This window comes from Microtus pennsylvanicus, chromosome 2 (assembly GCF_037038515.1).
Source record: "Microtus pennsylvanicus isolate mMicPen1 chromosome 2, mMicPen1.hap1, whole genome shotgun sequence".
NCBI classification, from domain to species: Eukaryota; Metazoa; Chordata; class Mammalia; order Rodentia; family Cricetidae; genus Microtus; species Microtus pennsylvanicus.
Genome location: NC_134580.1, coordinates 97,165,336 through 97,235,662, shown reverse-complemented (window position 1 = coordinate 97,235,662; position 70,327 = coordinate 97,165,336). Strand labels below are relative to the sequence as shown.

Here is a 70,327-nt window from a genome sequence, read left to right as displayed (position 1 = left end):
TATCTTGGAAAAAAACAACAACAACAAAAAAAAAAAGAATTCAAGGTCACCTGTCTTCTCTCTGAGTTTCAGGTCAGATTTGTTTACACTGCAAGTTCCAGGACAGCCAGGACTAATGTAGAGAGACCTTGTCTCTGAATAAACACATAATAAGTGAGTACAGTGTTCAGGGTCAATCTGGGATGTATGAGCGCGTGTCTCAAAAATAAACATAAGTAAATAAATATAGCAAGCCAGGTGGTGGTGGTGCACGCGTTTAATCCCAGCACTCGGGAGGAAGAGGCAGGCGTTGGAGGCCAACCTGGTCTACAAGAGCTAGTTCCAGGACAGGCTCCAAAGCTACAGAGAAACCGTGTCGAAAAGCCCAAAATAAATAAATAGATAAATAAAACAAGCAAATAAATGATTACATAGTTTTGTGTATGTGTGTGTGTGTGTGTGTGTGTGTGTGTGTGTGTGTGTGTGAGAGAGAGAGAGAGAGAGAGAGAGAGAGAGAGAGAGAGAGAGAGAGTGTTCCACGGGGATCATGTCAGTGAGTCATGCAGCAAGGAACAAACATGGCAATAGGAGCAGAAAGCTGAGGGCTCATGTCTTGAAAGGCAATTAGGAAACAGGGAGCAAACTAGAAAGGCCCGCCTCCAGAGACACTCTCTCCAACAAGGCCTCAGGTTCTAATCCACAAATAGTGCTAATAGTGCTAACTGGGGACCAAGCATTAAAATGCCAGACAACGAGACAGCACACTCAACCCTGCAGGTGCCTCCCACCTTTTGTTTGAGACAGGATTGCTTATTGGCCTGGAACTTTGTCAAGTAGGCTAGGCTAGCTGGTCAACAATTGTCGAGAGTCTCTTGTCTTTTCTGCCAATCTTGTGCATTTTGGGTTTACAAGCATGGACATCTTTTCATGTGAGTTCTGGGGATCCAAGTTCAGGTCCCCACCTTTTAAAGGCAATTACTTGACTGACTGAACCCCACCACCAGTGCCTTGTCTTTTGTTATATTATATATTATGTAATAATATAATAATTTGTGTGCGTGTGGTTTTTGTGTGTGTGTGTGTGTGCTGGGAATTGAACTAAAGCCTCCCGTGGGCTGGGCACACACTCTACCTAAGCTATAGTCTTTGTTTTGTTAGTGCTTTTTAATGACTCGGGGGCTGTGATAATGGATAGTATTGACGGCACAGTATGGAAACACATCTCAATATTTTGCATTCATCCTTATGGGAGTAATTTCCATTTATAAATTGAAGCAGAAGTGGAGAGCTGTTCACAGGCCTGCAACGCTCCTCTTGCATAACGCTGTTCGGGAGAGACTTCCCCGCCTGGGAACTGGATTTCCACCTCCCGTATATTTCAGGGAACCCATGTGATAAGTTTGTATTAATGGCATGGAATAGAAGCGATCCTGCCCCACTTTCAGGCCCAGTTAGAAATGGGCGTGCCTTTCCCAAGTGTTCTCTGTTCTAATTGGCTGCAGAGGATAGCCTGACTTTAGAGGTTGGCAGAGTCACGTGATAGAAGAATTGCCGGAGCCTCGACTACCAGAAAGAGGACAGTTCCACTGCCTAGGAATGTTAGCTCTAAACTGTTCCGTGATAAATAGTCTCCAGTTGCGTAACACCTCTGAAATGCTGGAGCTACTGGGCTACAGCAGCTAGTGTCGTAAAGTAAAGCTCCTCTCCCAGCTTATAGTTTTCTGGGATAACTTGAATGTGGACCACAGATCAATCTTCAAGGTCAGCTCTGTAAATTTGATCCTCTGAGCCGGGCAGTGGTGGCGCACGTCTTTAATACCAGCACTCAGGAGGCAACAAGATGAAATTTTGGTATGTATTAAAATGATATGGCTAGCTGGGTGTGATGGCAAACACTTTTAATCCCACACTATGTAGGGAGAAGCAAGTGAATCTCTAAGAGTTCAGGGCCAACCTGTTATACACATAGGGTGGCCAAACCCTGTCTAAGAAAATAAATACTGGCTGGGCTGTGGTGGTGCATGCTTTTAATCTCAGTACTCGGGAAGCAGAGCCAGGCAGATTCAAGGCCGGCCTGGTCTACAGAGTGAGTTCCAGGACAGCCTGGACTGTCACACAGAGAAACCTTGTTGGAAGGAAGGAAGGAAGGAAGGAAGGAAGGAAGGAAGGAAGGAAGGAAGGAAGGAAGGAAGGAAGGAAGGAAGGAAGGAAGGAAGGGAGAAAGAAAGAGAGAAAGAAAATCAAAGCTTTCAGGGATATTGGTTTGAAACCATTTTAACGGGTGTATCTGCTATTATTAGTTAAGATATGTAGCAGTTGATAAGTAATGAACGAAAAGGGGTTGTTTGTGGTGCATGAAAGAAAGAAGGGACGGTGATCCTCCATGAGATGCAGATCTCTCCCAGGCTAGAGGACTATAGCTTCCAGGACTGTGAGGAGCTCAACGGTAGAGCTCTTGTCTGGTGGATGTGAGGCTCTGGGTTCACATCTCAGGAAGGTGAGGCAGGAAGATCCCTTGAGTCTGAGACCAGTTTAAGCAATGAGCTGAGACCCTGTGTCAACAGAAAAAAGAAAGCACAGGAAAAAAAAAAGGGGGGGGGTCCCAATGTTTTAGACTGTCCTGTGTATCCCTGTGTATTCTCTTGTGATGGGTCTTTCTCTGTACCTCCAACTCCCAAATCATGACACGGAGATTTCTTATTAATTATGAAAGTTTGACCTTAGCTTAGGCTTGTCCCACCAGCTTTCATAACTTAAATTAAGCCATTTATTTTCATCTATGTGCTGCCACATGGCTCGTGGCTTTTACCTCCCCTTCTGCACATCCAGCTTCCTCTGCATCCAACTGGTGACCCTGCCTTTGCCTTTCTTCCTCTCCAAGTCCTCTCTGTCCCCAGAAGTCCCACCCAATCTCTTCCTGCCTAACTGTTGACCATTTGACTCTTTATTAAACCAATCACAGTGACACATCTTCACACAGCCTAAAAGAATATTCTACAACACTCTCTGAGTCTAATGATTCCCCCAAACATATATGCTTCCCTTTATTTAGAAGATTCTTTGTATTTGAAAACCAACATTAAAAATGGCACTGTGAGCCAGGTGGTAGTGGTGCACGCCTTTAATCCCAGCACTTTGGAGGCAGAGGCAGGCCGATCTCTAAGATGAAGACCAGCCTGTCTTTCAAGAGCTACGTATAGAAACCCTGTCTCAAAAAAAAAAAAAAAAAAAAAAAAAAACAAAAAACAAAGCAAAAGAACCAAAATCATGGCGTTGTGTACTGTGTCTGTAATCTCAGCTCTCAGGACATGGGGTGCAGGAGAATCAGAATTCATGCTCATCCCCAGCTACATAGTAAATTGGAAACCAGCTTGGGATAAATGGAATTCTGTCTCAAAAAAAACCAAGGGGAAGGGGCAGGAATCAAGAATAATAGATTCAAAACTTGAAGACCTGCAAATTTTTTCATGTCAAAATGCATACTGATAAGCAAACAGGACCTCACGCTAGTCCACCTCTGTCTTGGTGCTGACCTCAGTGGCAAAATGATATGTGTTCTGAGTGAAATCACCATAGCAACAATACATTATCGTTATAGGCCTCAGGGGGGCAGCATGCTGCAGCGTAGTGGAAATTCAATGAGTCTCACAGAATTTTACATTTCTAGTAGTGATGTTAAAGAAAAAAAAAGTAGGGGCTGGAGAGATGGCTCAGTGGTTAAGAGCATTGCCTGCTCTTCCAAAGGTCCTGAGTTCAATTCCCAGCAACCACATGGTGGCTCACAACCATCTGCAATAAGGTCTGGTGCCCTCTTCTGGCCTTCGGCATACACACAGATAGACTGTTGTATATATAATAAATAAATATTAAAAAAAGAGAAAAAAAGTAAAAAAAAGAAGATGGGGGGCTGGAGAAATGGCTCAGTGGTTAAGAGAACTGACTGCTCTTCCAGAATACCCAGGTTCAATTCTAAGCACCCACATGGGAGCTCACAACTGTGTGTAACTCCAAGATCTGACACCCTCACACAGACATACATGCAGGCAAAACATCAATGCACATAAAATAAAAATAGATAAATTACCTTTTAAAAAGAAACAGATGAAATTAATTTCAGCAATGTATTTTACTTATTTGTCTAATCTTATCTATCTATCTGTCTTGGTTTTTCGACACAGGGTTTCTTTGTATAGCCCTGACTGTCCTAGAACTTGCTCTGTAGACCGGGCTGGCCTCTAATTCAGAGATCTGCCTGCTTCTGCCTCCTGAGTGCTGGAATTAAAGGCATGCGCCACCACCGCCTGGCTTAAATATATTGTATTTTAATCTAACAAAGACTATATAACTAGTGTGGAAAAACTGAGATGCTTTGCATCCTTTTTGCACACTATTTTCATATTTCACCCCTTTGGCACCTCTCATTCTGCTCAGATGGTCATAGTCCAAGCTCAGTAGCTACCCTGCACATGGGCTGTGGCTGTGGCATTAGAACGGCCTTAAAGACTTCAGCCATGCTCCTCATTAAATCTTCACCAACCCTCTGTATCAGATTTATCATTTATATATGACCGCATTTTTTTTTTCTGGAAATGACCCTAAGACACAAAACTGTGATGGGAGATTCAGGCTGAAACCCAACTTTCCTAGTGGCCAGTGCAACCCCACCCCACAGCAAGGCGTAGATGCAGAGTCAGACAGAACTGCTTTGGAATCCTGTTTATGACATTTACGAGCTGGCTTACCTCAAGCCTATATTGTCACACTGACATTTGGTTCCATTGCATGAAAGATGGTGCTAATAAGAGCCCTGAGAGATTATTGCAGGATTAGGTGAGATAACGCATGCAAAGTGCAGCGAGTACCCATCGCGGCCAGTGCCCCTCAGAACAGGGTGGTTATTACCTTGACAACCAGCCCGAGCTCACTCCGTCCTCCACACAGCTTGCCAGAAGCTTTTTCTTCTTCTGCAACAAGGTTGATTCTTAATGTGTGATTTTTTTACTGAGAACCAGCGACCTGGCTGGTTGTTCTGACTCCAAGGCCAGTCTTGTCCCTCTACACACTGATATTATCTTCCAACACCACGGTGTGACGGCACGACAACCCTCAAAGCAAGCCTGGAAATGTTTGAAGTCAGACTGCACAGTCCCATTGTGAGACCCCCCCCATCTCCAGAGTCATCCAGGCCTTGAGGCTCACAGGCATTCCTGTCACTTGATTCTGGGACTGTTTGCCCCTTTGTCCCCTCTGAAACCTTCTGAGCAGAGGATGCAGAATGTCCCCAAGTAGGAGTTGAGTGTTCTTGCAGCCTCCTCTCTGCCTGCCACCAGTATCCTCACTTATCTGTAGTGTTGGTAACATGACCCATTGCCCCAGTGCCAGGCTCAATGCCCACAAGCCAGTAACAGCGTGTGTTTTACCACCCTGAAAGAAATACTTTAATAAAATATGTGGCTGGTATATCAAACCCCCAAGTAGATATACTATGGTGTGTGTTCATCTGAGCACTCTCTCCAGGTAGTGACTGTCCTGTCCCTCAGAGTATCTTAGCATATGTGCCGTCACAGAGGAATAGGGTTACTAAAGACAGGTCCACGAAAGATGGATGAATAAATAATGAATTAATTATAGTTTCAGTCACACATTCAACATACATCTGCTGAACCCTTGCTACAGCCAGGGCTTAGGAAGAGCGCTAGGACAAAGAAAAAGGACAGAATTGCTACTTTCGCGGTCATCTGGAGGGGACTGGAGTTAGCAATCAGATATAGAATTACAAACTGTAGTGAGAGCTACACAAGAGAGGGACAGAGTGATGGGGAACAGGGTGCGGAGAGCTGATCTGGCCTGCCAGAGGGAGAGAAAGAAGGCTCTTCTCAGAGACCTACAAGCAGCCGAGAAGCACAGCCCCTGTGACGGACAGGAGCGTAGGGACTCATCTCAAAAGAAGGATCAAGTCGGTCATTCTGGTCTTGAATTAATTTACAAATGACAACATCACCCTGCCCCAACCCTCCAAGACAAGGTTTCTCCTTATAGCTCTGCCTGTCCTGAAACTTACTCTGAAGACCAGGCTGGCCTCGAACTCAGAGAGATCCACCTGCCTCTGCCTCCTGAGTGCTGGGACTAAAATTGTATGCTACCATTCCTGGTTTAATGACAACATCTTAAACGGGGGTTGGGGGGAGGACGGTTGGAGAGATAGCTCAGGAGGTAAGAACGCTTACTGTTTTTGTCAAGGATATGGGTCCACAGCACCCATGTCAGGCTGCTCACAACCATCTAGAACTCCTGGTCTGGTGGATCTGACACCCTCTTCTGCCTGTGTGGGCTTCTACATGCATGTGGTGCATATATATATACATTCAGGCACACATATGCACAGAAAATAAATACATCTTTTTCCGTTTTTTTTTTTTTTCGAGACAGGGTTTCTCTGTAGCTTTGGAGCCTGTCCTGGAACTAGCTCTTGTAGACCAGGCTGGCCTCGAACTCAAAAAGATCTGCCTGCCTCTGCCTCCCAAGTGCTGCGATTAAAGTCGTGCGCCACCCGGCTAAATAAATACATCTTTTTAATAAACGACTGCTTTGTTTTATGTTCATGAGTATCTCACCCACATGGAACTGGAGTTACCAATGACTATGAGCTGCGTGTGGGCGCTGGAAATGGAGCCTGCACCCTCTGCAACAACAGCCAATGCTGTGAACCACTGAGCCATCTCTCCAGTCTCAACAACAATTATGCAACTACTACCATGTCTCTTCCTCTTCCTAGATTTTAATTTTCACCAGGCGGTGGTGGCACATGCCTTTAGTCCCAGCACTTAGGAGTCAAAGCCAGGGGGATCTCTGTGAGTTTGATGCCATCCTCCTCCTCTCACTAGGCTTCCTCGTCAGAGTGACATTGTCTTTAAATCCTGCTGGGCAATCCCTGACCTAATGCCCTGTGTAATGCCCAGGGAAGACAGGGAAATCTGGAAGTCCAACTACTTCCTTAAGATCATCCAGCTTTTGGATGATTGCCCAAAAGGCTTCACTGTGGGAGCAGACAATGTGGGCTCCAAGCAGATGCAGCAGATGCAGCAGATCCGCATGTCCCTGCGAGGGAAGGCTGTGGTGCTGATGGGCAAGAACACCGTGATGCGGAAGGCCATTCGGGGGCATCTGGAAAACAACACAGCTCTGCAGAAACTGCTGCCTCATATCCGGGGCAATGTGGGCTTTGTGTTCACCAAGGAGGACCTCCGTGAGATTAGGGACATGCTGCTGACCAATAAGGTGCCCGTTGCTGCCTGTGCTGGAACCATCGCCCCATGTGAGGTCACTGTGCCAGAACACTGGTCTGGGGCCGGAGACGACCTGTTTTTTCCAGGCGTTAGGCATCACCACTAGAATCGCCAGGGGCACCCTTGAAATTCTGAGTGATCTGCAGCTGATAAAACAGGAGACAACTTAGGAGCCAGTGAGCCGCACGGCTGGCCATGCTGGCCATTTCCCACTTCCGCTTCGGACTGATCACACAGCAGGTGTTTGAAAAGGGCAGCTTTTACAACCTGGAAGTGCTTGACATCACAGAGCAGGCTCTGCACTCTGCTTCCTAGAGGGAGTCCGAAATATCGCCAGTGTTTGTCTGCAGATTGGCGACCCGACTGTTGCCCCAGCACCGCACTCTATCCGCAGTGGATACAAGCGGGTTCTGGCTCTGTCTGTGGAGACTGCGTGCGCCTTTCCGCTCTTCTACATAGCGAGTTCCAGGGCAGTCAGGGGTACACGAGACTCCATCTCAAGAAAAGATTTTCATTTAGCCTTCTCTCCAGCCCCCTGCTTGTCCTGCCTTGACTCTTCCCTCCCCTCCTCTTGTCTCCTTGCTTTCCCACTTTTTCTCCCTTTTCTTTGGAAGAAATCATGGGTTTGAGACAGATTGAACCGGAAATATCTTTTTAAACATTTATTTTGTTTATTATTAACATGTGTGAGTGTGTATATTCTATGTGTGGCATGTGAGTGTGGCACATGGTGGCAGGCTGTGTGTGTGTGTCTGTACGGCATGTGTACGTGTAACGTATGTGTTTGATGTGCGTGGCTGTGTGCTATGTATGCTTGTGTATGGTATGAGCACCGCAGACAACTTCTAGGAGCCAGTCTTCAGTTTATCTCCATCACGGGTTCCAGGAATTGAACTCAGGTCAACAGGCTTATACAGAGATCAGTCTTTACCCACTAAGCTAGCTCATCAGTCTGGAAGTAACTTCGAGACACCTAAGAAGTATGAATTTTTTTTTTTTGTGAGGGGAGGAGGGGGAGTATGGTTTTAACCCAGTATATTCCCATTCGCAAGCATTGGGATTTCAGCTGAGTGTGTTTCAACAAAGTATGGTCAACAGAGAGGTCAAGCAAGAAGCCTGAAGATGCCCAGAGGGTCCAGGAAGTCAGAGGTCATTGGTGACCATGGGAAAAGATGTTCTGCTGGGAGGCTAGAGTCAAAGAATGAATAGGAAGTTAAGAGATAGGGACAATGGGTGTAAGCAGCTCCCTTTAGAAGCTTGGTTATCTATTAGAGCATGCAACTCGGCTGCTAACACCTTCGCATTAGAATTCACGGCAGCCAGTGTCATATTTCAATAGAAGGAAAGCCATGGTTGTCAATGAAAACCCACATACTAAAGCGGAACTGTGCCCACCCCTCCCCGCAAAGCCGTGAAGCCCTGATTCTGGGAGATTGCTGTGTATATCACGGAGGCAACAAGACAAATGTGTTTCATTTGGGGGATGCACCTATAAACCTAAACAGCATGATCTGTGTGTGCAGATGGTTTGGGAGATAATGACTGATATGGGGTCTTTTTCAGCCTGCTCATCTACTAGGAGGAAGTGGTAGAAAGAGACGAATCACCGTGATGGATGCTTGCATCAGAATTGGTGACTCACAGCGTGCATCAGCACCCGGGTCTCCCCACACTGCCGGTGACACTTCCAACTCTGCTGAGGCCACCATAAAGCCAAGAGGCAGAGTCTGCTCTCGAGGCAGAGGCACGTGACACTCAGTCCAAGACCTACATGGGAAGGGAGGTGGCTTGGGGGACTGGAACACATAGTAATGTCACGACTTTGACATTCTTTGCCAGAGCAGGCTATTACGTTAGTCTTTGTAGATCTCAAACCTCAGACATTTGACCCATTTGGAGACACTAATGTCATTTACTTGGCACTCAGTAGAAACCAACACATGTGCCCAAATCTAACCCTAACTGTTGACATCTAAAACCTTCAGTCTGGAGGCCTGGGCTATAGAGTGGAGTCCTGGGCCTCTCTGTGATGTCCTGAGCTTGATCCCTAGCGTCACAGAAAACCATAACTATTCACTTTAATGGAGGGAGGACGCTAAGACATTCAAGGTCATCCTCAGCTACATAGCCTGGACTACATGACATCTGCCTCAAATGTGTGTGTGTGCGCACATTTCAGTGACAGTTCTCTGCCTTCTAATTTATCCTTTTTTTTTCCCTTGGAAGAAGCAGATTCTGGAAAGTTGATACACATGTTGGGAGAATAGAGAATGTCTGAAAACCTTCATTTTTGTTGTTTTTTTCCAACGTAAAAATTTCTCTGTGTAGCCCTGATTATCCTACCATTGACTATGTAGACCAGGCTGGCCTTGACCTCACAGAGATTGCTCCCTCTGCCAAGTGCTGGGATTAAAGGTATGTGCCACTATGCCTGGCATTAATGTCTGAAACTTTCAAGTTGTTCATCAAGATAAGCATATCACAATCACCAGAGACGCCTCACCAAGAGCAAGAACACGGGTGATTCCTTAAAACCAAATGCACACTTTTTGTTCAGGGTTTCTCTGTGTGGCAGTGGTTGTCCTGGAACTTGATCTGTACACCAGGCTGGCCTCGAACTCAGAGATCCACCTGCTTCTGCCTCCCGAGTAACAGCTCAGTACAAAGGCAGAGGCAGGAGGATCTCTGTGAGTATGAGGCCAGCCTGGTCTACATATCAAGTTCTAGAGCACCCAAGGCTACATGGTGAGACCTTGTCTCAAAACCAAACCAAACCCAAAACTTTACTTTGGACATACTTAAAATGTTCTACTTCCTCGACTGTGGCTGTCAGAGATGGGGTTCAGGTCTGAGTATCGGCTAGTGCCTGTTATCTATGAACAGACATCTGGTCCTTGCATCATCCCACTCCTCATTCAGGTTGCGAAAGACCCCAGGCTCCGGCGTATGGCATGATAACTGCCGTTAATAACAAGGATAATGACGCCAAGTGTGGCGGTGCATGCCTTTAGTCCCAGTACAGGTGTGTGTGTGTGTGTGTGTGTGTGTGTGTGTGTGTGTGTGTGTGAGGAAAGCAGATCTCTGAGAGCTCAAGGCCAACCTGGTCTACAGAGGATAGCCAGGGCTATGCAGAAAAACCCTGCCTCAAAACAAACAATCAAGGATAATGACAGTACATTTGAAATTTGCTAAAAGTAGATCTTAAGTATTTTTACCACACACATAAAGGTATATGAGGTGGTAAATATGTTAATTAGCTCAATTGTGGTAATAATGCATAGTTCAGATATTATATATACATATATGTATATATTTCAAAACATGTTGTACCACACACACATACACTTGTGAGCTTATGCTTTTTTTTTTGAGGCAGAATCTCCTTGTGTAGTTCCAAGTCCTGACCTCTGCCTCCAAACTGCCAGGATTGCAGGTGTGCACACCACCCCTGCTACACAGACAACTTTGATTTGTCAATTGTGCTACAACATAACTGGCCTTGAGAAGGTATCTGGGTTTGGCTATTTCTGGAGGAGAATTGGGGGTACAGACCCACAAAGCAGGGTGGCCATGCGGACTGAATCAGACGACCGGGAGTGTTCTGGAAGAGTCAGTCCTTACCCGGGGCAGACAACAGCCTGGCAGGGACTAGAAAAGGGGGGCAGGGGGTGGGCCGGGGCAGGACCCCCTGCCTGGAGAGTGGGACAATACAAATTACAATCACAAAACTCCCCCCTAGGGCTGCCAGCCCTAGCTTAGGTACTGAATGAAGATAAGAAAGTAAGAAAAGGCTATTCTGCTTTCTGAGGTGTTTTTTCTCAGGTATGGCGGCTGCTTTCAGAAACCTGACTGGGCCTCAGGGATGAAGTGAGAGACAATGTGGGAAATGGGGGCTACAGGAAAAGCCGGCAAACAGCAGAGCCACAGCCCCCAGCATGGCTTTGAGTCCTGGCTGGGAGAGGGAGAGAGCAAGCAAGAGGTGGGGGGGGTAGTTCTTCCTCCTGGGCTTTTCTACGGTGCCAAGTGGCCTCGGCTGCTCTGTTAGCGAAAGCCTTGGGAGCTCTTGGCCCTCCGTGCTGTAGGCCTTGGGCTCTGGTTTGAGTACATGGCCTCCAGTGTCTTTTCATCTGTCCGGACAACCATGTGTTAGCATCTTAAGACAATGCACACGTTTACATTATCTCAGAACACTTATCACTCTCAGGCTCACTTCCGTCTTCCACCGCGAGGGTTATGGGGAGAGAACGGAGACCCGCAGGCTTGACAGCGAATGCCTTTACCCGCTGAGCCATCTTGATGGCTTCGATGTTTTTTGTTTTTGTTTTTTTTTTAAACAGACTTCAAGAAAAAGGCGATACAATGATATTAAGGTCATTATTTATTGACAAAACTATCCATTTATAAAGAGGATGCTGCTTATACATTTTTTTAAATTTATTTATTTATTAAGGATTTCTGCCTCCTCCCCGCCACCGCCTCCCATTTCCCTCCCCCTCCCCCGATCAAGTCCCCCTCCCTCACACAGGTCAGGGAACCCTGTTATTTGTTTTTTTAATAGAGACAATATAATCCAGTGTTTCCGAGAGAAGATTCTGGAGCCAGCTGACCAGAGCTGAAATTCCAGCTCACCTATTAACCAGCTTTGTGACCGTGGGCAGTTCCTTACCCCCTCTGTGCTTCAAGTTCCCTGTCTATAAAATAGTGTGATAATTGCATCTGCTTCATCGGTTTTTGTAAAGATAAAGCAAGATCACACACAAAGGCCAGATCAACCCAGGTACTAGCAACACCTGGTAAGTGTGAGCCATTTCTTGTGGCGTTTGAGGGTTTGGTTTTTCGTTTCTTCCCAGCTCCCTTGGAGGGTCTGTCCTGAGTCTTTCCTGCAAGTTGGTGGCTGCTTAGTCCTCACTCAGGTGGGGAGAGGTGGGTGGGCATCGGACCTGCCTCAGGGTCGATGAGATCAGTAGCTGCCAGGGCCGAGAGTCCAGAGCATTCTTTCTCTCCATTCCCATTCCTCTTTCCTCCCCACCCCCTTTTCCTCTCCCTATCTTTTCCTTTGGCTGTGTTTGAAGTCTGAGCCTGGAGCATGCTCTACCACTGGGCTACACCCTCAGCTCCATCGTTTCTAGTTTATTTACTAGTTGGGGTCCCTTATTTAAAACATACTTTGCCTTCTGTTTGGTTACACAAAGATAAAACTCAATAAAAAGCTAGCCGGGCGGTGGTGGCGCACACCTTTAATCCCAGCACTCGGGAGGCAGAGGCAGGTGGATCTTTGTGAGTTCGAGACCAGCCTGGTCTAAAAGAGCTAGTTCCAGGACAGGCTCCAAAACCACGGAGAAACCCTGTCTAAACCCTGTCTCGAAAAACCAAAAAAAAAAAAAAAAGCTAGACTGATGGTTTGACTCTTTACTTGTTTTCAAGATCATGTCTACCATTTTCTCAAGCTATTATTGATTAATTAATTTATTTACTTAATTTTTGGTTTTGTTGGTTTTTGTTTTGTCTTGGTTTGGTTTGATTTTTCGAGACAGGGTTTCTCTGTGTAACAGCTCCGGCTGTCTTGGAACTAGCTCTGTAGACCAGGCTGGCTTTGAACTCACAGAAATCCACCTGCCTCTGCCCCCCAAGTGCTGGGACTAAAGGTGTACACCACTATCTCGTGACTTTGTTTTCCCTTTTGACTCAGGACCTCCCTGTTATGTAACCCTGACTGTCCTAGAACTGGCTATAAAGACAGGCTGGCCTAAAACTCACAGAGATCTACCTCTGAGATTGACGGTATATTCCACAACACTTGGTCCTCCAACTTTGTTTTTTGTTTTCTTTCTTTCTTTCTTTCTTTCTTTCTCTCTCTCTTTCTTTCTTTTTTTTGAGACACGTGTATCCCTGGAACTCACTCTGTGTAGACCAGACTGACCTTGGGCTCAAGAGACCACGGGCCTCTGTCTCCCGAGTGCTGGAATTAAAGGTGTGTCACCACAGCCTGGCTTTTCAGCTATTTTAAAAATAGAGATATGGACGCAGATGTGAACACAATAGTCCCAAAAAGTCACTTTTTTTTTTTTGGTTAAAAGTGTCCCATCTTCAGCGGCTTCTGAATTGCTTTTGTGACTTGGGCCAGTAATATGGATTATATAATGGAACAGAGGCAACCTGGGGCCAAGGGCCCCTTACCTCTCAGGAAGGGGTTGATTGGTCTCTCATAGTTGCATTTGAATTCATTCTAGCCTTTGTCACAGGGCTTTCTAGAAACAGAAAGAAGGTCATGGGCACAGTAGGGAGGAAATTGGATGTCTTCCGGCCCCTCCCCCATGTTTATCCAAACTGTAAACAATCCCCTTCCCTTTACCAGTTTTTCTTCCCAACGGTGGTTTTGTGGACCTCGGTGCCTGTAACAGGGCAGGCTACTTCCATAAGTTCTAAGTTCTAGGGTAGGAAACAGAATCTGGTACGGTAGCAGCTACAATTTGGCTGCTATACTCATTGCTTCCTTGCTTGGACACTTCTTCTAGTCTCTTCAGTTGACGCAATAGCAGACAGACGTAAACATTAATTGTTGCATTGATACATTCGAAATAGCTTATGAAGTCCTGATACTTCTAATATAAACCCAAAACTAAAAGAGAGTGTTTGTTTGTTTATTATTTGAGGCGGAGTCTCATGTAGCCCAAGCTGGCTTTAAGCTAAGGATGGCCTCAAATTCCTCATCCTTTATGCCTCCATCCCCTTGTCCTGGATTACAGGTGTATTAGTACAGCCAGTCATATCACTACACTATTTTCTTTACAAATGCTTCATTTATTTATTTATTTTGCATCTGAGTGTGTGTGGGCTCACATGACAAAGCACACATGTAGAGGTCAGGGAACTTTGTGAAGACAGTTCCTTTTTCCCTCCTCCTCTACAGGGGATCTGGGAATCAAACTCAGATCGTCAGGCTTGCATTGCAAGGGCCGTTATCTGCTGAGCCGTCATCTCCCGTTTCTGTCGCTATGCTTATATATGAATAGCCTTTGGTCTTTACAAGATAAATTTTCCTTTGTGAGCCTCATTTTTAGCTCGGTCACTGTATATTTAATACTCCCCACCAACCCTCTGCTTGATGTTTCTCTAATCATTTTGACAGTCTTAAATGAGTTTTTAAGACTGTCTATCAAAGTTAGATTAATCAAGTGTTCTTCAGAGAAACGGGCCCAGTCTGATATAGGTCTAGTAGAGGAAGACTTATCACAGCGAATCCGCTCATATGGTTATGGAGCCAAGAAGCCTCGAGATCTGGAGGAGCAAGAGACCCAGAAAACCAAAGTTCCAGTTCAAGTCCATAGTCTTGACAGATAGACAAGGAGCTGGGCATCTAAGCTCGGGCCCGGGACAGAGGAGAGCTCTTGGGGTCTGAAAGCAGAAGTGCAAGTCTCTTTGAGGGTGAGAGTGTCCTTCTGTCTTATTCGGGCCATCAGCGGATTAGATCCTAGGCCCACCCACTCTCTGAAAGGCCACCTGCTACTCAGGCTGCCTATTCGTATGTTAAAGTCCTCCAAAGACACCCTGAGGAGCTACCCAGAATAACGTTCAACCACTCAGTCAGGCTGACAGAAAATTAGGCAGAATTGAGTTTCTAAATTAGTCATAAGAATGTTTGGCTAGGAAGCACGAAGTCCTGGGTTCAATCCCAAGTACCTGCCCCTTAAAAAAAAAATCCCAGAAAGTAGAAGCAAGAAGACTTTGATGCTGTCCAGATCAACTGTCGATTCCACCTGCTAGTTCAGAAAGTCTGCAATGGAGCTGGTAAGCTCTCATACGAATGACTACGATTCTCAGGCCAATGTCCATCTCCCAACGTTCCTAAGCCACTGGAGTCAGTGGCTGCTGAAACTAGCAGTCAAACTCCATTCTACAGAGACAGAATCTGACCCTGGTCCCACAGATGTAGAGGGACCAGGGTGAACGTGGCTCTGCTGACTCAGCCCTCGACTCTCCTGGAAATCCCCGGAGGACAAGGTTCACACCAAGAGGACGACGTTTTCTACTCTGTGGTCCATGGTTTGTGGACTGATTTGCACAGACATTCCAAGCCCCACAATCTCTCTGTGACTACTTCAGTAGGGTAAATCCTCAGATTTAGGATGGCAGAGAAGGGAGAGAAGAAGAAAGAGGTTCTTAGACGGGCTTACTATAATTTAAAACTTCAGGATGCTAGTTTTTCCATTTCTTGAGCCAACCAATGATGCTATTGGGATTATCAAAGCAAGAGAAAAATGTAATAGGAAAAATTGTGCAAACGAAAGAGGATACTTAAGATAGACACATAAAGCCAAGTGCAGGCACAAGCCTATTGCTCAGCTGTTTGGGAGGCTGCGGTAGGAGGAGTTTGAATACCCCTCCCCCAACAGCAAATTCCACTTCCTTTTTGCTGTTGTTAAAAGACATGATCTTACTATGTAGCCCCGGCTGGTCTGGAACTCACTATGTCAACCAGGCTGGCCTCGAATTCGCAGAGATCTGCCTGTCTCTGCCACCAAGTCGTGAGATTAGAGGTGTTTGCCACCACTTGAAGAGAAACTGTCTGTGGACCTGAGAAAGGGTGGGGCGAGGCGTAAAAGAAAAAAAGAAGGCAGGTGCAGTGGCTCACAGGATTACAAGAGTGAGGCAGGAGGATGACTGTGAGGCCAGCCTGGGCCACCTACCTACTGAGGTGCAAGCAAACTTCGGGGACAGAATGAAACCTTGTCTCAAACAAACAAATGAAATACCAAAACATAAAATAATGAGGAAAAAAAAAGTCAAATTCAATTCCCAAGCAAAACAAGAAAATAAATAAATGAAAATAAAAAAAGAAAGAAAATAAATGATAAATGTTTGAGGAAATAGATTTATTCAATATGATTTATATATATATATGTATGTATATAGGTGTGTGTGTGTGTGTGTGTGTATTCATTGAAAGATCTTGTGTTACCTGATACTTAGGAGGCTGAGGCACAAGGATTATGAATTTGAGGCAGTTTGGGATGAAGATAAATTCCAGGCCAGGCTGGGATTACTCTATTAATATGTGCCATTTTAATCTTTTGTTGTTTTTTTCAATACAGGGTTTCTCTGTAGCTTTGGAGCCTGTCCTGGAACTAGCTCTTGTAGACCAGGCTGGCCTTGAACTCACAGAGATCCACCTGCCTCTGCCTCCCGAGTGCTGGGATTAAAGGTGTGTGCCACTGCCACCCAGCTGTCATTTTAATCTTTTCATGGATTAGTTTAAAATTTTAATTAAAAAAAATACAAAGCAGCCAGACATAGTGGCATAAGTCTTTATTTATTTCCAGCACCTGGGAGGCAGAAGCAGACAGATTTCTGAGTTCAAGGCTACCTTGGTCTAACGGTGAGTTCTAGAACAGCCAGGCCTACGTAGAAAGACCCTGTCTCAAAGGACAAAACAAACAAGCAAAGAATGTGTGAGCCTCCCAGAGGCTTGTCCTTCCTAAACCAGGAACTCCACCCATGGAAAAGGGGTTCTATAACCAAATTGCGAATGTCCGGTTTTTTCTTCCTTTATCTTTCTTTTATTTTACTAAAAGATTTAATTAGTATACGAAGTAGTAGGTTTCATTAATGCCATTAGCATACATAATTTGTTTCTTTTTATTTGTGTGTGTGATCAAATGTGAGGTGTACACACGTGTGCATATATGGGCAGAGGCCAGGGACAGCCTTGAATCCTGTTTTTCAGGACCTGCCCATCAGACCTGCCTTTGTTTGCTTTAGAATCTCACATTACAGCCCTGGTGGTCTCCAACTCATAGCGCTTCACCTACCTCTGCCTCCCTGCCACTACACCTGTCTTTAAGACAGAGTCGCTCACGTAGAAAAAGACAAAAGTGCCTGAGAAAATTGGGAAAATGGGGACTGTGGGAGAGGGTAGAAGGGGAGGGGAGAGGAAAAGAGGGGAGGGGAGAAAAATATATAGCTCAATAAAAACAATAAAAAAAAATTACTACAAGAAAAAAAAAAAGAGTCTCTCGCTGGTTCACCAATTACACCAGGCTGGCTGGCCAGTGAGCTTAAGGAGCCTTCTCTGCCCACACCCCAGCCCCCAGCACCAGTCACTATGCCCAGCATCTTTTGTTGTTTTTGTTTTGTTTAAGACAGAGCGTCACTATGCAGCTCTGGCTGTCCTAGAACTCACTATGCCTCCAGAGGTGTGTTTGCCTGTCTTTCCACTGCTGGCTTTAAAGGCATGCACCATTATGCCCAGCCCATGCCCAGCTTTTTACATATGTGCTGGGATTGAATTTAGGTCTTCATATTTGCCCTAAAAGCCCTTTGGCCACTGAGCCATATCCCCAGTCCTCAGTAATTTGTTTTGTTGATCCTCCTCCCCTCCTTCCAATCCCCTTTCCTTCCATCTTTGCCCTTCTACCCACCAAAGTAGGGTGTATTTTACCGAAATGTGTAAGGGATATTAGTATATCTGAAAAAGACTTCATGGAGTAATCTTCTGAATTCAGTGTGGTTCTGAGTTTGTCCCATGTCTCTGACCCCTGAAGTTTTCACTCTTAAAGTGGGTCACTAGAATGAAGCTCAGGTCTCTGGAGAAACCGGGTGGGCTCCTTCCAGATCCCATATCTCAATAGCAGACACAACCCAGACAATCCAGCCTGATGATAAAAGTGTCTCCAGTCACCTGAGTAAAGTGTGACTTAGGGGAAAGGAGGAGGAAGGGGACATGGCTATAGCCACTCCAACCAAAGCCAGGCATAGGACAGAGTCGGCACAGGATGAACAAATTTGCTTTGTTGGTCCAAGGAAACACTAACTTCCTGTTTGCATCTCAAGTGAAGGTTTCCAGAAGGCAAGGATCATGTGGATTAGGAAAAATAGAACCTAAGATTTTGTTACTTGACACATTAAAAAAAATAATCATATTGATTTATTTTGGGTTTTTTGAGACAGGGACAGGGTCTGTCTACATAGTCCTGGCTGTCCTGGAACCCACTATGCAGACCTGGCTGACTTCAAACTCACAGAAATCTGCCTGTCTCTACCTGGAAAAAATGTTCAGGTTAAAAGTGTGGACCCCCTGGAGTTGGAGTTACAGGCTATTTTGAACTGCCTGACTTGGGGCAGGGGGGAATCAGAGCCTCTTTTTTTTTTTAACTTGGGGAGTTTTATTGTAAGAAAGGGAGTGGGGGAAGGAAAGGGGGAGGGAGGAGGGGAGGGAAGGAAGGAGGGAGGAGGGAGAGAGAGAGAGAGGCAAACACCTGCTTGCCTCTTTAGAAACAGCTTTAGATCCTCTTCTAAAGTGATATGTGTTCTTGATTTTCTTTCTTTTTTTCCTTCCTTCCTTCCTTCCTTCCTTCCTTCCTTCCTTCCTTCCTTCCTTCCTTTTTCTTTTCTTGAGACAGAGTTCCTTTGTACAGCCCTGGCTGTCCTGGAACTCATGCTGTAGACCAAGCTGCCCTCAAACTCAGAGATCCGCCTGCCCCTGCCTCCCTAGTGCTGGGATTAAAGGTGTGCGCCACCACCACCGCCCCAGCTGCAGTATGTGCTCTTCACCACTGAGCCATCTCTCCGCCCTTGACTCATGTTTTAGTAGGTAGAATCTCATTAATGACAACTATGTTAGCAGTTCATTTTTATGTATTTGTTATCTCATTAGCTGCTGAAGAATCCAAGATGCTGGGGAGATTTATGAATAGGCTGTGTGTGGTGGTGCATGCCTGCAGTTCCAACACTTAGGAGGCTAAAGCAGGAGGATTGCTCTGTGTTTGAGGATAGTCTCTGCTACATTGTGAGAGGCCAGCCTGGGTCGCCTAGTAAGGTCCATTCCCAGAGAGAGACAGAGAGAGAGAGAGAGAGAGAGAGAGAGAGGGAGGGAGGGAGGGAGGGAGGGAGGGAGGGAGGGAGGGAGGGAGGGAGGGAGGGAGGGAGGGAGGGAGGAGAGAGCAATGTGTCAACAGATTGTGAAATTGTCCCCTGGGGGCTGGTGTTCTTTGCTCTCTCTCTGTTTCCTGTTCCTTTAGGGCGGCAGCTGAGAGCCCTTCCTCCTTCCTCAGCCATGTCTTCCTTGCCTTGATGGACTTCACCCTCCAAATGTGAGTCTGAGAGCCAAACCGTTCCTTCTAGAATGGCTTTAAAAATCTGAGGAGGCAACAGTCTAATCCTTGAACCTTGAAAATCTCATTTTCTTTTTGTTATTACTGTGTGTGTATCTGTGTGTTCACAACGCACGTGTGTGGATGCTCTCCCACAGTTCACAGCACACGTGTGTGGATACTCTCCCACAGTTCACAACACACATGTGGGATGCTCTTCCACAGTTCACAGCACACGTGTGTGGATGCTCTCCCACAGTTCACAGCACACGTGTGAGGATGCTCTCCCACAGTTCACAGCACACGTGTGTGGATGCTCTCCACAGTTCACAGCACACGTGTGTGGATGCTCTCCACAGTTCACAGCACACGTGTGAGGATGCTCTCCCACAGTTCACAGCACACGTGTGTGGATGCTCTCCCACAGTTCACAGCACACGTGTGTGGATGCTCTCCCACAGTTCACAGCACACATGTGTGGATGCTCTCCACAGTTCACAGCACACGTGTGTGGATGCTCTCCCACAGTTCACAGCACACGTGTGTGAGGATGCTCTCCACAGTTCACAGCACACATGTGTGGATGCTCTCCACAGTTCACAGCACACGTGTGAGGATGCTCTCCCACAGTTCACAGCACACGTGTGTGGATGCTCTCCACAGTTCACAGCACACGTGTGTGGATGCTCTCCACAGTTCACAGCACACGTGTGAGGATGCTCTCCCACAGTTCACAGCACACGTGTGTGGATGCTCTCCCACAGTTCACAGCACACGTGTGTGGATGCTCTCCACAGTTCACAGCACACGTGTGTGGATGCTCTCCACAGTTCACAACGCACGTGTGTGGATGCTCTCCACAGTTCACAGCACACGTGTGTGGATGCTCTCCACAGTTCACAGCACACGTGTGAGGATGCTCTCCCACAGTTCACAGCACACATGTGTGGATGCTCTCCCACAGTTCATAGCACACGTGTGTGAGGATGCTCTCCACAGTTCACAGCACACGTGTGTGAGGATGCTCTCCCACAGTTCACAGCACACGTGTGAGGATGCTCTCCCACAGTTCACAGCACACGTGTGAGGATGCTCTCCACAGTTCACAGCACAACACACGTGTGAGGATGCTCTCCCACAGTTCACAGCACACGTGTGAGGATGCTCTCCCACAGTTCACAACACACGTGTGAGGATGCTCTCCACAGTTCACAGCACACGTGTGAGGATGCTCTCCACAGTTCACAACACACGTGTGAGGATGCTCTCCCACAGTTCACAGCACACGTGTGTGAGGATGCTCTCCACAGTTCACAGCACACGTGTGAGGATGCTCTCCCACAGTTCACAGCACACGTGTGAGGATGCTCTCCACAGTTCACAGCACACGTGTGAGGATGCTCTCCCACAGTTCACAGCACACGTGTGAGGATGCTCTCCACAGTTCACAGCACACGTGTGTGGATGCTCTCCCACAGTTCACAGCACACGTGTGAGGATGCTCTCCACAGTTCACAGCACAACACACGTGTGAGGATGCTCTCCCACAGTTCACAGCACACGTGTGAGGATGCTCTCCCACAGTTCACAACACACACGTGTGTGGATGCTCTCCACAGTTCACAGCACACGTGTGTGGATGCTCTCCCACAGTTCACAGCACACGTGTGAGGATGCTCTCCACAGTTCACAGCACAACACACGTGTGAGGATGCTCTCCACAGTTCACAGCACACGTGTGAGGATGCTCTCCCACAGTTCACAACACACGTGTGTGGATGCTCTCCCACAGTTCACAGCACACGTGTTAGGATGCTCTCCCACAGTTCACAACACACACGTGTGTGGATGCTCTCCACAGTTCACAGCACACGTGTGTGGATGCTCTCCACAGTTCACAGCACACGTGTGTGGATGCTCTCCACAGTTTACAGCACACGTGTGTGGATGCTCTCCACAGTTTACAGCACACGTGTGTGGATGCTCTCCCACAGTTCACAGCACACGTGTGGGATGCTCTCCCACAGTTCACAGCACACGTGTGGGATGCTCTCCACAGTTCACAGCACACATGTGTGAGGATGCTCTCCCACAGTTCACAGCACACGTGTGAGGATGCTCTCCACAGTTCACAGCACACGTGTGTGGATGCTCTCCCACAGTTCACAACACACACGTGTGTGGATGCTCTCCCACAGTTCACAACACACACGTGTGTGGATGCTCTCCCACAGTTCACAACACACACGTGTGTGGATGCTCTCCCACAGTTCACAACACACACGTGTGTGGATGCTCTCCCACAGTTCACAGCACAACACACGTGTGAGGATGCTCTCCACAGTTCATAGCACATGTGTGGGATGCTCTCCCACAGTTCATAGCACATGTGTGGGATGCTCTCCCACAGTTCACATGGAGATTTCCACCTTGTGCCATCAGTTCTTCCTTTCTATTTTTTATTTATTTTTTATATCCCAGCACTCAAGAGGCAAGGGCAACAATATCTCTGTGGGTTCAAGGCCAGTCTGGTCTACATAATGAATTCTAGGCCAGTCAATGCTACAAAATGTAACTGTCTCAAAAATTAAAAATCCTGTGTGCATGTGTGTACAGAGGTTAAAGGTCAAAGTCAGGTGTCCTTCTTCAGACTCTTCCATATACTTTGAGGCAGGGTCTCTCATTGAACCTGTAAGGTACCAATTCCATGAGACTCTTGGCCAGCATGCCCTAGGGATCCTCCTGTCTCTACTAGTGTTGCAGATTCTGACACTGTAGCATTTTTTTTTTTTTTTACAATTTTTCCTTTTTCTCCTGAGACAGGGTTTCTCTGTAGCTTTGGAGCCTGTTCTGGCACTAGCTCTTGTAGACCAGGCTGGCCTTGAACTCACAGAGATCCACCTGCCTCTGCCTTCCTAGTGCTGTGCTTAAAAGCGTGTGCTACCACCACCCAGCTACAATTTTTCTTTTAAAATATTTTTATTTTTTGAGAACTTTGTGCAATGTGTTTTGATCATATTCACCCCCCAACATTCTCCAACTCTGCCCCAATCTACTTCCCTCTTCCTACCCATCCAACTCTGTTCTCTCTCTCTCAACTCAGTTGAATCCAGTTTGTACTGCCCAAATAGTTATCGGTGTGGAGCTAGGTAGATTTTTTAGGGATCATACACCTTTAAAAAAAAAATAAAAAACAACCTGACTTTTCCTCTTGCAGCAGATATCAAATACCAAGAGCTCCTCCCATAGGGAACCTTATGTCCACCTCCCCTCACCACGCTGGTGTGCTGGCTAGATTTATGTCAACTGGACACAAGTTAAATTCATTTGGAGAGAGAAATGCTCAGTTGAAAAGATGCCTCCAGGGCTGGAGAGATGGCTCAGTGGTTAAGAGCATTGCCTGCTCTTCCAAAGGTCCTGAGTTCAATTCCCAGTAACCACATGGTGGCTCACAACCATCTGTAATGAGGTCTGGTGCCCTCTTCTGGCCTGCAGACATACACACAGACAGAACATTGTATACATAATAAATAAATAAATAAATAAATAAATAAATAAATAAAAGAAAAGATGCCTCCATATGATGTCTGGTTGTAGGGCATTTTCTTAATTAGTGACCCACGGGGAGGACCTGAGCTGACTCATTGTGGGTGATGCCATCCCTGGGCTGGTCTTGGTTCTATAAGAAAGCCAAGTGAACAAGTCATGTATAAGAAGCCAGTAAACAACACCCCTCTGCCTCAGCTCCTGTCTCCAAGTTCCTGCCCTATTTGAGTTCCTGTTCTACTCCTTCAGTCATGGACTAAGATGTGGAAGTACTAGTCAAATAAACCCTTTTACCCACAATGTCCTTTTGGTCGTGGTACTTGATCTGAGCAAGAGTAACCCTAACTGAGACTTAAGCAGCTCTTGGGCAAGCTGCCACAGTTGCTGCAGGTTCATAAGTGCATCTGCCCTGTGCTATCCTGGAAACACCACCACCTCCGCCTCTTAAAGTCTTTCTGCCTTGGCTCTTCCTTGACGATCCCTGAGCTTTATTTGGGAGGAAGGATGCTGTGGACATCCTGCTTAGGACTGAACACTCTGCAATCCTTTCTCTGTACATTGACCAGTTGCAGATCTGTGTTAATTGTCATCTAATGCAAGAAAAGCCTTCTCTGATGAGGGCTGAGAGGCGCGTTAGTACGTGGGTGTAGAAATAAGTCATCAGGAGTTTAAACCTGTGCCCATCAAGGAGACTAGGCTCTCCCCTGGGGCCTAGGAGCTCCCTAATCACAGGTTCCTGACCTTGATAATGGCGTCAGGTATGGGCTCCATCTGGTGGAAGTTTTTTTTTTTAATGGGTTGCTGGAGATCTGAACTCAGATCCTCACGTTTGCACAGCGAGCGAGCCATCTCCCCAGTGTCCCCCACCCCTGCCACTTTTTAAAAAGATATCTGTTTACATTTGGAAAGAGAATTTGCTTAAAAAACATAAAATTACAAAAAGGAAAAAAAGCAAAACTAAAACCAAAGCAAAACCAAAACAAACAAACAAACAAACACTTTCCGGGGTATTTTGTACACAGTATACAGGCAATAATAACATGGACCATAAACATTGGGGTGGTTACAGGGGTCCTGGCCATAAGCATATATTCCACTCACAAGGAAATTTTGAGAATCAAAGTGTACAGTTTAATATATATCACTATGGTTGGTAATTGTATGCACCAGCTTTATGTTTTTGTTTGTTCTTGAGACAGGGTCTCACTGTGTAGCCCAGGCTGGCCTCAAACTCAGAGATGCAGCAGCCTCTGCCTCCTGAGTACAGACTCTAAAGGCGTGTGCCACCACGCCTGCCTTGCACTCAGTTTCAACTGTGCTCATCTGAAACACCAGGATGAAATAAGGCAAAACCCACGATAGGTCACCCAAAGAGCAGAAATCTCAAAACATTCTTTCACAAATGTAGATGTGCAAAAACAACATCTCTCTGTTCATTGGGGAAATTTCATAAGATCAATGTTTTCATAATCACCTTGGCAGACAAATTTGAAAACCAAAGCATATGATGTTTTAAAATAAATCACATAGGACTTATACCTCCAATGTTGGAATGTAAAGATGAAATATAATTGGGTGATGGTGGTGCATGCCTCCCAGAACTTGAAAGGCAAAGGCAAGGGGTCTCTGTGAGTTCAAGGCCAGCCTGGTTGGTCTATAAGGCCAGTTCCAAAACAGCCAAGGCTACACAGAAAAATTCTGTCTTGAAAAACCAAAAATAAAAAAGTAAAAAAAGAAAGGAAGAAAAGGAAAAACAAAGAAAGAAATGTATAGCATGGTGACCTGTAAAATATGCTGGCCATCGGTCAGGTGTCTACCTGCAGTGCTAACTATCAGGAGATTCGGGCAGGAGAATTATTTGAAACCAGGTGTTCAAGACCAGACTAGAAAATAGGGCAGGAGAGATGTTTCAGTGGTTAAGAGTATCAGCTGCTCTTCCAGAGGACCTGAGTTCTACTCCCAGCACCCACAGGGCAGCTCACAGACATCTGTAATTCCAGTTCCAGTCTCCCAGACTCTGTGAGCACTGTGTGTAGGTGCTGCACCAAGCAGGTAAAACATATAAACAAACAAACAAAACAGAAAATAAAAGCGGTGGCAGTGGCGGGGGAGAGACAGACACGAACAAACAAAAAACTTTACGATCACTCCCCATCGGAGAAAGTATAAGAATAGATTGTAATCAATCACCCGGGGGCGACCACCAGCGCCGCTTTCAGTCAGTAATTAGCTGTATTTGGCAGTCCCGCAGCCGAGTGGAAGAGCCGCTTTTTCCTGTTAGGGCAGGGTTCTCTTCGGAAAGGACGTTTACGTTCATTTTCCGCGTGGCGTGCTCCTCCAGCCATTCCTCTGGTTTGACACACAGGGACGTGAGCCTTCTCTGTTAGACTTCCCCTTCTTCTGGGCCAGGCTGCTGTGTTGTGGGGATGCAGAAATGTGTTCTGCATGCGCTCCACTTGTACGCAGACCACAAATTTGGCGTAAACAGTGCCCGCGATGGAAGTGAGCTGCCACGCCTAAGGGTTTTCTTATCCTACTGGGTGCAAGAAGGATCTCCAAGCTATTCAGTAGCTTTGCTGACTTCTGTGGGCAAATGTGGCTTTAATTCATTAAAAAGTCTCTGGAATTTCACCAGCCAAAGGAATGCCAACCCAGAGACAGGACACGTTTTTAAACTGATGTTTTTTCCCATTGCCGTATCGTGTGGTTAATCCAGTCATCTGAATTTCCTATCAAACACATGTTTGTTAGTAACTTAAAATTCATCTTTAGGAGCCTTGTTTACACCGCACCCAATTTCAAATACGCCATCATAGTCTGGGGTTCAAGAGGCGTACGTACATTTTCTTTTGCAGAGTCTATACATATTCAAATGAGTGCTTATCAAGGGTTTGGATTCATTCAGCCATTAACCAAGTCCTAAACAAGCAATTAAGTCACGGAACTTTCAGCTGGGCAGTGGTCACGCACGCCTTTAATCCCAGCACTCAGAAGCGCAGAGGCAGGAGGATCTCTGTGAGTTTCAGGCCAGCTAGGGCTACACTATGATGCGCCATAGAACTTTCATATCCAACAATTTGGTTGTGCCTTCTTTGTGTGTGCGTGTGTGTGCGTGTGAGTGCGTGTGTGTGCGCGTGTGTGTGCGTGTGTGCGCGTGTGTGTGCGTGTGTGTGAAGGCCAGAGGTAGACTTTAGGTGTCACCCTCAGGGTGTCATCTGCCTGCTCATTGACAGGAATTCACCAGTTAGGCTACACAGGCCAGTCTGTGAGCTCCCAGGCTCCTCCCGTCTTCCTCCTCCCCAGCACTAGATTTTGAGTGCTCCACCGTGTCCAGTTTTATTTTTATGTATGTCCTGCCTGCCTGTATGTCTGTGTATCATGTAGGTGTAGTCCCTATGGGCTGGGTGTGATGGTGCACCTCTTTAATCCCAGAATTCAGGAAGCAAAGGCAGGTGGATCTCTATGAGTTTAGGACCTGCCAGGGTTGCATAGAGTTCCAGGTGAGCCAAGGCTGCATAGTAAAAGCCTGTCTTAAACAAATCAAATTCTTAAAAAAAAAAAAAAAGAGTTATTTTTATTTTATGTGCATTGGTGTGTATGTCTGTGTGAGGGGATTGGGCAGCCTGAAACTAGAGCTACAGACAATTGTAAGCTGCCATGTGGGTGCTGGGAATGGAACCAGATCTTCTGGAAGAGCAGTCAGTGCTCTTAACTGCAGAACCATCTCTCCTGTAAAACCCTGTCTTAAAAAAAGAAAGAGGAGAGAGAGGAGAGAGGGAGAGAGAGAGATTGAGAGATTGGGCTCTCTGATACATTGTGAGGTCCTTCCTTCCTTCCTTCCTTCCTTCCTTCCTTCCTTCCTTCCTTCCTTCCTTCCTCCCTCCCTCTCTCCCTCCCTCCCTCCTTCCTTCGTTCCTTCCTTCCTTTCTTTTCAGTTTTTCATGAACAGAGTTTCCTGGAACTCATTCTGTAGATCCGGCTGGCCTCAAACATGGAGATCTGTCTGCTTCTGCCCCCCAAGTGCTGGGATTAAAGGTGTACATCACCACCCAGCTTTGATTTCCACTGTAACACTTGCAAACACCACCACAAATTAAAATATGTATGTGACCACATAACTATAGAAAACTTGATTACATACTTCCCAGAAGTAGAGAGGGAGAGAGAATAGTTCGTAAACACCGTATACAGTCCAGATTGTTCTCTTGACTCCAGGGCAGTATGTACCCCACCTCATGGTTAGTGCCACAAAGAATCTGCATCTTGAGAAAATCAAATAGTCTAGGGACCTTCACCAGCATTAAACTACCCTGGTGCTTCAGACCTTGGAGTATAAAAATGAGTTTTTGGTAAAACAGGACTTATACATCTTCAGACATGACCTAAACTTGCATCTGAGAAGTCTTTGAGATGCAGTCACCTAATGCTTGAGACCCTAGCAGCTCATTTTATTCTTCAAAAAGGAAAAGAGGGTTGAGATGGAGAGATGGCTCAGCAGTTAACAGCACACACTGCTCTTGTAGAGGTCCTGAGTTCAGTTCCCAGCACTCATCTAAGAAACTCAGAATTGTTTATAACTACTGTTTCAGGGACTGGATGCCTTTGGTGTCTGCAGGCACACCTGTGCACACTTACACATATAGACATACATGTACTTTAAAAATAAATATTTGGGAGGGGGGGCTGGAGAGATGGCTCAGAGGTTAAGAGCACTGGCTGCTCTTCCACAGGTCCTGAGTTCAATTCCAGCAACCACATGGTGGCTCACAGCCATCTGTAATGAGATCTGGCGCCCTACTCTGGCGTGCGGGCATACATGGAGGCAGAATGTTGTATACATAATAAACAAATAAATCTTTAAAAAAAAAAGAAAAATAAATATTTTGGGCTGGAGAGAAGGCTCAGAGATTAAGAGCACAGGCTGCTCTATCTGAGGTCCTGAGTTCAATTCCCAGCATCCACCTGATGGCTCACAACCATCTGTAATGTTGTGATGTAATGGTGCCGCCCTCCATGTCAGAACACTGTATATATAATAAATAAATAAATCTTTAAAAAAATAAGAAGAAGAGCTATAAGAAAGAATGCCAAAAACAGAACAATTCTTACCATTTCTCAGTTGGTATGCAGGGCTGTGAGAATATTTCATTCACAGAAGAGTGCTTATAAATAAATAAATATTTAAAAAGAAAGCTAGGTGTGATGATTTATTTGATCCTATAATTTCAATACTTGGGAGACTGAAAATTGTCATGAGTTTGAACCAGCCTGAGCTAGAATGAGATCCTGTCTCAATGAGATCCTACCTATTTGGGATGCTGAGCCAGCCGGGAGAATTGCCCCAGTTCAGGGGTTCATAGCAAGGCCCAGTCTCTTTTTGGAGAGAAAGATAAACTTAAAGTAACTCCAGTATTCTGGAGGCAAAACCATAAAGATCAGCACAAGTTTGAAGCAGCCCATACTACAGGGTAGGAACCTGTTTTACACACACACACACACGCACAAAACAAAAGCAGAAACAAAAATTTAAAAAGGGCATGAACTACAGGAAGAGACATAAAAAAGCACTAAGAACTGTGGGCAAATGGCCCAGCCCGGCATTTCTCCTTCAGTGAGAACAATTCTAGAGCTCCGATGTAGGCTTGTTTTTCAAATAATGATAAACATGAAGCTGAGAACACTTATGCAGCAGGGTGAGGTAATGCATCCCTGTTATCCCAGCACTAGGGACTCAGAGGCAGCAGAACCAGCTCAAGGTCACCGAAGCCAGCCTGGGCTATGGAAGATGCTCGCTCTAAAAAGCAACCAATGAACTAAACAACAGAAATACTGATATGTATTCTGTCATGAACACGGCAGGGTCTAACGTCAGTGCTATTTTAGCATCTGTAAAGTGGCATAGACATGTTGGTACCTCCCATAGATGACAGTCAATATTCACAAAAACAGGAATTTACTAACTTCTCAGAAATGTATAAAAATGATGTAACTTTCTCCTCAATTTACCCCTTTGATAATTTTCGGGTTCCCTAAGGGGTCCTGAGAACCCCAGCTAAAAACCATTGACCCTAAACCTTAACTTAAGTAAAATGTGCAACGTTCTAGATCTTTCCTCAAGATTAGGTGATTCTATGCTTCTGTGCTAAGGCCAGGAGAGGACCTGTTCTGTGAGTTTGGATAATTGGTACAGCAGGCTGGGTGATTAAGGAGGTGCCCAGGTCTCCCACAGAAACCCAGAGCCAAGGCGGCCTCCAAGGATGCCTGAGAGCCTCTCCTGGCATGATGCGGTTCACACCTGGATCCTGGATCCTCCCCTCTCGGCCTCACTGCAGGGTTGCTGTGCAGCCTCCTCTACGTCATCAGACCCTCCTCCCCACATTCCATGGCATGATGTGTCTTCCAGGCCACACAGGAAGGACCCCGAAGATACAGCTTGCCCCTTGAGAGGAGGAGAGGAGCTCCCTTGATGCAAGAACCTCCCTGTTTGTTAGATTCCTGGCCGTGTGGAGACCCCCCAGAGCAAAAAGGACCCAGCCACTCATTCTGTCACCCCCTCTCCCCCCCCTCTGGCTGGAAAGGGCTGAAATGTCCTGGAGTTGCTAAGCAACAGGACAGAATCCAATGATGACTGTACCCAGAGAATTGCTACCCCCTCAGTATTGCGCAGTGTGTAAGCTAATGCAGCACTTTCCTTGGCGGTCTAGAAAGGGGGTGGAAAAGAGACACGATTTCTGAAGTGACCCAAGGGAGTCAAAACAGGCTGACCACGGAGGCCGAGCTCATTGTACAAAGTAGGTTGGAGCGGTCCCCACCTCAGGCACACTAATCTTCACCACACCAGGACCTGCCAAAACCTAAGATGGCTCAGCAGGTGAAGGCACCTGCCACCAAGTCTGATGACCTTAGTTTAATTCTCAAGAGAGCTGGCTCAGTCATTAAGAGCGCTTGTTCTTGCAGAGGATCCAGGTTCAAATCCCAGAACTTAATCGGCAGCTCACAACCACCTGTAATTTCAGTTCCAGGAAATCTAACACCCTCTTCTGACCTCAAAGGGTATCAGGCATACACATGGTACACAGACATACATGTGACCAAAACACTCATGCACATAATAAAATAAAATAAAATAAATAATAAAGGTGGTGGTGCACACCTTTAATCCCAGAACTCAGGAGGCAGAGGCAGCCAGATTTCTGTGACAGAGTGAGTTCCAGGACAGTCTTGAAAAATAACAGCAACAACAACAACAACAACAACAACATAATAATAATAATAATAATAATAATAATAACAGTAGTAATAAAAACAAAATTCAAGAATGCTAAGAAGCTAATAAAATACAGCACAGGATTCTTGATTTTTTTTTTAAGTTGTAACAGTCATTTTTTCAGACAACTGGAAAACTTGAATATGGCTTACATAGTGCTGATGTTTTGGGTGCGACGTCTTAACTTTGATGACAGCAGTGAGTTATGCAGCAAAGTGTCCTTTTTCTGGTGGGGGGACATGCTAGAGTTTTGGGGGCCTTAGCACCAGAGTAAAGGTTTAACAAAACATACACATTCAAAGAGGGAAAACAAAGTGCCCAATGCTAACAGGAGAATCTGGGTTACGGTGCTCATTGTACTATTTTTATAATATTCCTGTAGGTTTGAACATTTCCAAAAAAAAAGGGGGGGGGAGCTCAAGGCTTGGCACAACTAGCCAGTCAGGATAAATCAGTCTCCGGATGTGTGAGCTGATTCTTATTCCTGCATGAGAATGGGCTAACCAAAGAAACGGGGTAGCAGAGCCGTGGAAGGAGATGTTTCTGGCGTGGACTTGAGAAGCTGGGGCCTCCCTTCTTCTGCCCTGCCTTCCAAAGGGTATAAACAGTGTTCCCAGACACACAGAGATCTCCTGCATGGGTGGTGGCATCACGATCTCCACTGTGGGAGGAAAATGTCTGGGCCCACCCCCGCCGGGTCATCAACCAAGTTCCCAGCCTGGCTTTTCCATGTCACCTCTGAGGCCTGGGCAGGAAGGATACTCTCAGTCCTCAGACTTGCTGGAGACAGCACTCTGACTGAGAAGGGGGTGAGTTCCGTCCTCTGGGAGACTCACCTGTACTGGGGTGCCAGTTGCTCACTGCAGCACTGACTAATCCCTTCTCTGCAGACTTCAGCCACTTATTTAGATACATTTCACCTTTCAACTCTTTTTATTTTTTATTTTTTTAATTGAAAAAAAATTTCCGCCTCCTCCCAGCCTCCCATTTCCCTCCCCCTCCTCCCACTCCTCTTTCCCTCCCCCCATTCCTCTCCCCCTCCCTCTCCAGTCCGAAGAGCAGTCAGGGATCCCTGCCCTGTGGAAAGTCCAAGGTCCTCCCCCCTCCATCCAGGTCTAGGAAGGTGAGCATCCACACTGGCTAGGCTCCCACAAAGCCAGAACATGAAGTAGGATCAAAACCCAGTGCCATTGTCCTTGGCTTCTCAGCAGCCCTCATTGTCCGCCATGTTCAGAGAGTCTGGTTTTATCCCATGCTTTTTCAGTCCCAGTCCAGTTGGCCTTGGTGAGCTCCCAATAGATCAGCCCCACTGTCTCAGTGGGTGTTTCAACTCTTTTTAAAGAAACTATTCTTTAGGGCTGGAGAGATGTCTTAGCAGTTAAGAGCACTGACTGATCTTCCAGAAGACCTGGGTTCAGTTCTCAGCACTCACATGGCAGTTCCCAACTCTAGTTCCAAGGGATCCAACAGACACACACAGACACACATGCAGGCAAAACACCAAAGCACGTAAATACAGATCAATTTAAAAGAAAATATTTTTATTCTTTCTTTCTCTGTGTGTGTGATGGCGAACAGAGAGAGAGGGAGGGAGACACACACACACAGAGACAGAGAGACCAAGACAGAGAGAAAGGAGCTTACAGGTGCTTGCAGTGACGGATCCCTGGAGTTGGAGTTACGGGTGATTGTGAGCTCCCCCAATGTGGGTACTGGGGACCGAGCTTGAGTCTGCTGCAAGAGCCTACAACCTTCTTAACTGTGTTCTCCTTAGTCCTAGTCACTCTTCATGATAGCAGTTGAATTGTTTCTTCCACTTGTAGGGCAACAGGCTCAGAGAGGGTTTAAAGTCTTCGTGACTGCCTCCTGAGCAAGAGTCTGGATCCAGGACCTCCTGACTCCTGAGTTCTCACAACACTGCTTCTCTGGATCGTGTGTGTGTGTGTGTGTGTGTGTGTGTGTGTGTGTGTGTGTGAGAGAGAGATACTACACAAAACCCCACCCCCAACGTGGTCAGCCAGCCCTCAGAAGTTAGTGAAAGTGAGAAGACAGAGCTCAGAGAAGAGGCTCGTGGCAGATTCTGAGTAGGGACACGAGAATTTGCTCCCTCTGTGACCTTTACTACCACCGGGACTCCCCCCATAACCACTGTCCGAGACAGATAAAACCCTCAGGGAAGGCTGGGTGGGTTATAAATGTGCACACAGCCCTCTTTGACTTCTCTTTTAGGGACACCGGATGATTTCTAAAAGCGCTCCTTTTGGGGAACTCCTGTGGTCACCCTTTGACTCCTGGGCATCTCTCTTAGTCTCATCTCTCATGACAAGCATGCCTCACACGGCCATGTCCCTGCTGGTCCCCTGCTGTCACAGCTTCCCTCCCGAGTATCTGAAAACTCAGGATACCATCATGTCTAGGCCAGGTCTTTCCATTCTGGGCCCCAAATTTCTTAGTGGGAGGAACACTTTCACTTCCTTCCAGCTATCATTTCTTTTTTTCCCTTCCTTCCTTCCTTTTTTTTTTGTTTGTTTGTTTGGTTGTTTTGTTTGAGACAGGGTTTCTCTGCGTTGTTACTGGCTGTCCTGGAATTTGCTTTGTAGGCCAAGCTGGCCTCCAACTCACTGAGATTGCCTCTGTCTCCCAAGTGCTGGGATTAAAGGAGTGTGCCACCACCATCTGGCTAGTACATGGGATTTTTAAGGCTCTATTGCCTCTTCATTGAGGGTGGTGACTCACATCTACATCCTAGCATATGGATGGCTGAGGCAGGAGGCCTTCTGGGAGTTGGAACCTAGCCAGAACTACATAGTAAGTTCTAGAACAACATGGGCTACAGAGTGAGACCTTACCTCAAAAAAAAAATGACGGAGGAAGGTCATTGGTTAAAAAATAAAGAAACTGCTTGGCCCTCATAGGTTAAAACATAGGTGGGAGGCGTAAACAGAACAGAATGCTGGGAGGAAGAGGAAGTGAGCTGAGAGGCCAGGCTCCCCTCTCCCGGCCAGACGCGATTCAGCTCCGGCCCAGGATGGATGTAGGCTAGAATCTTCCCGGTAAGCACACATTGGGGTGCTACACACATTATTAGAAATGGGCTAGGCCAGGTGCGAGAGTTAGCCGAGAAGAGGCTAGATATAATGGGCCAAGCAGTGTTTAAAAGAATATAATTTGTGTGTTGTTATTTCGGGGCATAAACTAGCCATGTGACCAGGAGCCGGGCTGTGGGAAGAGGCCCGCAGCTCCCACAACAAACAAACAAACAAACAAACAAACAAAAACAAAGTCAAACCAAATGAAAAGCAATAATAATAACACCTATTGCCTATAATACTCTAGCAGAGGTAGCAAGACCAGCTAATCTCCTCCAGGGCTGAGAAGGGCCATAGTCAGGTGAGCGTTTTAGGCATGTTCCTGTCCCTAGACCGTGATACAGTATTTAGGTCCATCCATCTGCAAGCTGGCAGCAAGGCAGGGGCTGTTATAACAGGTCTGGGGAATCACCTGGCTACTGGCAGGAACGCCTCACTGAAGAGCCCTCCTTTTATTTTTCTGCTCCCTAGACCTCCAACATCTCAAAGTCAAGGCTGCCACAGCCTTCCTTCTACAAGGTTACAGGATCCTGGATGACCTGGCTTGGCCTTGGTCCCTCTTATGCCCCCTACCTACGATGACAGAATCAGGGCTGATCCTACAATGCTCTTGGCCTTGGTGGGGACTATTCTGCTGGACCAGGCAGAAGGGAGCTGATGAACTAGGGAGAGGCGTTACTAGAGAACAGGCTTCCTGCCTGGTGGCAGTGGTGAAGGCCCTTGCAGAGGCCCTGAGTTCCATTCCCACATCTGGGCTTGGAAGGTTTACAACTGCTTACAACTCCAAGTGGCTCCAATACCTTGTTCTGGACTCCTAAGGGACCAGCACACATGTGCACATACGTATATGTTGATGTGCTCTTTCACATAAATACAAATAAAATATGTTTAAAAATCTGAAGGAGGACTGTGGTGACACACACCTTTGATCTCGGCACTCAGGAGAGCTCCATGAGTTCAAGGCCTGGTCTACAAAGTGAGTTCCAGGACAGGTTCCAGAGCTCCAGAGAAACCCTGACTGAAAAAATAAAACAAACAAACAAACAAAAAGTTGAAGCTGGTTAGTAGTGGCACAAGTCTTGATCCCAGTACTGGGGAGACAGATTTCTGTGAGTTTGACTCCAGCCTGGTCTACAGAGTGAGTTCCAGGGCAGCCAGGACTACACAAAGAAACCTGTCTCAACAACACCACCCTCCAGCAAAAAAAAAAAACAAAGCAAAACAAAACATTTGAAGCAAACAAATAAACAAGAGGTTTGGAGATGAATAAAGGCTTCAGGATCTGAGTTTGACTCCCCTCTGCCCACCCACTGCTGAACACAGTAACTCAAGTGCTCCTCTGAGGAGACAGGAGGTGACAACAGGAGAATCTCTAGAAGCTTAAAGGTCATCTGGCCTGGCGTCCACAGTGACAAAACAGCAAGGACCCTGTCTCAACGCGGAGAAAGGCAAGGACACACTCAAGGCTGCCCTCTCACTGCCAAGGCTTGGCTATGGTATGCACACCCCCCGCCCCCCACCTAATTATATATATATATATATATATATATATATATATATATTGGTTTTTCGAGACAGGGTTTCTCTGTGGCTTTGGAGCCTGTCCTGGAACTAGCTCTGTAGACCAGGCTGGTCTCGAACTCACAAAGATCCGCCTGCCTCTGCCTCCCAAGTGCTGGGATTAAAGGTGTGCGCCACCATCGCCCGGCTCCTAATTAAATATTTAAGAAACAAAAGCCACAAAGCCTGGGGATGCCCCTCACTGGTAGAGCGCCTGCCTAGCATGAGCAAAGAAAGGCTATCCTAGGAGCCTGGTTCCTCTGGTGACTGGATCACCTAGAAGCGAGGGTTCTATATTCTGCCAGGAAGGTGGGTGCCTTTCTGGCTTCCTGCAGGGTTCAGTATGGTGTATCTTCCTGAATGGAGGGGAAAAGACCTGAGAGTTTAAGGTGATTTCTTTGCAGCAGCTTCCGACAGGCAGAGAAATGGACAGGTTCTAGGACTTGGAAATGGAGTCAGGCCCAGACTCAGGTGACCCTACAGAAGTTGATGCTCATCCCCATGCGTCCAGGGAACCTGAGTTGTTGTGGGCGGAGTTAATTTTGAGGGGCCCTATTTCTCCAAGGAGCCAACTTATAGCATAGGGTTTTTCTCTGTGGGATCACAACTGACCCAGGGAAAGGCAAGAATTCTAAAGAAATCTAAAAGAAGCAGTTTTAGCATCCAGTCCTGAAAAGTCCTCGTGATGTGAGCCCACAGCACCCTCCAGCTCTGGCCTGGGCACCCAGAGTAAGCCTGTTCCCACTAGAGCCAGCAGGGCCTCACAACTCTCCATCATTTCCTTGTGGACCTTTTTAAAGAAGTCCAGCAGGTGCTGTTTGTCTTGTTCTCTCCGCTCTTACTACTTCACTTCTGCATCACAGCTGTCCACCTCTGGCCATCAGGATCTCTTTTCTGCCAGGTTGTCAAGAACTGCTACGCTAATCTTATCAAGGACCTCGTTTGGCCTTCCCCCTTCCCCTTTAGAGGGTGTTGCTGGCCAGTTAGGCTGGGCTTATTCTTTCCAAATAAGAGTGGAAATATCTGCCCCTGTCTGTAAGCCCATCAGTCCTTCATGCAATCCTGGCTTTCTATCCTTTCTCCTCTCTATTCCCACCTTCCACAAACTTTCTAGACTTCCCGGTGTGGTCGGTTGGCCCATGTGTCTGTGTGTCTGCCTTTTCTTCCCTCCTACCTGGGAGGCATGTATACCTGGGGTAGACTCTTTGAATGGGCTGCTAGATCCCTACATCTGTAAAATACGATGTAGATACTTTAGAGAACTGAACCCCTCAGTATTAAGTGGAATGAAGCGGAGCCAGCATCGGGACCTTGCATTCTTTGGGCTTCCTAGGTTGCCTGTGCTCAGTGACTCTAGATAGGTTACCAATTAGGTGACACCCCCAAGTGAGAAAGAAAGAGAAGGGAGCGGGATAGGAGGACTCCTGAGGTCCTCGAGGCTCCTAGGACTTAGTGACAGTATCTTCTTGTAATCCTCAGCTCTCCCCTTGTTCACACATTACCTTCTTCTTGTTTGAAAATGCTGGGGTAGGGATGGGAGCTTCTCCATTAAGGGGTCTTCCTAGCAGGCATGGTGGTAGGCATCTGTAATTCAGGCTGCTCCAGAGGCTGAGACATCAGGATTGTAAATCCAACCTAGGTATAGTAAGAACTCGCCCCACACCAACTCAAAATAAAAAAAGTATAGCCGGGCCACCATACCTTAAAAAGAAAATTAAGCCAGGCAGTGTTGGTACATGCCTTTAATCCCAGCTCTCAGGGAGGCAGGGGCAGGCAGATCTCTGTGATCTAGTCTGGTTTATCTACAGAGTGAGTTCCAGGACAGTCAGAGAGATACACAGAGAAACCCTGTATTGAAAAAAAAAATTAGCCTGCATGGTGGCCCACATCTTTAATTCCATCACTCGGAGACATGAGGCAAGTGGATCTCTGAGTTCGAGGCCAGTCTAGTCTATGTATCAAGTTCTAGGGCAGCCAAGGCTACATAGAGACAGAACTCTGTCTCAAAAAACCAAAAACCTAAAAACCAAACCAACCAAAATTAAAAAAAAAAAACAACACAAATCAAAACTAAACCAAAATTAAAAAAATAAAACCACCAAAGCCAAAGCCAGAAAACAAAACAACAACAAAGTCTCCCTGCCTGCCCTAAGACAATGCAGAGCCCACGCCTCCTATTCATCCCCTTCTTCTCTGCCTCACTTCACCTTTAATCCTAGGTATTTGTGTGCATCTGTGTGTGTTTTGGTACCCAGAGCTCAGAGCTGCTGGATCCCCTGGGAGTAGGAGTTCCAGGCAGCTGTGAGCACCAGAGGTGGGTGCTGAGATCTGAGCTCCAGTCCTAGATTTACCCTCTGAATCACCTCTCCAGCCCTCATTCCAGGTACCTACGTGTGCTTTGTACCTGAGGGCACACTGTATAGCTCAGGCTGGTCTGGACTTCCTGTATGTACCAGGCTGACCACAAACTCTGCTCGCCCCCCTGCCCCCAGGGTTCTTGGATTAAGAGGTGTGTACACTCCCCTCTTTTGGCTGATGTCATTCTTGACCGGCCTTGCCTTTTAAAATGGCGTCTTAGAAACTGAGTCTGTGAGCCTTTTAGAAGTCCCAAAAGGCTTCATCTTTAATTTAAGGCCCCAGTGTGACAGGGGCCACTGGACACTGGACCTACGTAAGCAGGTTTAGTTAGGTCTTACTGCTCCTAACTGAAAGCTTCCTCTTTTGATCTGGGGGGCAAGCATGTAGGGGTCTCCTCCCCACCCCCGCAACCATGGGAACTGAGGGCAATCACAGAAAACACTCACTTTGTATACAAAACAGCTTTATTGAAAGTCAGTCCTTACAAAGATTCTATCAATATATACACATTTAACTGGGCATAGAAGCTCATGCCTTTAATCCCAGTACTCAGGAGGCAAAGGCAAGCAGATTTCTGGGTTTGAAACCAGCCTGATCTACAAAGTGAATTCCAGGACAGCCAGGGCTACACAGAGAAACAAATAATGTATGTATGTATGTATATATACACACACATTTTAAATAAGTGCATTAGACAAATGACAGCCAGATACACAGGCCAAGACACAATCTCAAAGGCTTTGTAGGGAAGGGAGGTTTATTGAAGATGCTCCAAGAGCCCTAGGAAGAGGTCAGGCGCACGTCTTTGGATGCTTGAAGGGCTGGATCTTAGAGCTGTGAGGTAAGGGCCCTACTTTCAGTTTTTCTTTCCTTGGGAAAATGAAAAATGTGTAGGGAATTCAAAGTCTGGAGTAGAAAGGCTCAAAATTCATGTCCAAGGCACCACAGCTCGCTCCAGTCCCAAGGTCCATGGGGTGAGAAAACGGGGGTCAGAACCATTGGTCCCAGGAGTGATCATGTGCTCGGCTGGTCCCACCTTTGGGATCTGGCCACAGGTTACTTTCCGATGAACCAGGTGAACGGCACAGGCCCAGCAGCAAGGGCCCTGGAGGCAGTCTTTAGATCAAACATATGGCTTGAGTAACACACTTGTGTCTGGCCCTACCGTGGACAAGGACAGCCTGAGTCCCAGCCACTGAGATATGGAGACATCTAGAGAAACTGGCAAGCCCCAGAGCCAGAGGATTCTCTGAAAGGTACCTCGAAGCCGATGTCATTAAAACCAAACTCCAAAAGTTGCCGGCTCACTACTGTCACTGGCGACAGGCTTCCCTGGTGACATTGGGCAGTGGGTATGCAAAGAGGGAGAAGTCCAGGATATACTTAGGCAGCACATCCTGAAGCAGGGCTCGCGGGACATTGCACAGGTGGTAATGAAGACTTTCTGGGCTAGCCGGCCGGTACCAGGCCTGGCGAGCTGGGAACCGGACATGGGGTGGGGCTCGCACCCACTCGAGCACCTGGTTGGCATCAGCCTCCAGCCTCTCATAAGAACCCACAAAGTCGTAGTGCACAGCACATGGTTGGCACAGGTGGTACACAGGCATCCAGTGCTCATTCATATGATCAGGATCCTCATCCACCAGGTATCTCAGGAACTCTGGGAAGGTGACATCGTCCCCTGCAGGACTGGGGCCAGCTCCAGCCCTGTAGCGCCTGACAATTTCAGCTCCATAGCGCTGCTGATACTCTCGGATTTCCCCAAACTTGTTGCGGTAAGCAGACAGGAGGCGTTCCAAGGGGTCTCGCACAAACAGGAACTTGAAGTAATGCTGCAGACGATAGCGAATCTCCTCAGGCCGCAGGTCTGCCAGAAACACCAGGTCACTGCGGTGGTCCATCTTGAGGCGGACGTCCACGTTGTCCAGGACGCCCGCCAGCACCTTCAGCACGCGCTTCCAGTTAGAGCAGGCCACTTTGGGGACGTAGCAGTAGAGAAAGCGGTAGCGGTCACTTACGAGGATGTGGCGCAGTAGGGTGCGCCGCTGTCCCACCGGCAAGTCCCAGGGGTCCCGGGGCATGCCCGGTTGTCCGCACACCGCCCTCAAGGTCCGGTTTCGGACGTCCTCCCGCACTTGCAAGTCCGAGTCCCCAGCATCCAAGGAGAGGCCTCCAGGCTTGGGAGCTGTCCCACGCCAGGCCGCGCCTTTGTGACTGGAAGGGTGGAGGGGAAGGGGTTTCATCTCCGATAGGATGCCCCGCTCGATCATGAGCAGCAGCCCGCTGGAGGCCACGATCACTGCAAACATCAGCATGGACGGCAGCAGCAGGGGTGGCCCCCCGAGCCCAGCACGGGCCCTACTCAATGGGGCCCGCCTCGGCGTGCGGCCCAGGGGCTCGGCGCCTTTTGGGGCCGCCAGTGGGGTCAGAGGGCGAGGAAACATGGTGATCCAGGCAGACTTGGCCGATCTCGGGACTGCTGGGGAGGCGACTGCAGTTGGGGGCTGGAGATCTCGGGGCGGGAGGGTTAGTGGGTGGCCGGCTCCCGGGTGCAGCTTGGGACCCGGGCCGGATGTCCCGCCCGGCTGCTCTCCACCCCGCCCCCCGCCCCGCCGTGATACAGGCTCGGGGGCGGGCCCACGTTGGGGGTGGGGCGGGGAGAGAGGCGGGTGCCGGAGTCGTAGGAGCTTTCTGGGGAGGCCGAAGGCAGACCCTTGCCCGGGAAAAGACGTTTGAGTCAGGGCCACTCCAGACCCCCGGGCCTGGGGAGAAAAGCTCAATGAGACCTGGAAAGCAGAAAAGAGCTAGACGTCTTGCAACACGTGCCCTCTGGGAGCTGAACATAAGACTTGCACCCACCATACTGCCTTAAAACTGCCCTGGCAAAGCCGGTCCTCCAACGGGTGATCTGAAGGCAGGGCAGCCCACCACTCTGCGGGTTCAAAAAGTATGGTCCTTAGCCGTCCTTCCCTCCCTCAGTCCAGGACAGGGCCACTCTGTCAAGCCCTGGCTAACGTCTCCATGGTGACATTCCTGGGGGTTATCCACCGAGCAGCGCTGATCTGTCTGTAGATGTGAATCACTCCTCCCAATTCTGAAGCAGAAGGCTAACTGGGACATTCTGGGTAGAAGTTAAGGACAAGCACCTCGGGTCTACGTGTAGCCTGCAAGCGCAAAGGAACGCAGCAACGCAGCAAGCACACAAAAAGAGACTCCTCATTTGGAGGCAAGACATGCCAGTGGCATCAAGGTGGCCATGTGGGCTACATACGGTCAGTTCCCAGAGCACTTTGAAAGATGGTATTCAACCGGTTCCTGTCTGAACAGAGTTAAACACTCGTTTGAATCTGAATATGGGGTCTGACAAGGTTGTGAAATAGAACAGAATTGGAGGTCAAAGGTAATAAAAAGTTTTGCATTATTTTCTTCAGTCGTCACAGCCACTTGACAGGTAAATTCTGGGCATAGTTGTGATGTTTTTTTTTCCCTTATAGATTGTTTCAAGGTTTTCAGAGGCGTCAAGGCTGACCTCTGGATCTTCCTGCCTCAGACTCCTGAGTGCTGAGATTACAGGCATGTTCCACCATGTCTGTCTATGCTGATCTTCCTCTAAAACAATTTCTAGTCATGACAGAGCACAACACTAGATGGATGGAGGAAGTGTTGACCTTAGGACAGGTTATATCCAGAGGGTGATGGAAGGAGTAGCCAGTAACAGCGATGAGGCTTGCTTATTCTGAATGCTAAAAGTGTGAGCCTCCAAACCCAGGCTCAGAGAACACAGGTACTAAGGCACAGAACTGGGAGGTTCAGAGGTCCTCAAGTCCCGGGAGTTGGCTCAGCGGGACGAGGTACCTTTCCAGGTTACTTCTGACCCTGCACCAACAACACTGCTGTCGGCTTCCAGTCAATGTATATATGGACTTCTGGTGGTGGGATTACTTGGTACCACATCTGTCCACAAAATGACAACTCTCGTGGGCAGCATACTGATGGCCGCCCCTATCGCGAACCTCCGTAGAGAGCATTGGGGATGAAAGCTCTGCCTCTCTCCATCATTTCCACCAACATGGATTTGGATCAGGCTAGCAAGGTAGGGCTAGCTATGGTCCATAGCCACTCCACCAGTCAGAAACTCTGTTCCATCCCACAAAAGGAATGCCAGTTGCAGGACACCTAGGCGAGTTTCTAGCCAGTACTGCTATTTTCAAGCGTCCAGAAGCGCTTCACTCCCACTCAGGTCAGTGTTGGCAACCCAAGAATTTCACAAACCCAGAAGCCATGGCTGCCTCAAGGCTAACTGCAAGCTCCCATTTCCTCTTTCCATTCTCCTTTTCTTCTAGCTTTGCAACCTCACCAGCCTTAGTGAGCCCTTGTGTTGCCAAGAGTAATTAATCAGGACCCGAAACAACGGCAAGCCCCTTCATATTTACATGCCCCCCCAAATAAGACACACAGGAAATGATTCTTTTCTAAATCAATACAATTTCTCAAATTTATTTATTTTTCTTAAAGAAGTACTTCTAATCTCTGTCAGAAGGGAGGTTAGGAAAGGTACCCCCTCCCTTGTAAACACTGAAATACAGATCTGGGAAACCAGGATCGACACACACAAAAAGTGCATTTTACAAAATATCAACTAAAATATATTTTACATGGATTATACTTCCATTGAAATTCTACCAGCTGCAATTTCATGTTCGAAAAAATATTTCCACATCTAAGAGATTCCAAAAGCATTTAACATCTGGCAGCAGCCCCTGCCTCCTAGGATTCTTCTCTCCTTTCCTGGGGGTGAGGCTGGGTTTCTTGGCAGCACCCTAGAAAGAGCAGGCTCCAATGGGCCCACTACCACTCTGCTGACCTCTTACACCTTGCTCTTCCAGACAGATGCCTTCCTCCAAAGAGCTTATTCAATACAAAGTCTTCCTTTTGGGTTTGGGACACAGCTTCCAAAACAAAAATCAACCTCTGAAGCCTTCAGGTCCTCACCCAGCCCAATTACCCATCAGGAACGATTTATCTTCTAAGAATCAGGATCTGGACCTGGAGTTGCCAGGACTTTGCCTTCAGGGTTCACTTCCACCTCCCACTGTAGCCTGTGCCAGACTGTACTCACCCAGTGCCACCTCAGACTCCTGGACCCGTGTCACCCCTCTCTAGGGGAGGACCCAGTGCCACCTTCCACAGCATATGCCCCTGGAGCATGCCCTTGTAGAAGCGCTTGGCTGGTAGGTTCCCAGTGTTGGGCCCAAACCCAACCGCACTACACCCTCCTCAATCCCCATGCTCCTCTTTGGTACAAACAAGGTACAAATAACCAGACCTCCAAAAGCCTAGACCCCATGCCAGGACAACAGGGGACCCAGCCTCCTAATCAATCTCTAGTAGGGAGCATGAGGTGAGAACAAATCTCTGGGCAACAGAAGAAACTGAAAATGCAAGTACTAGGTCCTAGCTCCTAGAGTAAGTGGCTGCAGCTCTGGTCTGTGGACTGATACAGTGTTGATTCTCACTGGGATGTAAATTAGTGCAATCTACAAAAGACTAGGGTAAGGGGTGGCAGGGCAGGGGGAGCCACAGCACTCCTTTGGTTTGATTTCAGGTGGGTGTGGCTTGAAGAGTCTTGTGTGAAGTTCTGCAAGAGGTTTCCCAGAACCTCCAAGTATAAGGCAAGAGGAAAAGTCTTCAGCAAATCAGGTAGCAATTTTCCTTGTCCCCTGCCCCCCACCCTCTCTCCCAGCACTCATCAGCTCTTCCAGACATGACAAGTTCCATGTTGATCAGTATTCTGGGAAGCCAGACCTGCTGGGTGGCTCTTAATGGAAAGCTGACTGGAGGCGGACACCCATGGGTGGACCGGGTCAACTTATGCCAGCACCAGTAGCTACTGCAGGGGTAAAGGAAGAAAGCCGAGGAAAAGCCTTGAGTCCAGGAAGAGGAAGTCAAAGCTTGGCTCTCTTGACTCACTGGAACAAGTCAGAGCTGTGCTAGAATCTGCAGAGCCTGATCCCAGGCTGACGGGAAGCAGCGGGTCACAGTGGGTGAGGTAAAGCTGGCTCCTGCTACCCTTGGAAGGCCTAGGAGGCTAGAAAAGGGGTTGCTGGGCCTGTTTCTGGAAGGACTTTAACCCTTCTACTTGCCCTTGCCCTACCTTGACCCATGTCCCTCAGGTCTGGCCCAACCTCAGGGAAGACTGAATCTTCAGGAGTCTCCACGCTGGGGTGCCCAAATAGGTACCCCAGGCCAAGCTGAGGGCTCAGATAACTTTCTTGTGTCCTGGCCTCCCTTTCTCCCATGTGGCCCAGAATCCATAGGGCCCCTGCCCTCCCTCCCCCCCAAGAGAACCACAGGCCAGCATCCCATGGCCCTTAACCAAGTGCTGTGCTTCAAGCAGTGCCCCTACCCCAGGCCCCACTCTCCCGAAGGCAGCCCCAGTGTGAGCACGAAGACAGGAGCTACTGGGGGTTCTTGAGGATGCGGCCATGGCGGAAGTCATAGACATGGCGGCAAAGGAACACCAGCTCAGGATCCGTGTCCTCTGGCACTGTGCGGTGTGGTGGGGTGGAGTAGTCTGAAGATGGGGGCACCAGTGCTGTCTTTCGGCTGGGAAGGCCCTCGCCCCGGCGTTTGGCCATGGCACAGAACCTGCAACCACACACAACCACACACCATTACTGCCTTCAGCACAGCCACTTCTCTAAGAAAACCAATCTCTTCCCTACACTACCCATTGAGTGGGGACTGAGAGGTGACATTGCCCTATTCTCATCCCCAAGGCTGGGTGCACTCTGACAGCTTCCAGTTGACTTCAGCTCCTGGACACACACACACACCGTTCAGGGCTTCTTTCCCAAAAACCTGTTTTCCTAGATCTCTCTCAGAACATTAGTAGGCCACAACACCATCGGGAGAATCTGTGTTCTCTAAATTACTCTACCTTAGGAGGAAACAGTTCTGATAATTAAAAAATAAAATTCCAGCCAAGTGTGGTTTTTAATCTCAGCACTTAGGAGGCAAAGGCAGGCAGATCTCTTGGAGTTCGAGGCCAGTCTGGTCTACATATTGAGTTCCAGGAGAGCACAGAGCACACAGACTCTGTCTCAAACAAATCTAAACAAAAGGTGTTAGATGATCCTTAGTGGATAGTTATTTTGTGTTTCCTGTTTCGTGAGTTTTCCCCTTAAAATAAATAAAATTGTTTTATCCTTAGCTAGCCTGGTTATTTCTACACAATGGTCTTAGGCAACCCCTGTAAAAGGGTTGCTTTACCCCCAAAGGGGTCATAACCTACAGGGTGAGAAACTGTATTAGAGATAGGTTTTAGGGAAGAACATTTTAAACCATTAAGATTGGGCCTAGAGGGCTGGAGAGATGGCTCAGAGGTTAAGAGCATTGCCTGCTCTTCCAAAGGTCCTGAGTTCAATTCCCAGCAACCACATGGTGGCTTACAACCATCTGTAATGAGGTCTGGTGCCCTCTTCTGGCCTTCAGGCATTACACACAGAAAGAATATTCTATACATAATAAATAAATATTTAAAAAAAAAAAAAAGATTGGGCCTAGAGCATAAAGTGATTTCCTTGGAACTCCATAAAGTTACCCCAAATCATGCTCACTGAGTCCAAGGGGAGAGGCCAGCTACGTGGGCAGAGACCACCTACGGGGGGGGTGGGGAGCAGAGTACCAGCTACGGGGGCAGAGAGTATCACCTACCTGCAGTACTCAGCAAAGGTTAGCACATAGCACTTCTCTTCGATGCAGGCCACACTATTCTGGTCCTGATGTCTCGATGCAAAAACTTCATTCTGCAAAGGCTCAAGGGGAAAGAGGAGCGGGTTTATTATGGGAGCGAGAAAGGCAGCTCACTCCAGAACAAGGCAGGCACGGCTAATCTGCAAGGAGTGCTGACCCGAGCCAACGCCAGCAGCAACAGAGTCAGTTTCATCTAAGTCTTGACCCTGTCTGCCCACACAGCCCTAAGAGGAAAAGAAATTGGTCCCTTTCTCTGCCATGAGATGAAAAGTCCCACACCAAAGGGGGTGGTACATGTCTTTAATCCTAGCAGATGCATCTCTGTGAGTTCAAGGCTGCCTGGTCTACCCATAGTAAATTCCAGGCTAGAGCTGTACGGTGAGACCCTGTCTCACAAAGGAAGTAACAGGTGAGCTAGACCACTCTCAGCCTATAGGCGCTCAGCTCAGAGGTGCTGAGTACTGCAGGTAATAAAGGGGTGAGGTGCACAGTGCCACCTTGTCATCCCGAGTTAGCACAGAATTGCTCACTTCCATTTTCAAAGCCCCGGTGCTCAAGGGTCATTATTCCCATTTGGAACATAAGCTGAGACGGTGTTTGGGAGATGCTAACCCCCAGAGGGCTTGAAGGAGGACTTAGCTGTTTCCTAGCTGTCCCTTTCATATGCCATGTCTTAATGTCACCCTGCTGCACCCCCTCTTGCTAGGCAGCTCACCTCATGCATGCTGGGGCTGCGGCCTCCCTGTAAGTGCTCAGGCCTGTAATACCACAGGAGGCTCATCATCAGTTCTCCTAGGAGACAACAGAGAGGTCATGGCTGGAGCTAGCAACCCTGCTTATTTACGACAGGCTGGCCACCTGCCCGAGAGGTTTGTCCAACCCCAGATGCTGGCCCCGTCCTGCAGGCTCTGGCTGCCTGTGTCCCCTGACCAAGGCCAAGCACTCAGCAGCCTGGAATGCTGTTAGACATAGAGACGGGCGAGAAGGCACTGATGGCTAAGGCCTGGGACAAGTGCTTGGGCTCTGGTGGCTAATGAAGTGAGTGCATGGATTCAACTCAAGTCGCAAGTTGCTACACCTCCACAGTAGCCAGACCCCAGCTGAAGGGTGGGCAGACTCTGCCAAGAATGGTGGTCTTGTGCCAGGCCAAACTCTAGGCAGGGGCCAAATGAAGGTCTGTCTCTTGGGTTCGGGGACAGGTACCTGACTCAGGGTTCTCCCAGAGGGCGGAGATCTTGGCCACATAAGGTGTAGACGTCTTTCTTGGGCCTGACTTGAGGAGGACAGTGTCGCGAACTCGGATTGTCTCTCCATGTCGCTCAACTGCCTGGTAGCTCTTTCGGATGGCAGGTTCTGGCTCATCCTGGGCAATGAACCAATGACACAAATAAGTCTGCGAGCCACACTCCAGAGTGAGGACAGAGGGAAGAGGGATTAGTATCTCCTCTAGTTCACTAAGGCAGTCCACCCCCTAAGATACTGAAGACTGCGAAAGGATCGGGGTGGGGAACTCCTAAGCTTAGAAACGGTGATATCAATGAAGCTGGTTCTCTAAGCATTTGGGCACTAATGGGGTGGTCTGAGTTTGAACCCTTAAATCACCATTGTAAGTGGCAGAGCCTTGGGAGAGTTTCCTTATCTATCAAAGGGACCATGCAGCACACTCTACACACATACGGCAGTGGTCAGATTAAAGAGGATAAAGCATGCAAAGCACTTAGTTCTAACATGGAATTCAGACGTGCTCAACATTCTAGCTGACACTGCTTTCCCTCTTCTGGTGTTACTCCATCACCCCAACCTCCCTAATACAGTGTGGGATGGAAAGAGGAGTGAACAGGGCCGAGAAGCTGAAGACTTGGATCACCAAGACTAAGTGACAAACAGAACTTAACACTGGTTCCTGAGGTGAACTGCAGCTCCTTGTTGCCCTTGGAGTAGCCAGCCCCATCTCATTAGTGTCCTGTGTCCTACTGCCCCCACCCTCTTCCCATCAGCTAAGTGCTAACACTCACCAGGACATACACTGCCTTCTCACAGGCGGCACCGACAGGCACCCAGCCATTAGTGCGGCGGCGACGGCGGCGGCGAGGACGTGGGCGCTGAGCACGCGGCTGCTTGGGGTGGCTGGGTCTGCGGGCAGCCTTGCTCCTCACAGTGTACCTACAGCTAGAGCCTGTGCGCAGGCCAGACTTGGAACCACTTGGAGGCTTGGCGCTCTGAGGGCATGCCCGGGCTACCGTCTGGGGCTCCGAGGTGGGTGTCTGAAGATGGGGGATGGGCTCTGCTGCAGGTGGCACACTGGGCACAGGGCATCCCAGGAGGGGGTGAGCAGGTGAGGCTGGGTGGCCAGCTTCTGGGAGAGGAAATTCCAGCTGGCCGAGGGACCTGCAGCCTTCTAAAAAAGGAGAGTGGGTCAAGGTAGGTAGAACAAACTCCAGCCCCTTGAGCCATCTGTTTGCAGGTCCCGGGCCTGGCTTAGTTCCAAGGTGCAACTCTAAGGCCAGCTGAGACAGAAGGTGGGACTCAGGCCTTTCTTCACCTTGGAAACTGGCCAGCAGACACTTGTGTGTCCCATTCTAACTGGAAGGAGTGACAGCAAAAATATCTTCGTTAGCTCTGACCTAAGAGTCTCCAGGGTTTTCACAGTTCTGGAGTCAGACAGACTAGGATATGAGCCCCACACCTACCACTTACCAGCCACGTGACCTCAGGCAAGTCACTCTGGCCCTCTGCAATGTTAAGTAGTGCTTACAAGCATGACACAGAATTCCGACTGTTTCCCTTATTTACATACTAACTCATTTCACCCTTGCGACACCCCCAGGTAGGAACCATTACTGCTGCTTTACACTGAGGAAACGGACACAGCAGTTACTGGCTTAGCCGATGTCGTGAGGAAAGGGAGCAGGGGAGAACATTTCAATCCAGGCACTTTGGCGGAGTCTGCCTAATTACATGCCTTGTGACTGTGTGTCAAGGACTGAGAATGGCGCTTGGCACACAGTGCTTATGGGTGGTCTTGCTCATTAGGGTAAAAGGTAAGGGTCTATTAGGAAAGGCCAGGAAACAGTCTGCTCTTGTTTCTCAGGACTCCAATCCATGTTAGAACCTGATAGAACCAGTCTGGCCAGAGCCAAGTGGTCTATAAAGCTGTTTTATAGACCCCTACATTAAGGGGTGTGGGGGGAGGAGGGAAGAGCAGGGATGGCCCAGCCCTCACCTCTCTTGCACAGGGTAGACCTGCTGGTCAGGATGGCTTTAGTCACCTCATTTCTACCCAGAAGCTGGAGGGAGCAGCCTGGAGAGAAGGTGCGGACAACCTTTTCTGTCTAGCTGAGCACGAGCCATCCCTGGGTCTTACAGATAACAAAGCCGAGGGTGCCAAACCCACTGGTCTCTTCTTGAGTATGCCCATCCACCCTGCCTACACCCAACTATCCACACAATGCCACATCTGTGTATCTATTGTCTTTTCAAAGCCTGTATAGCCAGGGCAAAACTGTCCCACCACCCCTGGTGTTGCTTCGCATGAATGCTAAACTCAGCCGGCATGTAGGTGGATCCTGGACACGAGGAATGTTAAGTTTTCCAAGGGATGAGGGAGAGCCCCGGATAGAAGGGACATGGGAATGACTTGGCAAAAACCCTAGTTTCTTTCTTTCTTTCTTCCCCACGTTTGGGAATTGAACCTAGGGCCTCACATATGCTAAACACTCCTATCATCACTGAACTCCAGACCTTTCTCTTTTTTTGTTTGAGAAGTGTCTCTTTCTGTAACTCTGCCTGGTCTTGAACTCATGATCCCAGACTCAGCCTTCTGTGTAGCTGAGCTTACAGCCGTGCACCACAGGGCCTACCTAAGACCCTAATTTCTGTATCTAAGAGTTTAAGAACGGGAATCCCAGTTTTGGAGGAGGGACTTTGTCCACTATGTACATTAACTTCCAAGCTGGGAAATCTCACTGACAGTCTGGGCAAAGCAGGCCGTAAGAGCTAAATGGGGCTCTTTCCTGGGATTGTTTGTAGGCCTAGGACATTGCCTAAATAAGTAGAGACCTCCCTTCTTAAAGCTCCCTCCCAGGTAGCAGCCAGACTCAGTAGAGTCCCTGTCCAGAGCTGTATCTCAGCCTCCCGGGATGCCATGCCTTAAAAACTCCCTAGCATACCATGTGTGTCCCCGACAGAACTTACCTGCTGTAAAAGGCATTTTGTAGGGGCAGCCGCCACAGGTAGTGCCAATGTGGGCGAGAGGCAGGGGCAGCACCCCACAAACGCTGTAGCCATTCACTCCAGTGTCCTCACTGGAGCAGTAGCGAGAGGAGCTCCAAGGAGGGTGTTGGAAAGGGATGCCAGAGGGCACTGAGCTCGGGGCCATGAGAAGCCCCTCACTGGGGGCTGCCACCGGAGTCAGCTTGCCTTCTGGGAGCATGGGGCAAGGGGAGCAGCTCCCACACTGCAGCCCGTCTTGGCCACAGTACAGGTAGAAGCTGCCCAGGGCAGTGAGCTCAGGCCCTCCACACAGACCACTGTAGTCTGCTGGATTGCCAGGCATCGGCAGCGGAGACAGCTGAGGTGCAGGGAAGGAGGGCTGGTGCAGTTCCTGCTTGGGGGCGGGTGACTCTTCACCTGGACGGCCTGGCTCTGGCTTCAGGGCTGCTTGCCCACCCATCAGCAGAGGCAGGTGGGGGCGCAAGGGGTCCTCCAGAGCCTTGCCTGGGGCCTGGCGAGATGGCTGGATAGGTGGCCCACGAGGAATAGCAGATGAACAAGGTTCATCAGGCTGTTCTTGCCTGCTGGGGGGCCCTGAAGTCTCCCCAGAGCCAGTCCCCTGCCGAGCCTTGGGACAGTTCTTGTTATTGACCTTGGCCCACTTTGGCCGCAGAATCTTGGGTGCCAGGGGCTCAGCGGAGCGCCCATCTGCTTCAGCCTGGGTACGAGAGGGTCGAAGAGGTAGCTCCCGCTCCTGGCTGAGTTTCAAGAAGGCAGCTGCGTTTAGGCTAGCCAGTCTCTTGGGAGCTGGGTCTCCATCTCGTCGGGCACCTTCATCTGGGGCTGGCTCTGGGGACTGGTCTCGACTTCCTTCTCCAAGGTCTCCCAGTCGAGGTCGCTTCTTAGAGAAAGACCAGGTCCCTGTGGCCCGGTCCCGGCTACGGTGAGGGTCTCCGCCTCGGTTTCGGCGGGCACCTGCCAGGCTGCTTGTGTCTTCCCGCTCCAGCAGCAGATTATTGAGTGCCTCTGCGTTGAGAGAGGCCAGGCGCCGCTTGCGGGGCTGCACAAGGCCAGTGTCCTCACTGGACGGGGCCGGACTAGGGGGCTTGGGCAGGTCAGGGGGCAGCTCATCAGCCTCATCTGCACTTCGTGGACCAGCCACGTTTTCCAGGCGAGTCAGCAGCACTTTGCAGGCCTTGGGCTTTCCTGGAACCAGTGAACGCTTACGCAATGGGTAGTTCTTGCGGCGCCCTGGGAGATGCCCAGGGCTCTCAGGCATGCCTGGCTCCACATCTTCAGTCCCCTGTTCCATATTGCCGTCTTCCATCTGCAGGGGCTCCCCTCGGCCAGTGGGGCCAGAACTAAGCATAGGAAGGGACTTCCTCCGAGTGTGTGTCATGGAATCCCTCCAATCTGCGGGAAAGAAGGCAGGTAATGAGGAGACCTGGTCACTGCCTCCCTCCTGCTGTCTCCAGCTTGGAACTTCCTAGGACCCGCCTTCCAGGTGCCAGCAGACCACCAGTAGCTGTGCAAGTACTGGCTCTCCCTCTCCCCTAGCACATAGTCCCCACGAATTAAGCCCCAGAAAGCCTGAGATATGTCACAGACACCAGTGCCAAGGCACAGGAGGAACGGAAGGCAACAATCAGACCTCTTCTTCTGCTTCCACTAGACACTCAAGAGGAGACTGTAAAAACACAGCCAGAACGGGGCTGAGGCTGTGTGAGGCTTTAAGAGACACAACCAAAGTACTACCAACTCCTCAACTCTGGGCTTCTGAGACTAGCCAGAGGATAAAGAGGTGGGCAGAGAGAGGTTTGAGTCAAAGAACCTGCCTGCTAGGCAGGGGAAGAAGGTCCCTTTATCCAGCAAGAGAGCCATAACTGCATCTTTCTGGAAAAGCCCTAAGAAAGGTGAGGCCTGAGCCTGCCCAAGGAGGTAGCCTCCACCTAATCTGGTCAGATTCCAGGGAAAGGCAGCTCAGCGTGCCAGGGTTGGAAACGGATATTAAGCTAGGATCAAAGCTAGCACAGGAGAAAAACCAGTGGTCCTTGTAAGCCTTGCCCTGTACCTCAGTTTTCCTTGATAGGCAAGATAGTGGGCAGGAGAGGGGAGGAGAGTCTCAGGAAGCCCGAGGATGCTCATGACCAGGCATGATCGCTAACTCTGGCTTTGCAGATGTTCCCTACTATATACACTCAGGGGCAGTCTGATCTCAGGTTCTAAATGACAAAGGCCAGAGCTGGCTGAGCTGTGCACTGCACACTTGTACCATAAAGGCAAGGCAGATCTGCAAGGGTGAGGGAGGGTGGCCAGACTACTTCCCATTGACTCTCCAAAGCACCGGGGCTGCCAAGTGAGGTGCCAGACAGTCCGCGCTTCTCCTCACCAGGCACCTCAGGGACCCCTCCCCATCCAGCAGGCTAGGCTTTTCAGCTTAGTTTCCCCAGTATTGTTATTCATGCTGGGAGAAGTGGAGAGGGGCGGGGACTTAACCCCAAAGATCCCAAGCCTGAGGATTTCCAGGCTTTGCCAAGTTCTTCCCCATTAGTTTTGTGGTCTTCAGCCATTAGTGGGGGTCACCGGGTGCCTTCTCTGCACAGACAAGCTGCATTGGCCTGGAAAGAGTGAAAGAAAACGCAGCCGATGGTGCAGTGTAGACAACCCTCATGGAGAAAGGACTGGGAAAACTGCAAGGGGGAAGAAGCAACAGGCCATGTGTGGGAACCTGCCACTATCCAGAAATCAGGCCCCAGGCACGGAAGAGTCACAGGAGGCAAATCCATTCATTCTTAAATGGCAGAGCTCATAACAATTCCAGGCGTCTCTTTTCTGCTCTGACTCGGGATCGCTGTCCTGGCTGCTCAGCACACTCGTCAGCTCGCCCCTCTTACGCTCAAAAGCATCCCAGGCGCAGACAACCCACAGACTCTTTTTTCGAACCAGGAGGCACCCTGTGCCGGCGGCAGAGTATCTGCACTTGTGGGCAAAGCCAAGGTCCTGCTTCCCATTCCCAAGAAGCCTGGAGATGAAGGACGAGTGAATAGACAATGCAGCCAAACATGGGCTGAAGCCCCTCAACAGGCCCCAAGTCACCAGAGCAGCTGGGCCTGGGAATGGCGGGGGGCCAAGGGTGAGGTCACCTGGGCCTGTGGCCTTTGAGGACATGGATACCCAGCACAGAGCAAAGGGGGTGGGCAGGAAAGAGCGTAAGCAGAGAACAGCAGCTAGCGGAGGGCTCTGAGGAGGGAGGAGGCTGCCTGCTGGAGGTTGGTCACAGGGGTGGTGGGCTGTCTATACTGTATCTGTCTATACTCGGTACTTCCCTCTTAGCACCCACAAGTCCCAGGCAGAGAGGTGGGAAGCAGCAGCAGTGGCCACTCTCAGGAGCCTGTTCCTAGAGTGTTGTGTTTCCTGTAAAGATGGTTTCACTTTAACCTCCCATTCAGTACTCCAGTCTCTCAGGGAGCCATTGCCCCCGAGGGCTGGACATCCGGTAAATCTCTACATCACAGGGTGCAAGTCCTGTTTCCAAGCCAAGCACAGGAGCCCCCTGCTAGCCTCCTCTGCATCTGCCAAACCTCCTGTCACTGGCTAAAGACTGCCAGAGCCATCAAAGCACATTGCAAAATAACCTCCAGCTTTCATGTGGGGCCCCGGTGGCGCGGTCTTGAGAGGCTGGGGTCTCTGCTGCCGCCCTCTGCTGTACTTGGAAATGAGGAGAGCTAGCGTGAGTCATGCTTTGAAGACCTGTGAGAACCTTAGCAGCAGCTTTTCCCTGGGGTGGGGCTAGGTGGAGGGGCTTGCAGCCTGCCAGGGCTGTCTGCCCTGCAGGGCCGGCCGGGAGTGCACAGAAGCCCTGGTCCCTATTCCGGGAGGACAGCCATTCCTTCAGGCCCTCTCATTTCCATTAGCTCAGCCCAGAACTTTGTACCACTGTCAAGTGGTGAGCACTGCTCCTCTGCCCTCGGGAAGACCTGTCCCTGCACAAACAATCCAGGCCCCCTGAGAGAAGGTTCCTGGGAAGGACTCCCCAGGGCAATCACCTTTTACCTAGCTGGTATCAAGCAAGTTCTCACTGGGGAAAACCAGTCTGACTGTCACCAGCCCTGAACAACTGACCTAAAGGACAGTGGCCGGCCAGAGGGCTTCTGAGCCAAAGACCCCACAAGTTGAACCCCATAAGTCAAGTAGGCAAGCAAGAGATCTCCATTCCAGGCATATCAAAGCCTCAAAACTGAGGGGGATCTGGAGCGTTGGGGTGTGTGAGGCTAGGCTTTAGTGTAACTCAGCTCTGCCTGGGGCTAGCAGAAGCTATGCCCAGAAGCAGAAAAGGCACATACCACGCTGTCAACAGAGGCAGTGCACATGCTAGCTGCTAGTGTCCAGCAGAAGGCTCCAACAAGGGAGGCCAGAGGCTTGGGCTACAGGTCACAGTATGAACCACTCCCATAAATTAAATCTGCCCCGGGTAGGAAGAGATCCTCAAAGCTGCCTCCTGCTCCCCTTACTACACATCGCCCCCCAGTCAATCAGTGTCCTCAGTCTCAGAACTGGGACTATTCCCCTGAAAGAAGAATCTTTGTCAGAAACACCAGCTTTCTTGAATCTTACCAAAGAAAAGCAACAAGCACGCAAAGGCAAAGTCTCCTTTTCATTTACATGTTCAACTGACGGCACTTGGGAAAACAGCAGCTTTTTCTGCGTGGCTTATGGTAAAGCCAGGAAAAGGTACTGCACCTCTCTGTCTCTAGTGAGAAGCAGACAGAACCGAGTCTAAGGAAGGCGGGCCTGGCTCTGGGGCTGAGAAGCAGCTCAGTGGTAGAAAGTTTGTCTACCAAATACAAGGTCCTGGGTTCTACATTCAGCTTAGCAAAATGCAAAGCCGAAGCTGGCTCTGACCCAAATGAACAACTCACTTAAACTTGAGGTTCCTTGTCTGAAACTGACATACCAAAATAAACCTTACTTCCCAGCACTGACAAGGATGGCAAGACACCGTGGGGAAGCCTGGTGGAGAGCAGAAGCCTTCCTCTCCCTCCTGGCCACAGAAGAGGCACCTATCATCAGTTCCCTACAGCAGGAGCCCCGGGCCGTCTGGGCGAGAATCCAAACATCCAGTCCGCACTTGAACTCTGTTCTGTTACTATTCTGCCAAGGACATTCAAATGTCCATCCCAAGGAAAGATGGCAACAATGTCCCCTTTCCCCTGTGGAGCCAGGGTGGTATGAATGGGGGGAGATGGGACCAGGATGGCATGTGTTCTGACCACCCCAGTATCTGACTAAGGATCCACAGCAGGCACCCACAGCTCTGCCAATTTAACATCACCTGCTGCAGGTACTCAAGCCGCCTTGCAACTGAGCTTAATAATAGAAATACCTGGGCAGGAAAGAGCACAGTGCACAACCAAAGGGAACTGCTCCCACCCACCTGGGCATAGGCTTGTTTTTGATTCTCCTTAGGTCTGGCATTCATCTGAGGAGTTACACCTGCCATCTAAAGGTACCAATACTGTCTAGAGCCTGTAAGACCTCACCTGCTCCTCATGGGTCATACTGAGGTCTCTGGGAACCCAAGAGACACACACCAAGTAGCTGCATAGGAGTCATGCCCACCCCACCACCCATCCCACGCAGAAAGGAGCTGGCTGGGGCAGCTCAGCTCAGCTCAGCCCGATGAATATTTTTTTTAAAAAATCGATTCTGATACCCTAGTATGAGAGCCTAAAGGGCCAAAGCTTCAGATCTTGGCTTACTTCTAGCTCCAGAGCCAAAGCCAGTCAGCCAGCCAGGCCTCTTCCACTAACCGTAAAGGCACATGGATTCGCTGGGAGGGGGAGCTCTAACTTAAGACTACAGACTCCCATGTCTGTTAGAGATCAAAGTTTAGGGTAGTAACAGCAGCAATACTAAGTAAGCGCTTTCTCAGGTGGCAGAAACTGCCAATGCCTCAGTATGGAGGCTAAGCCCTGCCTACAGGTAGGGAGTGAATAAAGACAGCGCCTTCCATATCTACGATCCTAAGCAAGGACAGTGGGAGGACATCGTGCTTTAGTAGTTCATTAGTAGTACCCGTGTTCTGCTTCACGAAACTGACAAAAGGTAACCATGTGCAATACCAACTAGTCTTTAGGGTTTTCTTTAAATACTTTTTTTTGTTGTATGTGTACTTATGCGTATGAGTGCATGCACCAATAGCACAGGTGGTCAGGACAACTTATGCGGTAGCTGATTCTACCGTGAGGGTTCTGAAGATGGCACTCAAGAATGTCGGGCTTGGCAGGAAATGCCTTCAATCAAAGAGTCGTACTGTTGGCCCTAGGGGATTTAAAGGCCCCAATACCTTAGCCATTTTACTCTCCCATAGTTCTTCCTGGTGTACCCATTGCTCCTTCCCAGGCACACTGCACTGCTTGTGATCTCTGTCCCTACCACCAGTCCCACAGCAGAGCCTCATCAGGACTGGAAAAGAGCCTGAACTCCAAGCCTTGCTTGGTTTACTTTTCAAAGCAAGACTGTTTGTTTTAAGGATTAAGTGAGAACATGTATAGAGTGCCTAGTATACACCAGACAATTAATACAAACCCATTCTTTTGTTTTTCTTATTTCTAAAATTCTTTTGTGTATCAGTGTTTTGGCTGCCACATATATGCACCGTTTGTGTGTCTGGTGCCCCCCAAAGTCAGAACAGAACGTCAGATCCTGAGAACTGAAGTTACAAACAGCTGTAAGTCACCACATGGGTGCTGGGACTCGAACCTGAGTTCTTTGAAAAAGCAATGAGTGCTCTTAACTGCTGAGCACTCTTGTGCCTGATATTCGCAAATCTCCATCACCAGTAAAATATGGGAGGAAATCTCAAGGCAGGCTCAGTACCCTAGTAGTTTTGGGTCAGCTTGGGTAACACGGGGACCCCAGTGGCTTGTCAGCTACCTCTTGGTCCTGAACATAAGTAGACCACCAGTCATGAGGACAGCAATGCCCCAGACCTTTCCAACAAAGAACCTCCTGATTCAAGTCCCAAGGCCAAGCCTTCCAAACATTCCACTAAGGGAGTCACAAGGCAGGCTCCTCCGCTACCTAAACAGGTGGCAAGCCTGGGGAGGTCAGGCAGCCTCCGCCTTCCCCCTACTAAATTCCATCCACTGGTTTACCTGACTGCCAGCTCACTGGCCTGACTCAGTAAGGGTAGAAAATCCCATATTCAAAATCCTTGGATCTGTAAGTATTTTAGATTTCTGGGTTCCCACCCCAGTCCATTTAGGGAAATGTACATCTACTTTACCAGCTATAGATCTAAGATACAGAAGAAGAAAAAAGAATATGCTCCCCAACAACGTCTGAGGCAATCCAAGAATTTTAAATGTCTGGATTAGGGAACCTTCTGGCCTTCAACTTTACCCTCATTCCCAGGAGTCCATTGTGCCTATTCAACTTAATCCACATTCATAAATTAATTTTGTATTAACTCTTTCACGACCATCCCTTTTCCTCTCCATTTCACCTAGCTACCTCAAGGAAAGATTCTACATGCCTCCTCCACCCCGAACATTAATGAGTAAGCATACAAACATTATGACAAAGAACGCTAGAGACAGCCTGGGCTGGGGATATAGCTAGCAGTTGTCTAGTATGCAGGCAACAATGGGTTTGATCCCCACCAATGCATAAAACCAGGCAGTGTGATGTACAGCTGTAATCAGTGAGGTGCGGGAGGCATCCTTGGCTACACAGTAAATCTGAGGTCTGCATGAGACCCTGTCTCAAAACAAAACAGTAAGCAGTAAATCCAGAAAGGATAGGGAGGTGGAATCAAAGAGCCAGATCAGTCCCCAAGGTTTCTAAGTGGGCAGGGGCAGGGAACATGACTCACCAGGGGCTCCTACTGTCCCAGGAATGCTACTCTGTATTCTGGGTACCCAGTACCACCTAGTACATGGCAATCACTGCATCTACCTTCACAACAGTCCAGGGAAGCAGCTGTTACCATTACATCTTCAGGAGACTTAAACAGGCACAAAGAGTTCAATAAGAAGGAAGGAAGGAAGGAAGGAAGGAAGGAAGGAAGGAAGGAAGGAAGGAAGGAAGGAAGGAGTGTTCCTATACATGGGGGAGCTCTGCAGGTACAGGCACATACTGCCAAGCTTCATGATCTGAGCTAAATTCTCCAGAATTCACGTGGTGGAAGGAAAGACCTGACTGCCGCAAGGTGTCCTCTGACCTACATGTGCACGAGCGCACACAGGCACACGCACACTCCCTCCCTCCTAAGAAAACCCTACCTAGCACAGTGGGCGGGCGGGGGGGGGGGCATCCAGGTGTCTCAGAGCCCATACTTCCACACTGTTATCATACTGCCATTTCCTAGGGCCTCACAGGATGGCTGGGTCACAGCCCAACATAATAGTTTCTCTTGAATTTCTCAGCTTAAAGAACTGTTCAGAGACAGGTTCACACACCTATAAATACTAGCACTTAAGGTGAGGAGGGGGATGGAGAGTTCTAGGCAGACTGGGCTATATAGGATCCTGTCTCTAAATCATCATCAGTATCGTCATCATCATCATCATCTTTAGAAAAGTTGGCTCAAATTTCCAAATAAACTTTTTTTTTTTTTGATGCAGGGCTTCTCTGTGTAACAATCCTGGCTTCCCTTGAACTTAATTTGTAGACCAGGCTGGCCTTGAATTTACAGAGATCCACCTGCCTCTGCCTCCTGAGTGCTAGGATTAAAGGTGTGCGGCACCATTGCCCAGCCAGAATAAACTCTTGCATACATTTTTGAGACAAAATCATTTTATTACTTAGAAAGTGGGGAATGCTCCAGAGAGAGAACATATTTTACAGTAAATCCAGAGAAAGAACTTCCCCCAAACATCTACTCAAGTCTACAGGCCCGAGGGAAATCCCCTTCCCCGGCTCAGACTGCAATGGAGGGAAAGTGGCCTATCACAGCGGAGATGGCCACCTTAACTTACAGAGACACAGCAACTGCTCCTGCTCCTCTCTTCAGGGCAGATAACCTCTCATACTTCCAGTTTTCTCTAAGAGCATTTCCTCTCTATAGAATTCTTTTCTACAGTCAAAGGAAACTGTGAGCCCGAGTCAGGGCTGGGAAATGACCACTGACCCTGGCTGCAGAAGTGATGTGGTTCTACTCTCTGGCAACAAGTGGCACCCCGATAATAACTACTCTAAGAACACACTTCTAAACCACCTGGCAGCACAGAAACCTGGTAAACAAACTGTTATCCCCAAACATTCCCAACAAGTGACTGCAATTGCAGAAGGGTCCATTCTGCTCTTCTGCAGCAGGAAACTGGAAAAAACTGTATTGGCATAGGCAGAAACTAGATACACACACCTGACTCCAGGTCAGGGAAATCAACATATCTGTCCTTCCTAAATCCCAGAGAAGGAGCAGAGGCCAGAGAAAATAATCAGACCCAGGACATTCTTAGCTAGTACTGCTCTCATTAACAATGAAAGGCCACTGTCTTTTCATTCAAGTAACTTGGTTATGGTATCTTGGAAGTTACTGATTCATAACACCAGACCGAGAAACAACCCTCATTCCTTCCTGGCAGACCAAGCCCGTGGAGGAGCTCAAGAGCCACCAGCACACTGAATCAGATGAAGAATCACCCGTGCAGGTATTTCCCACTGTGGAAAGAGAAATGCAATGACCTCTACTCCAGGACACCAAGTCTGAGAAGTGACTGCACTCTGGGCCCTGTTCTCCAAACCCAATGGCCTCTCATCCCCAGCTTTCACACCAAGATGCCTGGGACAGGACACCCAGGCCCTCACTGGGATCCCGGGACTTGGCAGCCCTGAGCAGGAATGTTCGGTGCCCACTACTTCCTCCACTTTTTAGCCGGCTTACAGCTCATTAGTGGCAAAACCAGGAGAGGGGCTGTAGAAAGATAAAGGAGCTGAAATTCAAACCAGTACATTTTATTCCAGCTAGGTGCCTCCCATAAAACCAGGTAGGATCTCATCATCCAAGACCTCCTGGGCATGACCTAGGAAGATCTGAGCAGCCTGAGGGGTCAGGAGCTGCATGCAGAATCTTCCACCACCAGCTATCGGGAACCTCTGCTGCTAATTTTCACAAGCTCTGGACCACACGTGGTATTCTTCCATCTTTTTAGGGCTAACAGACACTGTGCTGGCCACTAAGACAAGGCCAAACCCGCAGAGCCAAAGCGCACTCTCCTCACACTCCCCTTGTCCCTACAAAGTCAGGACACAAAGGAAACAAGTCTTGCCAGACAGTGCTAGCAAGTTCCCATAAATACTTGGGCTGGGGTAGTGCTGCTTATGTAAAATGCTTCCCCATTGAGAGATGCTGCTTTATTTACATTCTTCACGACCCATTCATAAAAAGGAGGCCCTTTAATGTCGGACTGTTCATATAATGCTCCATAAACTCGCCAGCTTTGCTGGCAGCTTGAGTTCAACACAGACTACTTTTGAGCTCTGGGGATTTTTTTTCCTCCTTAATGACTCACCTTGCGACAGGGCACTGAGGCCAGATGTTGCCTGAGCAAGGTCAGGAGGAACAACAGTAGATAAAACGAAAATATTCTAAGTCCTCTTAGATGCTCTGATGGAGAGGTGGGGTGAAATGAAAATAATTACCACATTTTCACTGAACTCCAATTTCTAGTAGATATGCTAGACTGATTTTCTTTCAGGTCTACTGAAATTTCCTTCTCGGGTGTCAAATGCTACCCAGTTCATACCTCTAAATACTGGAGAGCATACGGAGGGCGCCTCCTGTATCCCTAAAGGAGAAGGGCTCTTTCTGGATTGTACTTTGCATCATGGATGAATACATTTAAAGGCTGTTTCCTCTCCTGCCGGTTCTGACAAGTGCAGACTCTGGTTGAGGTACTCAGGCAATGTCCCTGAGTAGGGAAAGGACTATGTCCCAGGATGCACACAGCAGACAGAGCAAGCAGATGAGGAACAAGCCCAGGAGAGGCGTTCTGGGGTGGCTTTTCCCTTACAGTAAAGGATAAGAAGTAGTAGGGTTTTTTTTTCTTAACTGACAGGGGAGAGGTCTGCATTACCATGGCAACTGTAAGGGGTGGCCTTCCTGATTGGAAGGGAAATGCTGGTCCATTAATCATCAAACTGGGGCACAAAAGAGAGGTTTGGGGGAAAGAGGATGGATGCAAGACATGCTTCTTCACCACTGAGCGTCAAAGCAGCATCAGTCTTCTCCCACGTTCCCAAGGTCCATGCTTGATCACCAACAGAAACCAACCTCTAAGAGCTCTGGAAGGATAGCACTCCCTCCTCAAAGGTCCAACGCGGGACAGACCGAGCCCCCAAAGCGGAAAAACACTTTCTAGAAAAGGACTCTACGAAGCCCATCTATGGACTAGCCCAGGTTTATTTTTCTCCTCTGTTCTCCGAAGAGTGTTTTCTCCCTTATTTACACCCAGATGAGAAGAGGTAAAACATATGGATTCATTTAGCATGGACAGCAAGCAAATTGCAAATGAACAGAAAAGCTGGGTAGAAGAGAGGGAGAGGATGGTTTAGTGGGGACAGGAGGAAAACAGGGTTACAGCCCCTTTCCAATTCATGTCTGTGTGGTGTCACATGAACTATCTAGGACCGACTTCACCAGCAGATGAGTCAGAACAGCAGCAAAAGAAAACACCTATGAGAGCCTCACCAACATGCCCTATTTATATACCTTTGACAGAAAGGGTCAGAGCCCTCCAAGGACTGAATTCATACAGGGCATTTCTGGAAAAGCCAGGTTCCTCTCTATTCCAGGATAGACCCCCCCCCCCACGCACACACTTTAATTCACTACCCCTATCCTTAAGAAACTTCCAGCTCACAAAATATTTGAGAAGACACAGTGCTAGAAAATACATTTTCCTGAACAACACCAAGACAATGGACAGTGGAAGAGAAGGAAAGGGAAGAGCCAGGAGCAAAGGGCAGAGGAGAGACAAATGTGCAGAGTGACTGGTGAGCAGCCTTGGGGACACTGTCAAGGGTCAGAATGCAGGGAAGAGAGAGCAACCACAATTTAGTGAGTAAGAAACTGACTCGTGGAAGGGGTCCTGTGGGGAGAATGATCTGGTAGCTGTGCACAGATTGGATCAGAAGAGTCAGAGGAAGCAAGAGGAAAATGACATGGGAACATGGCAACAGAAAGGAAGGGAGGGAGACACCAAAAGAACAAACCCAAACCAGCACAGTGGTACAAAGATAATTCCAGCACTCAGGAGGCAGACAGAAGGATTGCTGCAAGTTCCTGGCTAGCCTCAGCTAGAGCGTGAGAGCTAGGGTTGGGAAGGGGAGAAAGAAGGACGGACAGAGAGGAACAGAGAGCAGAAACATACTAATGGCTCAGCTCCCCTCAACACTGATCTGACAGGCATGAGTCTCCTGCCAGGTAAAATCCCTACCACAGAGGGAAATGTTATTTTGGCAACTCCTTTTAACCTTCCAGCAGCCAAATCAGGTCACCCTTCTGACTGCTACCAAAAGAAGTCACATACAGTGCAACTCCAGCAAAAGCACAGATTCTCCAGCCTTCTCTGGATTTTAGACATACAATTAAATTCTGTCAAACAAACTTCAGTCTCTTGTGAGAAGTAATACTCCCTTTTCCCACAAGCCTCAACTCCACCCAAGCTGGGGTACAGGCTTTCCCGGGGAGAGCAATGGGTGCCATGAATGAACTCCATATCCTACTTGCCCAGTCCCCCTTGGCAGACAGGTAGCTTTCTCATCAAGGGCTTACAGCCAACCTCAGCCGAATGGGGCTCTTGACGGGTCCCCCTGGTGTGCCACTCCAACCCAGATTTTTCTCAGCAAAAGGCCATGTTCTCAGCTGTCATTAGCCCGAGTCTCCTCTCTTCCTGTTCCCAACATGTTCACATGGGGGGGGGGCACTGGAGCTGAGTGGGTCTTTTACACACGGGTAAACAGCATACAGCCTAGAGCTGGTCACTGCTGGGGTTATCAGCACTCTCAGCTTAAGTCAGGGATTCCAAAGTGTCCTAGGACAATGTTGTCCCTGAGAAATGTGGTCCCTCAGAAGCTCTTTACTCCTTTTAGTAGAAGATATGCAGGTGCAGAGATGGGAAGAAACGTGTCAGGTGGCACAAAAGACAACTGGAAACCTCACTTTATCTCATCATCTCATTTCTCCTTAGATTTATGGACTTCGCTTATCATATCCCTATGTGGGTACCTTCTTAGCTAAGAAAAACTGCTACAGCAGTAGTGAAGGCATCGACAGGCACAGTGGGGGTGTGTGTAGGGGGGTGGGTCCCTTAGTCCCAATCCAAGTAGTCAGTTGTCGGTGCTCTTAAGACTGCCGACAATGGGCCACTAGGAGACATCCCAGGTGGAGTTAAACCTCTACCGGTAGGCAGACTTGCTGAACGCCTCTCACTGCAAGCAGGCTCTGCTCGCCTCCATGAGTCCACCAAGCCGGTTCGCCACCGGCCGGGGCACTCGGTGCGCACACCCCCCCCCCCACCTCTGCCCCTCCGCCTTGGCTAAGTCGACCCCACTCTTCCCGGAGCCGCGAGGCGATCTGCGGCTAGAGCCCAGAGCCAGTGCCGCAGCTCCTCCCGGTGGACGCCCCGGCCCCCGCAGTCCCCAGGGCAGAGTCCGGCCCCGTCGCCCGCCCCTTGGGGTGGGTGCCCCGGACTCGCTCCCCTCCTCGATACCACTACCTGCGCCCGCTTGGGCGCCGCCTTTGTCCGGCCCTTCATCGCCGAGCGGGCCCCTCGGGCCCGACCTGACCCGGCCCCCAGCCCCGGAGGAGAGGCGGTGGGGTTGGGAGGGTACGAGCAGGCCGGGCCTGGAGCACCGGGTCCCGCTGTCACTTGGAGGCGGTCTGACAACTTCGATTGCCCCCGCCCCACCTCGGACTCGGCCGCCGCCCCGCACGGTCCCCACAGGGCCTCCCGCGGCCCACACTCGCTGTTCGAACCGGTCCCCTTCCGTCTTCGGCGCCTCCCTTCCTCCAGTCCGACCCGATCGGGTCCACACTACCCCTCGCCCTGGCGCGGCCCCCATCCCCACCCCCCCTCCGGCAATAGCCGGTCTGCTCCCAACCCGGGAGGCGCCCCCCCCCACCCCGAGAGGGCGATCCCGCGGCGACGCCCCCGGCCGCGGCCCCTTGCCTCGGGGACCGCGATGGGGGAGGGGGCGCGGCGGGGGCCTTGCCGCCCGCGCACTCGGAGGCGAGCCGGCTCCACCGCGGCGAGGAAGCGCCCCGCGTCCTCCCGCCCTCCGTAGCCCGGGACGCCCGCGCCACAGCCGCCCGGCCAAGCTGCCACCCTGCGGCCGCCACCCACCCCGCCCCCGGCCTGTGAGGCGGGCGCCCCCCGGGGGCTGTCACCTCGAGGCGCGCCGCGCTCCCCGATGGCGGGACCGCGGCGCCGGACCCGGGGGAGGGAGGCGGCGCGCGCGGGCGGGCAGGCGGCCGCACCTGCTTCTTGTCGTCCGTCCGTCCCTTCCCGGGGCTGGCGGGGGCGGCGGCGCGGCGCGCTCGGCGGGGCGCGCTGACGGACGGCCGGTCCTCTCCCTTTTGCTAGTCCGCCTACCTAGCTCGCTGGCCCGCCCGCCCCTTCCCCCTCCTGGATCCCGGCCCCTCGCTCACCGGGACGAGCGACGCGGACGGCGCGGCTTTGGGCGCCCGCAGGCCCCGGCCGGGCTGGAATCCGGCGGCTGGAACCCCCCGGGGGCGCTCAATTCCCGGGCTCCACGCTGCTGCGTCAGCGCCTCCTCCTGGGGGCCGGGGCCGGGCGGGCGGAGCGGGGGCCGCGGTCGGGCGGGGCCGTCGGGGGGGCGGGCGCGCCTGGCCCGGGCGGGCGGACGGCAAGGGCCGGACGGGCGGGGCAGGCGGCCAGACGGGCGGGCAGCGGGGGCCGGGCTCCGGGATCCGCTACGCCGCTCGCGGTTCCCCCACAAACTCCCCGAGAGCGGAGCCTCCGCCGCCCTCCTTCCTGCTTCCTCGTCTCCAGCCAATCAGCGGCGCGCCCCTCGGCAAGCTCCGCCAATCAGCCGCCCCGCCCTGCGCTGGCCCCGCCAGCCAATCCGGCCTTCGGCTCCCCCTCCCGCTTTCCAACCAATCAGAATCGCGGGTCGGTCGTCCCGACGCAGGGGGCAGCACGAGGCGGCCGGGGGAGGCGGTGCGGGGAGTGGTGGGGCCTGGGGGGAGGGGTACGATGCCAAGGGTGGTGGCGGGGGGGGATGATTTTCTTTGCCGGCTTCTTGGGTTTTCTCCTCGTCTTCGGAGCCTGTGCCCGTATCCCATGGTGACCTGACCCTGAAGCCCCAGCCCCTCAGCTGCAGACCCCCTGAGAAATCTTAGCTCGCCCCCCGCCCTGACCGTCACCCTTCTACATCCCTCTTCCCTGGTAACCTCTCTAAGCACCCGCTACAGTAAACTGCGGGCCGAGGGACACCCCACCCTCCTCAGGCTGCTGCCCCCGGGGCAAATCTTCTAGAAGACCAGCCGAAAAATCAAGCAAGAACAACACCCCCTTTTCTGCTGAAAGGGCCCCAGACTCGCGCGAAAGGGCCCCGACTGCTGAGAAGCCCCTCCCGCCCTTGCCTCATCTTTCCGACTTCCCTGCTTGCCACGTCTCCTTTCCTTCCTAGCAAGGTCGGTCCTGGCTCGGTAACCCCTCACCCGCATCTCTTTTTCCTCTTTCTGCCCTTCACCTACCGCCCCCCACCCCGGCTCCCAATTCGCCCTCTTTCAGAAGCCGAGTGTGGAACCCTCATCCATTTCCAGCTGACAGCAGAGCCCGGTCTGTGAGTCCTTGACACCCACACACCCTCTTCCACCACCGCGGGGAACATCAGAGCTCTCCGAGGGAGGGCGAAAGGGGCGGGCAGCCCAACAGGCGCGGCTGGACACCTTCCTTGGCGTCCCCAAGCCAGCGTAGACCCAATGCAGACACTTACCTAGCTTCCCCATAGTCACCTTCTGCTGTGGCTCCGTCTCTCACACCCACAGACGTGCTTTTCCAAGCCTGAGCACGCTCTCGGGGTCAGCTGGGTGGGTGGGCACAGCAGGCTGAGGTCATACGAAGGGGTGGGAGGTCCCTATGAGGTGCGGGAAGGAACTGTGTCCTGGACACCTTGTCGCGCCAGAGCCAGCCAGGACTTCACTTCAGGGAGCTGTAATGTGCACACAGTAGGTTCTTGAGAAATCCTTGAGAGTCCACCCCTGAACAAAGCCTCATTCCCAATTCAGGCGGGGGAGGGGCGCTTAGGGAGGTAAAGAAGCAGGAGCAGAAAGGGTAGTGTCAAGTCACCCGAGCCTGGGAGCAGCCGGGGAGGGGCTGGGCCCTGGAACGCCTAGGGCAGAGAAGCGCCCAGAGTGCTGCTGAGGAAGCCTGGTTAGTAAGCAGGAAAAACCGAGCCTTAAAGAGTGGCTTAGGGGCTCCTCCTGCCCTATATCCTGTGCCCCACCTCTCCCAGACCATGCTACTGAAGCACTGACCCAGGCAGCTTTGAAGGGAACTAGGGCTGCCAGTCTCTGTGGCTGGGCAGTAGCCTCCCTCGCAAAAAGAAAAAAGAAAAAGGCAGTTCATTTGCTTCCAGAACTAGCTGGAGGACCCCCAGACTATCTACAGGGCATGATTTACCAAGACCGTGCTAAACCGTGGTGCACAAACTTCTCAAAGGGCCAAACTCTCTTAGGACCACTACCCTTCTGTCTGCTTCCCATCGTTAGGGAAGGCAACATCTCAGACCTTGGAAAGTAGGACCCTGAAGGACTTTCTTCTTCCTTCTCAAGGCAAAGATTCCCAACAGTCCTTCCCAGTACACACAGGCCAGCCCTACTGTCCATCTCACAAAATTAGCCCCTCTCCTCGGCCAAGTCCATTGTCGTGTCTCACGGTAGACCTCAGTCCTCATCAGATCGGGAGTAGAAGGCACCTAAATGGCTGCTGAAGCTCCCGAAGGTTGAAGCAGAAGAGGGGATAAGGCGGGATAAGGGGACATAGCTGCTTTATCTCTGATAGTGGGGGGACTGGGACTGAGAATCAGGAAAGATAGGTCACAGGGAAGGATACTCAAGTGGCAGGCCACTTTCAGCATGAGAACGGACAGAGCAACATTGCTGGCGTGGGCTTCTCCCTGACACCTTCAGGCTAAACCCCGTGGCCCTGGTATTAGAGGGCAAGAGTTGACATCTCTGGGACCCAGGTAGGAGGGAACAGAGAATCCCGACTGTGGAAGAGGCAAAGCCCCCAGGAGCTACTTAGACTGCCCAGCCTGCTCCATCGCCAAAGGAACTCTGTCCTCAGAGCTTTCCCTGTGGGCGGCTGGCTCTTTTGCCCCAGGTGGCTCAGGCTCAGTGGGCTGGGGGGAGGGGGGCAGCACTGGCTTGCTAAAGGCACTTGATGTTCCTCCTTTAGCAGCCCACTGATCTCCTGGGTCCCCTTCTCTCTCCCTTTTTAAAGCTGGCCAACAAGTCAGCTAAGAGGAGGCCAGGGTTATTATACAGGCTGCTTGTACCCCAAAGGGACCTTCTGGCCTCCTGTCCTCTCTCACTCCATTTTCAGGAACCTCTGCATCTGGTCCATCTTCCTTCCCAATCCAGAGCCTCTCTGAAAAGGCTCCAGCTCTCTTAGTTTTTCCAGCCTTTCTTTAGAGCATGCTGCTCCCATCCCACTCCACCAGAACAGCTGTGCCAGTGCCTGGGGGCTGTCACCTTTCCTCTCTCTGGCCAAAAAAGGGTTTGTCACTTGGCCTGGAAAGAGGAATGGATCCATCAGGGCTCCACGACTATCTACCCCCACCCCTGCTCACCGCAGCCCGCAGAAGAGGCTTGCTCTTTACCTAAGCACCTCCCGACCTTTCAGTAAGGGTTAGCTGCCTGGGAGCAGAAGAGCCGAGGAGATGGATGCCTGGAGGAGAACATCCAGGGCCAGAGAGAACGTGCTGCATACCCCTCCCCCACCAAGTACAACCAGACTGACAGCAGGGACAGACTGGCTGCTCTGTCATCCCCAGTTCAGCCGCGAAGCACCTCCCCCCAACTGCCGCTGCAGTCCCAGCAGACCGCCTGCCCTGAGAGATCCAGCCACCTGGCACGGGCAGGGCACCCAAGCCCGCAGCGAAGTTTCTGTGAAGGTGGCACTGACCACTTTCACCTGCCTCGATGTCATGCCCAGGTGTCGCCTTTCCCGGTGTAGACAGGCAGCCCTCCTCTGCCTCTCCTCAGAACGTCCAAATTCCAGGTCCCAGAACTCTGAGCAACCTGGCCCCTAAGCTCCACTGGACAAGATGAAGGACTGGCTCTCTTGTGCAGGGACACCTTGGCATGGATTAAATTTTATGCCACTTGCCCCCTCCCCCGTCAAATGAAGCCCCCTTTTGCTGGGACCCGCTCTCTCTTCAGAGGGGTCAGAACAACCCCTCCTAAAGGGACTTCCGGAAATGATATGCCCTCAGGCAAAGCCAAGTGTAGAACTCTGGTTTTTACCTGCTGTGGGCTCTTTCCCTAGGGATAGGAGAGTCAGAAGTACTCCCTTTCTAACTAAGCCGGAGGGGACGGGCCCCCTCCTGCCACCAAGAAGCCAGTTGTTGAGTGCCCATCAAAGAGGATCGTTTCTCTTCCCTAAGGACGCCTATTGCCACAGGCTGGGTCCGGGTGATCGGGGGTCTGAGTGGGACCAGTCTTCGCACAACCCGCATGCGCTCAGACTTTGGGGGCCGCATGCCATGGTGCTGTGTCCAAAACCCCCATCTGTCCAGCGCTAGCCTCCAGATTGCTAGCCAGGGAAGTCTTTGCAGCTGCCCCTCCCAGCGAAAGCTGTTTCTGCATTCTCCTTCCCTTTGACACTGGACTCCTACCCTCGTTGGGTCCCCGGCCTTCCCCTTAAGCTGCATTCTCTACCCCTCACCCGAGCTGCTTCCCTGCAATGCCAACAACTGCTGCTTACACCTATTTCAGGCTCCTTCCTCCCCTAGTCGGCGTCCCTGGGGTCCGCCTGCACCCCCACCCGTCAAGGGATGGGGGGATGGGCACACCTCAGCTCCCTAGAGCGCAGTAAAGCTGCTTCTCCTCTCCGCCGCCTACCAGGCACCTAGGTTCATCCAGCCCTTAAGGCTAGAAGGTTGTTGGTGGGGGGAGGGCATAAATGGCGGAGAGGGGCCCGAGGGCACTTCAGCCGGAGAGGGACAGTCACAAGTCGCATTCACTAAAGCCACCTCTTCTGCATTCTCCCTTTGCCGGCGGAGGGTAGACACCGCTGGGGGAGGGCTTTCCTGAAGCTTGGGAGCCCTCCAAGGCCCCCACCCTTGCCACTCCCTGGAGGAAAGACTCCCCCCCCCAGGACTGGAGTAGTGAGCCCCCTCCCCCCCCCTCCGTTGCTGCAGCAGCCTCCGGCTGAGGTCAGGCTCCACCTCCTTTCTCCGGATGGAGAGAGCTGAGGGTTGTTTGTTGTTGGGGTGTGTGATAGAGAAGGTTCGAGATCACCTGGCTGGGTGGGCACGCCTCTGAGAGTCGGAGCTGAGCTGAGTGGGCTGCGTTAGGCTGGAGCCTGTCCTAGAGGGCGAAGTACTAACCTACCCCCGCCCCCGTCCCAGGGTTCGGGCTGGGCAGCCCGGTCGGCGGCTCGGGTTCTGTGCGCTCACGGCCCCCCACCCCCACCGCGCTCCATCCCTTAGGGAGTGATCGGAAGGTCCCAAGGCAGAGGCCAGTAGGAGAGTGACTTCCTACTTTCAAGATGCTTCCAGTCCGGCACCCGGATGGGTTGTGGGTAGAGGGAGGAGGAGACTGAAAACTAACTTTCTGTGAACATCGTGTAATGGCTGCTGGGGAGGGGCAGGTGCCAGGGTCTGTTCCCGGGTGTGGGGCTGGAGAAAGGTGCGGGCATTCTGACAAGAGTCCACAACGCGAGCTGCTTTTGCAAAGGAGGCGACTTTTTTTTTTTTTTTGACAGACCTTTAGGAGCAGGGAAGATGAGGACACCGGCGGCAAGGGTCTCGCCTTTTAGCAAGGGGAGAGATCTGTGAGACCCGCTCAGAGCTGGAGAACCTCTGGGACCACTCAAGTTCTCTTAGATACGCCACGCCCTGCCCCAGAGGCGTTGGGGAGCACTCTAGATCTTTCTAGGAAAAGAAACTCTGGGCCTGAGATCCAAAACGCAAACCGACGGAACAATGCTATGCTTTCAAATAGGGGCAGTATGGTAGCCCCTCAGTTTCCTCCTAGCTTTACTTTTGGGTCTCACCTTCTTTCCCAGGTAGGAACTAGGTGGAAAGGGTCCCTCCTGGGGCACAGACCCCCTCAAAGATGCTGCCAACCCTAAGTGCCCACCATACCCGGGAAAGGCTTAGAAAGGCAAAGGCGATTTCATTCTCCCCTCAGAGGCAGTCAGCCTTGCTAGCCCCAAACTGTTGATTACTGGAGCACCTACTGGAAAAAATACCAACATGGAGACCAAAAGCGCTTCTCCTCACCCTATTTGAAATTAGAACTCTCAAGCCATAAAAATCATAGAGAGACCAGTATGGTGGCAAGCACACTCCTCTAATTCCATTCGGTGGTAGGAAGAGGCAGCTTCTTTGAAACTAGCACGGTTTACATAGTGAGTTCCAGACCAGCCAGGGCTACTAAAAAATATGTAAATGGAGAAAAGCGAATTGGTTCCTCCTTCTTACCCCAATCCCACTTGGGATACATTTAATGTGGCTGATTCACAGATGAGGGAACCCACGATTAATGCAGTAAGTGCCTATCCCTCGTTACAGAAAGGAACTTACTTGTCCTCCTCTTGACTCTTAAGTCAGTGCTCAGCATCTACCTGGAGCTGCCATGCTTGCTGCAGCCCACAGCCATGCCTTCTTCCAGCTTGAAGGGCGTGTAGGGCCTTCTTATTTCCCAGTCATCGCCAGCTGGTTTCCACCTCGGTTTGAGGGATTGCTATGTCTCATGTGACAATATGCTGGTATCAAGGAAGCCCCACACTCTAGCACGGCCTTTTCCAAATGGTATTTAACCTGCAAGCAAATTCTCTGGGTACAGTTCATGCGTCTTATCTATTCATCTGTTGAGAGAGGGTCTCCCTGGATAGCCCAGGCAGGGTTTAGACTTTCTTTGCAGAACAGACTAGCCTCAAATTGCCTTTCTCTTCCCTGGCCTCCAGAATGTTGAGCTTTCAC

At 49.9% G+C, this 70,327-nt stretch overlaps 2 protein-coding genes and 1 pseudogene across 4 annotated transcripts; 1 reads left to right on the top strand and 2 right to left on the bottom strand.

The window, feature by feature from the left end:
• Positions 1–6,930: 6,930 nt before the first annotated feature.
• LOC142845229 (large ribosomal subunit protein uL10 pseudogene) lies at positions 6,931–10,276 on the top strand (annotated as a pseudogene).
• A 27,344-nt stretch (positions 10,277–37,620) lies between these two features.
• Positions 37,621–39,758, bottom strand: Chst14 (carbohydrate sulfotransferase 14). Its single transcript, XM_075961798.1, has one exon. The coding sequence runs from the start codon at positions 39,616–39,618 to the stop codon at positions 38,488–38,490; it is 1,131 nt and encodes a 376-aa protein (XP_075817913.1). The 5' UTR covers positions 39,619–39,758; the 3' UTR covers positions 37,621–38,487.
• A 1,881-nt stretch (positions 39,759–41,639) lies between these two features.
• On the bottom strand, positions 41,640–63,936 carry Bahd1 (bromo adjacent homology domain containing 1). Of its 3 annotated transcripts, none has more exons than XM_075961795.1 (7): positions 63,798–63,936; positions 49,124–50,554; positions 46,945–47,327; positions 46,133–46,292; positions 45,645–45,721; positions 44,891–44,991; positions 41,640–43,822 (listed from the first exon to the last, which is right to left on the bottom strand). In XM_075961795.1, exons 2-7 carry the CDS (start codon positions 50,538–50,540, stop codon positions 43,633–43,635), a joined length of 2,328 nt encoding a protein of 775 aa, XP_075817910.1. In that variant the 5' UTR covers positions 50,541–50,554; positions 63,798–63,936; the 3' UTR covers positions 41,640–43,632. The 3 variants fall into 3 exon arrangements, with proteins under 3 accessions (XP_075817910.1, XP_075817912.1, XP_075817911.1); XM_075961797.1 differs by having other exon boundaries at positions 44,891–44,982; XM_075961796.1 differs by having other exon boundaries at positions 46,945–47,324.
• Positions 63,937–70,327: the final 6,391 nt, after the last annotated feature.

What these genes read in the sequence shown, in the direction of transcription:
- Bahd1 (XM_075961795.1), bottom strand. Translation starts at nt 50,540, where the DNA reads ATGACACACACTCGGAGGAAGTCCCTTCCTATGCTTAGTTCTGGCCCC. An exon ending in CTGGGAGAACCCTGAGTCAG is followed by an intron (nt 45,722 to 46,132) that starts GTACCTGTCCCC and finishes GTTGTCTCCTAG; the next exon opens with GAGAACTGATGATGAGCCTC. An exon ending in GCAGCCCCAGCATGCATGAG is followed by an intron (nt 44,992 to 45,644) that starts GTGAGCTGCCTA and finishes TTTCCCCTTGAG; the next exon opens with CCTTTGCAGAATGAAGTTTT.
- Chst14 (XM_075961798.1), bottom strand. Translation starts at nt 39,618, where the DNA reads ATGTTTCCTCGCCCTCTGACCCCACTGGCGGCCCCAAAAGGCGCCGAG.